General features: G+C 40.2%; 1 long non-coding RNA gene across 1 annotated transcript; it reads left to right on the forward strand.

Moving 5' to 3' along the window:
* The first annotated feature begins 39,690 nt into the window (after nucleotides 1-39,690).
* Nucleotides 39,691-58,563, forward strand: LOC114211239 (uncharacterized). The gene is made up of 3 exons (XR_003609719.2): nucleotides 39,691-39,846; nucleotides 44,025-44,103; nucleotides 57,110-58,563. It is a non-coding gene; the product is annotated as an uncharacterized LOC114211239 (long non-coding RNA).
* The last annotated feature ends 11,031 nt before the right edge of the window (nucleotides 58,564-69,594 follow it).

Genomic DNA, 69,594 nt, shown 5'->3' on the forward strand with positions numbered 1-69,594 from the left:
TCGATATGCTGTGTGCAACAGACTCATTTTAGACCCAAAGACACCCCCAGATTGAAAGTGAGGGGGTGGAAAACCATTTACCATGCTCATGGACACCAAAAGAAACCTGGGGTGGCAATCCTTATATCAGACAAATTCGATTTTAAACCAAAGACTATACTAAGAGATGAGGAAGGACACTATATCCTACTTAAAGGGTCTATCCAACAAGAAGACCTAACAATTGCAAATATCGATGCCCCTAACATGGGAGCAGCCAACTATATAAGCCAATTAATAACAAAAGCAAAGAAACACATTGACAACAATACAATAATAGTGGGGAACTTTTACACCCCCTCACTGAAATGGACAGATCATCTAAGCAAAAGATCAACAAGGAAATAAAGACTTTAAATGACACACTGGACCAAATGGACTTCACAGATATATTCAGAACATTCCATCCCAAAGCAACGGAATACACATTCTTCTCTAGTGCCCATGGAACATTCTTCAGAATAGATCACATCCTAGGTCACAAATCAGGTCTCAACTGGTACCAAAAGACTGGGATCATTCCCTGCATATTTTCAGACCACAGTGCTTTGAAACTAGAACTCAATCACAAGAGGAAAGTTGGAAAGAACTCAAATACATGGAGGCTAAAGAGCATCCTACTAAAGAATGAATGGGTCAACCAGGAAATTAAAGAAGAAATTAAAAAATTCATGGAAACAAATGAAAACAAAAACACAACTGTTCAAAATCTTTGGGATACAGCAAAGGCAGTCCTAAGAGGAAAGTATATAGCAATACAGGCCTTTCTCAAGAAACAAGAAAGGTCTCAAATACACAACCTAACCCTACACCTAAAGGAGCTGGAAAGAGAACAGCAAATAAAACCTAAACCCAGCAGGAGAAGAGAAATAATAAAGATAAGAGCAGAAATCAATGAATTAGAAACCAAAAGAACAGTAGAACAAATCAATGAAACAAGGAGCTGGTTCTTGGAAAGAATTAACAAGATTGATAAACCCCTGGCCAGACTTATCAAAAAGAAAAGAGAAATGACCCAAATCAACAAAATCATGAATGAAAGAGAGATCACAAACAACACCAAAGAAATACAAACAATTATAAGAACATATCATGAGCAACTATATGCCAGCAAATTAGATAACCTGGAAGAAATGGGTGCATTCCTAGAGATGTCTCAACTACCAAAACTGAACCAGGAAGAAATAGAAAACCTGAACAGACTGTTACCTTGATCCCAAACCAGACAAAGATCCCATCAAAAAGGAGAATTACAGACCAATATCCGTGAAGAACATGGATGCAAAAATTCTCACCAAAATATTAGCCAATAGGATCCAACAGTACATTAAAAGGATTATTCACCATGACCACGTGGGATTTATTCCTGGGCTGCAAGGTCGGTTCAACATCCGCAAATCAATCAACTTGATACAATACATTAATAAAAGAAAGAACAAGAATCATATGATCTTCACAATAGATGCAGAAAAAGCATTTGACAAAGTACAGCATCCTTTCTTGATTAAAACTCTTCAGAGTATAGGGATAGAGGGTACATACCTCAATATCATAAAAGCCACCTATGAAAAACCCACAGCGAATATCATTCTCAATGGCGAAAAACTGAGAGCTTTCCCTCTAAGGTCAGGAATGCGGCAGGGATGTCCACTATCACCAGTGCTATTCAACATAGTATTAGAAGTTCTAGCCACAACAATCAGACAACAAAAAGAAATAAAATGCGTCCGAATCAGCAAAGAAGTCAAACTCACTCTTTGCTGATGATATGATTTATGTGGAAAACCCAAAAGACTCCACCCCAAAACTGCTAGAACTCATCCAGGAATTCAGTAAAGTGGCAGGATATAAAATCAGTGCACAGAAATCAGTGGCATTTCTATACACGAACAACAAGACAGAAGAAAGAGAAATTAAGGAGTTGATCCTATTTACAATTGCACCCAAAACCATAAGATACCTAGGAATAAATCTAACCAAAAAGGCAAAGGATCTGTACTCAGAAAACTATAAAATACTCCTGAAAGAAATTGAGGAAGACACAAAGAAATGGAAAAATGTTCCATGGTCATGGATTGGAAGAACAAATATTGTGAAGGTGTCAATGCTACCTAGAACAATCCACACATTTAAAACAATCCTTATCGAAATACCATCAACTTTTTTCAAAGAAATGCAACAAATAATCCTAAAATTTGTATGGAACCAGGAAAACCCCAAATAGCCAGAGGAATGTTGAAAAAGAAAAGCAAAGCTGGGGGCATCACAATTCCGGACTTCCAGCTCTATTACAAAGCTGTCATCCTCAAGACAGTATGGTAGTGGCACAAAAACAGACACATCGATCAATGGAACAGAATACAAAGCCCAGAAATGGACCCTCAACTCTGTGGTCAACTAATCTTTGATGAAGCAAGAAAGAATGTCCAATGGAAAAAAGACAGTCTCTTCAACAAATGGTGTTGGGAAAATTGGACAGCCACATGCAGAAGAATGAAACTGGACCATTTGCTTAAACCACACACAAAAATAGACTCCAAATGGTTGAAAAACCTAAATGTGAGACAGGAGTCCGTCAAAATCCTAGAGGAGAACACAGGCAGCAACCTCTTGGAACTCAGCCGCAGCAACTTCTTCCTAGAAACATCACCAAAGGCAAGGGAAGCAAGGGCAAAAATGAACTATTGGGACGTCATCAAGATAAAAAGCTTTTGCACAGCAAAAGAAACAGTCAACAAAACCAAAAGACAACCGACAGAATGGGAGAAGATATTTGCAAATGACATACCCGATAAAGGGCTAGTATCCAAAATCTATAAAGAACTTATCAAACTCAACACCCAAAGAACAAATGATCCAATCAAGAAATGGTCAGAAGACACGAACAGACATTTTTCCAAAGGAGACATCCAAATGGCCAGCAGACACACGAAAAAGTGCTCAACATCGCTCGGCATCAGGGAAATCCAAATCCAAACCTCAATGAGATACCACCTCACACCCGTCAGAATGGCTAAAATTACCAAGTCAGGAAACGACAGATGTTGGCGGGGATGTGGAGAAAGGGGAACCCTCCTACACTGTTGGTGGGAATGCAAGCTGGTGCAGCCACTCTGGAAAACAGTATGGAGTTTCCTCAAAATTTGAAAATAGAGCTACCTTAAGACCCAGCAATTGCACTACTGGGTATTTACGCCAAAGTTACAAATGTAGGGATCCGAAGGTACATGCACCCTGATGTTCATAGCAGCAATGTCCACAATAGCCAAACTATGGAAAGAACCAAGATGTCCAATGACGGATGAATGGATAAAGAAGAGGTGGTGTATATATATACAATGGAATATTATGCAGCCATCAAAGGGAATGAAATCTTGCCATTTGCAATGAAATAAGTCAATCAGAGAAAGACATGTATCCTATGACCTCACTGATATGAGGAATTCTTAATCTCAGGAAACAAACTGAGGGTTGCTGGAGTGGTGGGGGTGGGAGGGATGGGGTGGCTGGGTGATAGACATTGGGGAGGGTATGTGCTACGGTGAGCGCTGTGAATTGTTCAAGACTGTTGAATCACAGACCTGCACCTCTGAAACAAATAATACATTATATGTTAAAAAAAATAAAATAAAATAAAATAGTAGGAAGGGGAAAATGAAGGGGGGAATTCGGAGGGGGAGACGAACCATGAGAGACTATGGACTCTGAGAAACAAACTGAGGGTTCTAGGGGGGAGGAGGGTGGGGGGTGGGTTAGCCCGGTGATGGGTATTAAAAAGGGCACATTTTGAATGGAGCACTGGGTGTTATACACAAACAATGAATCTTGGAACACTTTGTCAAAAACTAAAGATGTATGGTGATTAACATAACATAAAAAAATTTAAAAAAATGAAATCCAAAAAAAAAGATGCTCAACATCACTAATCATGAAAGAAATGCAACAAAAATTAAAATGAAATATAATCCCACACTCATTAATACAGTTACTATGAAAAAAAAAAGAAAAGTATTGAAGAGCATGAGTGTAAATTAGAACTCTTGTGCACTGCTGGTAGGGTTTTAAAATGGTACCATCACTAAGGAAAACAGTATGAACATTCTTCAAAAGAAATTAAAAATAGAACTATCACATGATCGTGCAATGCCACCTCTGAATACATACCCCATAGAATTGGAATCAGGGTCTTAAAGCGATACTTGTCCACCCATGTTCACAGCAGCGGTACTCACTATAGCCAACCGATGGAAGCAATCTAAATATCCATCAACAGTTGAATAAATAAAATGTGGTATATACATATAATAAAATATTATTCTGACTTAAAAAGAAAAAAACATATAGTAGTTCATATGCTAGTCAGTAAAACAAGAGTCAACACATTTAAATGAATTGAAACCCATTCTGAGGATATGCTTTTAACTATAGTACAACTGAGCTAGAAATTGAGTAACAGAAATGTAACTAAAGGAACTCACAAATAATCTGTGGGTCAAAGAAGTAATGATAATAGAAATCAGAAAATATATTGAAATGCTAATGAAGATATTACACAACAAACTATTATTTCTTCCCCACCGATCTTTCCATCTTGTGTTTCTTTAACTGCTACTAGGTAGTGTTTAGAACATACTACTTTATATCCCTTTGTGCTTTAGAACTTCATTCTGGGAGAATTCCTTTAGCCCAATCACAGAGCTCAAAAATTCACTCTTAAACTGTGTCCATTCTGCATGAGCATAAATCCACCAGTTTTTAAAAATACTGTTGATCATATTATTCCCAATTCTTGCTATTTTTTTCATCACTTCCTATTCTCATTTCATGGATGTTTACAGTTATTTGTTGTATTTGTGATACCTGAATGTGTTTGCCTTTCTAGCACACCAATTTTATTTTGAGTAGTCACCTCTCTCCCATATTACAGATTCTATCAGACTGTAAATCAAGTCCATGCCCTGTCCTAAACAAGGCATGGCCAGATGGTCTAAACTAGGCAAATCATACTCTCGCTCCTGTGACACAAATATTAATCAAAGGAAATCAAGGAGATAGAAATGTGTGGATCCTATTCATCTTCAGATGAAGGTGCCTCTCTGCAGAGTAATTCCCAGTGCTTGGTCCCTGCCTTTGTCCTTGTTGTGGTTCTTGTTCGATTTTTAATCCTAGATGTCTTCATATACTTCTGATAAATTTGTTTTTTAAATTTACCCCAGTTTTTTTCTGAGGTGTGACACTAAAGAGGTCTACTGAACACAATGGGTAGGTCTTCATTACACCCCTGAGGACAGCAAGTATTCTCACGGCTTTCCTGATGGTTCTAGTAACTGTTTCTCTGGTTGCTAGTTTTTCTAGTTGTTGTTGCTAGTTGTTGAACACCTCTGTTTCATGATACTCGTTTTCCTTAAGCATCTTAGGATTCCTCTTCTTTCAAGGATCAGTGTCTGTTTACTCATTGTAAACAGCCTGCTTCTCATTGCTGTGCAGAAGGGATGGAATTTGGAACTGGCAACCACATTGAGGCGGCCAGCTCCCCTTCCTCCTCTCAGGGCCTAGAACTATGCTCACTATTTCTGTTTGATGGGAGATCCCTCTGGAGCTCACCATTTGACTCAAGCACGGTTGTCCTCCAGTATTACCCTCTGCTCTGAAGGGAAGTCTTCAAGAAGTCACCCTGTAGCTCTCCCTTGGGCCCTCTCCTCTCCTTGGTGGTAATCTTTGTTTCTGCATGTGGCTCACCCTCTGAACTCCTTCTGGCCTTTTCTCAACAATTCACTGATTATCACTCAGTCACTTTCAGGCCATTTTCTGCTTGGTGTCTTTCAGGAATTTCTCATAGTATGGATAACTCTGTTTCTTATTTTTCCACATTAAGAAGGATTAACTCCTTTTAAAAAAACCTCGTCTATCATTTCTAGGAAGAGGTAAAAGATGTTCAGTCTGCAGAAATGAAGGACAGGTTGAAGCAGTTTAGATAAAGAGTCATAAAAGCCAATGAAACACTAAGTATACTGATCTGGAAAGATGTCTTGGGTAGATCTAGAAGCTTTGTGACCATCAGCATATAAATGGAAGTTAAACAATGGGAATGTTTAGAGAGATTATATAGAGAAAGGTGAATATGAGATATTGAACCTGAATATAATATTTCTTTTCTTTGGGGGGGGTGGGGGGAGGGGCAGAGGGAGAGAAAGAGAGAGAATCTCAGGCAGGCTCTACGTCCCGGCACAGAACCCAATGCAGGGCTTGATCTCGCAACCTGAGCCAAAATCAAGAATAGGATGCTTAATAGACTGCCCCACCCAGGCACCCCAAGAACCTGTATATACTATTTCATGTGTGGATGAAGGAAAAGATTAAAGAATCTGAGGGAAGAGTCTAAGAAAGAGTAGTTCCACACCATCTAATTTAAAAATGTTATTATCCTGTTCAACTTCCAGCCCCACTTCAGTATGCACCTATTAAAAGAAAATCCATTTATTTGTAAGATTCCCATACGCATCATCTGTCTGTAAACTACTTTTGCATTTTATATTTTCAGGCAATAGGGCTATTTGCAGAACCCAGAACAACAACATACTGCTTCACTGATTAGGTGGTCAGTAATGATGATAATGATGATCACAGTCATGATAGTGGAAAATTCTGAGCACATATTTTGACCAGTATTGCTAATTTGTTGCTCTCTGCCTGTATGTTACATCTGGAATCTGGATTTTCAGGAGTGAGTAGTTAATCAGGCTTGGATTTTATATTCAACACCAGAAGTATTTAAAGCTTTAGCTCAGATTGTTAAAGGCTGTTTTTCACAAATGACCCACACAGGTTCTTGCAGAACTAACAAAGCTTCTCCTGCTAACTTTATTTGGAAAGTTGTGTTTTGAGGAGCTCATTAATGAATACTGTCTAAAAGGTCTCCATGATATACACAGTGCATCATACGCATGGGCACTCAAAAATGATTTTGATTCAGAATATGAGGACAGTGAGGAGTAACCAGCATTTGCACTGATCTACATTGAAGGCTATCTTGAGAGTTCACTGTGTCTAATTGCTTCATTTTGTTGTTGCTACTCAGCTAACTAAAAAATCAACAGCTTCTCCTATTCTTCATATTATATTTTCCATGGCTATCTAGTTGTGTGACCTTAAACTTATCCTGCCTTACATGAAAGATATTCATTAATTGCCTGTTGTATACTCAATACTATGAGGCTCCTTGTAATACTGAAGTCGAATTTTTGTTCTGGTAGGTTTTTAGCTTCACTTCTCTTTGTCTCTCTTCTCTGTTTCAGTGGCATGAGAATCTCATTTGAAAAATAATTCAGGCAAAAATCTTAAAATTTAACCAGAGTAAAAATATTTCCACATCAACCTCTTTATCAGGACTTAGGGATGAACTACACAGACATTTTTGTCTGTATAAACATGGGTTTTAAATATAGGAAATTCCCAATACACAAGTGCATTGTGTTTCCCAAGTTTATTTATATGAGTGCTATTTTGAACTTGGAAGGCCCTTCTCACAGAAACAATGGTATGTATAATAATAACCCCTTGAGGTTGTCTGACATGTCATGGTTCTTAAAGTATCTCCACAACCATTTTTTTTTTTATCCATCTTGGAAGGAACCCCTTAGGAATTTATGTGAGTATTGTGGTTTCCTTTATATAAATGATCAAAACCAGGCTTAAAAGATTAAGAGGAAGTGAAATCACACTCCATAGGGTTAATGAGGTTAACACTGTCACCGGCAAGACCCCTACACATCCCCTGTCTTCACAGGAATGTTCACCTTATCTTTTGGAGGCAAATACCAAGAAGAGCTCCAGTGGCCTAGACCAGTCTGAGCTCAACCACCACACCACCAGCTCACACCCACAGGGAAAGATGCTGGAGTATCTGACAGTTACCTCTACCTCATTATAATGTTAAAGTCTCTGCCCAAGGAGATTTCATTAACATACAGTGCATATATAGGCACGTTTCCTAAGTACATATGTATGACTTTATGCCCACCTCTACATATGATGACTCCCCTTTCTGAATACTCATCCAAACCCCAAATAAAAGAAATGCACTCAGCCCCCACTTGGGGAGTCACAGCTTTGAAAACTATTCCCTGTGATCTTATTTGCTGCAAATAAAATTTCCTTTGTGTGACCACTCCACCCAGCGTCGTTTCTACCTGCAACTCACCAAGGAGTGAATTCACGTTAGTTTGGGTACAGAGGCTCCTTTCTTCTTCTGACACCAGAAGCCACTGTGTCTTCCCACACTGAACAATTTTCCAACTCTCCCAACACCCACTGGATGTTCTAGAAATCAATTATGACACTAACTATCTGGAATTAGCATAGACCCACAGTTTAAGGGCTCAGTCCTGTTAGTCTGCCCCACCCCTCTTCAGACCCCAGTGACACATTCCAAGTTGTCATCTGTCCTTGTGACTGGGGGGTCCCATTAACCCTCCTTAGTTTCAGTAATTTATTATAATGGTACATAGAACTCAGAGAAACATTTATGTTTACTGGTATCAGAAGGATACAGATAAAGACTTACACAAGGTGAAGTCCAGAAGGGTCCTGTCCCCATGAAATTGCGGTTTACCATCATCCTGGCACATGGATGTGCTCACCAACCCAGAAACCCTCTTAACTGCATAGTTTAGGGATTTTTACGAAGATTTCATCACATAGGCATGATTGACTGTGTACTCAATCTTCAGCCCTTCTCTTCTCCACAGAAGATGCAGGATGGGCCTGGAAGTTCCAAGCTCTAAACTTGGCTTGGTCTTTCTGGTGACCAGGCCCCATCCTGAAGTCAGCTCATTAACATACAAAAAGACACTCATCACTCTGGAGATTCCAAGGGTCTTAGGAGCTCTTGCGTCAGGAACCAGGGTCAAAGACCAAATATTAGAACAAAAGATGTTTTCAGCACCCCTATTACTCAGGAAATTACAAGCATTTTAGGATCTCTGTATCAGGAAACACAGACAGAGACTATTTCTTGTTATGTCACAAAATGTTGTGACTTGCCCAAGGTTAACGGGACCACTGAAGGGAGGAGTAATAGGCAGCACTGGAGTTAGGACTCGGGATTTGGGGCTGCTAGAGCAGTACTTCCCCCATATTGTGTTATCCCATAAATGTTGATTAAGTTACTTGGGATGGTCAGAGCCTTTTCAGCAAGTATTGCACATTTTCCTTGAATGGTGGTAGGAAATGCTGGAATGGTAGTAACTAAATTAAAACAGATCAAATAAGATTTTTGATATCTCTCCCTCCCCCCCTCCTTCCTTCTCCCTCTGATGTATAACCTGCTATGGGGAAATCAAACTGCCGTGTTGTAAGCAACCTTCCGGAGAGGCCAACGTAGAAGAAACAGGTCATCAGTCCCCCTGCGGACAGGAAGCCAAAATCTGCGAATAACTACATGAGTGGAACCCTCAGCCTCAATTGAATCTTAAGATGACTGGAGTCCTGGGCGCCTGGGTGGCTCAGTTGCTTAAGCGACTGCCTTCAGCTCGGGTCATGATCCTGGAGTCCCGGGATCGAGTCCCACATCGGGCTCCCTGCTCAGCAGGGAGTCTGCTTCTCCCTCTGACCCTCTTCCCTCTGGTGCTCTCTGTCTCTCATTCTCTCTCTCTCAAATAAATAAATAAAATCTTTTAAAAAATAAATAAATAAAAAATAAATAAAAAAGATGACTAGAGTCCTGACCTGCTTAATTCTCTGAAACGAAGTTAGTAGGTAACCCCATCAACATGCAAAATTTCAAAAATGCAAAAGAATGCTCTACATATAAAACAAAGGAGAAATAAAAGGGAATAATTTACTATAATAGATTGTGCATTTAAATATGTAAATGCTCTTGCATGACTACCCGTGAAGACATATTAAAGTAGCTGAATGCTTGAATCTATAGGTGACTTCAGAAGCAGATGACTGCAGTGGTGTGGCCTCCTCAAATTCTGAAAGTAGTATTTCCATTGGTGACATGATTTTCCAAAATAACAAACAACTCTTGGTATAATAAGGCAAAACACCACCTTCCCTTGAAATACAGAGACGTTACATCCCTGGAATACAGTTACAGCATTATATTGAGTTTCAAAAATTTTGCTTGTAGATTGGTTATTATCTATTAATTTCATTTCAGAATTGTAGAGCAGGCATAAAAGAGTAATTATTATAAAAAGAGGACATTAAGCCTAATAGGGCTGAGCAATGGTGTAGAGAATTATTATAAAAAGAGGACATTACATCTAATAGGGCTGAGTATGGGTCTAGAGAAAAACTTAAATGTAGTTAGAATGTTGAGGCAACTTGGTAGGAAATAAAAAATCACCTCAGCGATTCAGTGCTGAACATGGGGGAAATCCAGCTGTCTATAGCTCAGGGATTTGCTGGGCAACACTAATTGTTCTTCTTGATACAAACATTATACCCTACACCTTGTGAGACATCGATTCCCTATAACCTGTGACACTACAGCCCCAACGACTATCCCCCAACATCATTCTTTATGGCTTTGTAATTAGTCAAGCTCCACTTCATTTTGTAATAAATTTTCTTTCTGCATTCTGTCGCCCCATGTCAACCAGAAGATTTAGTAATCCATACTCAAGCTAGGAAAAAAGCTACATGATGTTAATCCTTGAGAAATTCTGGATGATTTCTAACGTGAGGGAATCACAGGCTGAGCACTGATTTTAGACCATCCTTGGAGGACAACAAAGCAATGTACTAGGCTTGGAGTCATAATGGAATTGGTTTTGATACAGCTATGTAGACTTCTGTCCTTTAATGTATGCATTACTCCTCATTCAATTTTTGCTCTTTGATATTTGACGGTGTATGGATATCACTGTCTGGTAACACTAAACATTATCAAAAAGTGAAGCTATATAAATGTCTTATGATAATCCTATAGGCATTAGCCACTTAAGAAACTGTAATCACCACAATAGTGATCACAACCTAACTAGAATGTGTGAAGAATTATATTATATTCACAGCAACAAAAAGACAGGAAGGCAGGAGATGAAGGAAAAGTGGGAAGGGAAGAAGACGCAGTATTTAATGCATGGAAATTGCTCTGAAAGGTTGATGACTCTGGTGGTTTTCCGACGGTCAATAGCACGAAGTAGCGAAAACCCTGGGATCATTTGCAGAAAAGCCTCCTGGTCTTCAGAACCATATTATATTGATGTAAAACGCCATAACCCAAGCCTGTAAAACCTACACCCTGTATTCAAAAGCAGAAAAATCAAAGCCATCTCTTATTACACACCATTGACTTTCCAGGATAATAACCCCTTGCATTCTTTTTTTGCTTTTAGGCTACTTTTCCTTGCCTGCAGCTCTTTTGGAAGATAAAAATATTGAACTTGCCTTTCCACCTTGTGCTGCTCCACATGCTCAGAGGTTATTAAGATTTTATTTTCACTCAATTTTCTTTGTAGTCAATGCAGTATTTGTGAAACTTCGTGAGCTCTTCATGTGGACTTGTGGTTGGGAATCTGGGCCCAGAATAAGTCTCAGCAGTTCCTTTGCCCATCCCAAGCCAAGCCCCTCCTTCAGCCTCCAGAATAATCAACATAAAATTCTCCTGAGGCCCTAACTCTTCCCTTGACAGTTCCATCAGATGATGGAGCCTCCCTCATTTAAAACACAGTAGTGAGGGCGCCTGGGTGGCTCAGATGGTTAAGCGTCTGCCTTCGGCTCAGGTCATGATCCCAGGGTCCTGGGATCGAGTCCCGCATCGGGCTCCCTGCTCCTTGGGAGCCTGCTTCTCCCTCTGCCTCTCTCTCTCTCTCTCTCTCTCTCTGTGTCTCTCATGAATAAATAAATAAAATCTTTAAAAAATAAATAAATAAGTAAAACACAGTAGTGAGTAAGAGTAAAGGTTCTCAACCTCCCTCTTGTAGCTCAAAGTGTGGCTGTAGTTCCATCCATCTTTACCATCTTCACTCCCATCACGGGAAAGGGGTTGCCTTGCTCTGCTCTAAGGTCAAGCCCTCTATCTGTACAATCTTACGTCTATTTACCACTACGTCCTATAGAGCTGTCCCTTGAATTATTCCCACTCTTATTTAATTTATCTCTCCCCAGTTTCTCTTACTTCTACACACATTCAAAATCTCCACCCCACCCCCAATCCTTCACTACAGCCTCCATTCGATCCTCTCTTATTTCTGTAATTTTCCATCACGATCTGTTTTTAAGAGCATAATATGTCATTGACTTCACTTAATCTCTTCAATCTACTCAAATTTGTTTTTGTTCTTGACAAGTGAAATGAAATTGCTCTAATACCGTCTTCTCCTGCTCACTTGCTTAAAACTGCTTTATTCACTAACACACTGCTAATGCTTTATACTTAGTAGATGCTCATATAAATTTGCTGAATCAATTAAGGATCAAATTATTCTCAAAATTCTTAGCAAAACATTCAAAGGCCTCAATAATCAGTCCCAAACATCTTTCTAGTTTCATCTCTTGCTATTTCACATGAGGTATGATTCGTTTCCATCAAATGGTGCATACTCTGAGCTCTGAGCCTGGTGTCTTCATTGATTTGTTCCTGGAAGAAATTTATCTTTCCCCCTGCCTATTAAATATTATGCAAGGCATTAGAAAACAGTGGTTAAAAGCCAAGCATAGGATGTCAGATCACCTAAATCCAAACTTTGCTTGTATTACACACCATCTGTTGTAACTATTGTTCTTACCTACATATTTTTCAAGGATCATTTAAAATGTCTTCCTTCATCATAATCACTGGGAGAGAAAAGAGCACTTCCCTCTTGGCCCCACCCAGCATTCCAGGAGCTTTGTCATCTTATGTCTTCATTACATTGGAAGTTCCTTTAACACTGGGACTGTGTCCCACTGACCCTGGTCTTCTCTACCCACCCCCCACCATAGCCTTGAAGCCAATGCTTTCTATTGTGCAATCATGTTAGTCTTCCTGAAAGGGGACATATTAAGCTCAGCTGGGTATTAGTCAAGTGAATAGAAGCTAGGGGCAAGATCCTGTCTAGAGATTGATAGAATTTTCTCCAGTCCTAGAGAGAAACAGAGAACAAGTGTAAGCCTTGATTTGGACCAAAGATCATACTTTGGAAAATCAAAATCATTCTTCAAGTGCATATTAGGATGGGTGGATTAGATGAAGCTAAGCATATACCCACCTCGAAGTGGGGTAGAAGTCTTAGAGTACTTCTTACCTGATAATACACACAGTGTGTGAGTAAATTCTAAAAATTCAAGTCACATGGTCTAAAAGGTTAATTGGAAGTCAAAAAAGATACAAGAGGGCACGGAATATAACATCTGGTTGCCATAGCTAATGGTTTATATTGAGAAGAGGCAAAGAAATAAGGCAAATATGAGTGAAAAGCCAGAGGGGTTACTGAGTGTGAAGTATTGATGTGAACATTAAAAATGTCTGTGTGCTGAACAATTAGAACAGTCCATGGTACACAGTGATATATAACAACAAAAACAGTCGTTATGATTATCCTGGTAGTCTGGGTCAGGACAGGGGTTAAGATCTAGGAGGCTGAACAGAGAGTGTATTTGAGAAGATGTTAATCAAAAATGCAAGCATTTAGTCCAAACAAGATTTCATATGAAGGCATCTGGGATGTGTAAAAAAAAAAAAAAGTTCCAAGAGAGGAAACCAGGTAAGAACAAAGACCAAAATGTCAAAGTTGAGCTTGAGAAGCAGAACCTAGAGAATTACCCTAAATTGCCTACCATGAAGCTGACTTGATTTTGTATGTGATTCTTGTGACTGTTGCCTGGGGTGTGTCTAGGAGCTGACCTAAATGTCTAAGATGAAATACATCCAGTGAAGATTCCCCAGCTGACAGGGTCCTAGGTCATGTTCTTTCATACATTTTTTTTTAAAAAAGGCTTATTTATTTATTTATTTTAGAGCATGCCCATGAGCATGGAGGGGATTAGCAGAGGAAGAGAGAGAATCTCAAGCAGACTCCCCACTGAGCACAGAGCCCAGTGTCGGGCTTGATCTCAAGACCCTGAGATCATGACCTGAGCCAAAATCAGGAGTCCAGATGCTCAAATGACTGAGCCACCCATGTGCCCCTCTTTTAATCTTGGGATTAAATCTTGTAAATTTAATCTTGGGAAATGCAATCCCCAAATTAGGGAACTGTGGAATCAAAAAGGCAAAAATTACAGCATTAGAGGGAGGGGGGTGGGTGTAAAGACAGTGAAGATTCCTACAGAGACTTGTCACTCTGACTTGAATAGTAGCAGAAGGAGATGGCTAGAGAGGATAGGAGCATGGCAAAAGAAAAGATTTGGTTTGAGAGTTGGAGCCCCAGCATGGCTAGCAGAAATTGGAAATTGTAGGGAGTACTAGAAGCACTGAGGTGAGTCTTGGTGCTGGCGGCCAGACGTGAGCTGGGAGCTCCTGCAATCCCAGGCCAGCTAGATGAGGGTCAGGGTTTTCTTTGAATTCTCTGTGGGGTCATCTGCTGTATCTCTCACCTGAAAGGCCATTTCAATTGTCCAGCAAGTGCAGTTGAGCGTTTGAGCGCTCTGGCTCTACGAGCCACCCTGGACTCTGAATCCCAGCTCTGCCCCCTTTTGACAGTGTGATATAAAAGAAGTTCGCTGGTATGATTTTGGAGAAATGGGTGGGGGTGGGGGTGTTGGACAGGATCTATTAATTATGCGACATTTGGGGGTTCTTCTAACTGAGACAACTCAGAGAAGGGGAGAGTTCCTTCTTCTCATTCCTGAAGTGACTGTCATCTTCTTGTCACTTCAGGAATATTATCAGATCTAGAAAGTTCTCAGGGTGATTCAGGCCAGAGGTGTCTGTGCAGTTTAAGGGGGCCGAAGCCAAGACTATGTAACAACTTTGATACATAATTGATTGAAAGACACCACTTGAAGAATCCAGAAAATAACTGCCAGAGAAATACGGAGTTAGCAGAAGTTCTATTCATGTTTATTTGACTTCATTTTTAACCAAGCTGGTGAAGGTCTAAGTAACATATGTATTATAAAGGCTAGTCATCATAACCCCAGCTTTATGGGGGCCCCTTGGATGGCTCTGTCTTTTAAGAGTCTGACTCTTGGTTTTGGCTCAGGTCATGATCTCAGGGTCATGGGATCGAGCCCCACGTCAGGCTCCCTTCTCAGCAAGGAGTCTGCTTGTTCCTCTTCCTCTGCTCCTCCCCCCTGCTCTTTTTCTCTCTCTCCCTCTTCTCTCTCTCAAATAAATGAATAAAATCTTTTTAAAAAAATCCAGCTTCATAAGTACATGTAATTTCACATATAATCTCAACTTTTATAGAAAATTAAGGATCAAGTAGTAAAAGAAACATGCCCAAGATCACAAAGCTATAGTAAAATAAAAGCATGGTTTTAGGCTGAATTTCATCTTTCCCTATATCACATTCTTTCCCTCACCTACTCACCTGTTCCTGGAGCTAGCAGATATATTTGGAGATAATAAAACTGCATTTCTTTGGAAATGTCCCATTTCTAAGCCAGCTCAGCCTCACCCAGCAGAGAGCACTGAGAAGTGTGCTGTTTTCAGCAACTTGCATGTTGTATGTTTAAAAGGAATAGTAACTGGAGATAATACACAGATGGTATCTCTGCTGCTTAACAGAAAATGGCATCTCTCCTTCAGCTTTGTGTGTCTCATGCCAAACAGGCTTACTCCTCCAAACTCTAGCCAAAGCACGCAGTCATCGTTAGCTACAAGAGTGTGTATGAAGCGTCCTCCCCCACCCCCACCTCTGGTCACCAAGCAAGTACGCACTCTAATTATTCATTCCAGAAATCTCATTTTCTGCACGGACCCCACGTTGAGACATGCCATACAATCATCTTGCTTGAGTAGCTAAGTTAAAGCAGAAGCTCTTAACAGGTGTGTTGGGCAGGTGGTACAATACATTAGAAAAGTGCACATGCACTATAGTTAGAGCTCATTTTGAATCCCGATTTTCGAGGCTCATTGCTGCATGACCTTGGACAAGCCAATGTCTCTCTAAACTCCACTGTCTTTATCCATATAATATTGATACTCTCTACTAATACCTACCTCACAGCAGTGTTTCGAGGAGTGAGGAAAGTAAAATGCCCATCCAAAGGCGAGCAATTAAAATCTTCTGCATTCCCTAAGACAGAGTAGATGAGCACTATACTGATCAAAATAACTTCTTCTACTACTTGAAATTCTAAAGACAGAAAAGTCTGAAGGGAACATAATGCATTATACTGTATCATCTATTGACAACATAGTTAGAATGAGTTTCTCCAAATTTTCCTGATATGACAAATAAACTGAAAGCACCTTTCTAGAAAATACAACAGGGTGTATATATTTTGACAGAAGGGAGGGTGGGCATTTGGAGTGGTCCCTAGTCAACACAGAGGCAGCACCACATCCCAGGAGAGGTGTGGGGAAGACCTAGTTAAGGAACAAACACCCTAAAAAGAAAGGACTAATATGAAGGAGTCAGAGGTCACTTTGATGGCTGAGTGAGAGCACAAGAGGGTCCTAAGAAGAACAGCAGGTTAGATATGTAAGTGTGTTTATTCATTATGTATCTGTCCCAGCTACATGAAGTCGTGTATTTATTGTATTCATCTCTGCCCCTAACATCTACCACAGGCTTGGCACATAGTACATACTTAATAAATACTGAATAAATGAATAAACAACGAATTTCCAGTTGTTAGGCTCTCCTAAGTGCCTCATTCTGTGTTAAGTCTGTACATCCATTGTCCCATTTAATCTTTACAACTGTCCTTTAATGCAGTCAGTGCATTAAAGTCCTTCATTTATAAAGGAAGACACTGAACCTATAAAAATGTAAGAAACTTAATCAAGTTTACATAGCTGGTAAGCAAACAAACCAAGATTCGAACCCAGGTCCACTAGAAAAGAGACTTTTTCCGCTACCCCTTACGACAAAGATAATTTCAGCTGTGTGTCTCCATAGTAGGGGTTGTGGTATCAACACTCACGTCCCCTTAGATTTCACCCCTAAAAGATGAAGTTTCCTTACTGCAATTACTTAGGGCTATTTTTACTTTTCTGGCTGAGGGAGCACGCTTGGCCTGCATGCAGAGCAAGCCAAAAGTGCCAGAAAATTAATGTCTCTGCAAGCAGCCATCAAATCAATGACGGATGGGAAGCTGGAAAGAATCTCAACTATTTCACCCTTCAGTTCGGTAACTTTAGAGAATGTTCTATGGTGTTTCCCATGAGTTTCAGGGGATTGATCCCTGTTATTCCTCCTTTGTAGGAATAACCTACAAAATGGCACACTCTTTTCTGACCTTCTGCCATTTTGATTCAATGCACTAGCCTACTCAACTCCTAGAATTTCCTAGATTCACCTTTGAAATAAACTACTTGTTCTCAAACTGTTTCCTTGGGGTCTGCTTCTGGAGAACCTAACTTGAGAAATCTCTCTCGATGAACCCCAGGACTTCTCATTCTCTTAACTCTGTAACAGGCTCTTGGCGACAGCTCAGCTTAAGCCATTCACAGTCAAAGAAATGATCTAGGTTTAACGGGTCTGTATCACTCTACCATGCTTCATTTGGATATGCCAATTTTTTCAACTGTCTCAGTCTGAATATCCCCACTAGTTTGGAGGGCTTTTTGATGCTCTAGGCATTTTCAAGACTTATCCATGTCAAGATGCCATAATAGAATGCAGCAAAAGGGGAAGATATGAATGCTCTTGGTGATCCTACGTATATATTCTATTTTGTAACATTAATAAAATATGTTGGAAGAATGTTTCTAAGAAGTAACTGACTTAGAATGCTATGAGACAAAATCTGCAGCTTATAATGATCACCTAAAAATGTACTTTGTGTCACTTTCTTTTGCTTATATATTTGGCCACAAAATATGATATTTTTATTCACATTTATATCATTACTGAGGTTTCTAGAATGTTTCCTATTCAGCCATTTCATTAATATCTGTCATTCTTGAACTTTATTATTGACCCATAAGTAAGTTACTCTGCCTTTCAGCAGAGCTTATAGACTGGTCTGGGAAATAAACTCAGGAGTACAATTCAGGGAATGTTCAGTTTAATTTTCCATCGAGGTTTGGGAAATTCAACCACGCCCTATTAGTTTCATCTCGTGAATAGCCTGTGTATTTTCCCAAATAAACTTTTTGGAAGCAGCTTGATTGACAGACAACCAATGGTAAAACAGACTATGTAAAGTCCAGAATTATGTAGAAAAGAATTGTAGCATGAATAGCAGAGAAAGAGGTGTAAAATATGGGCCTCTGAATAACACAGCACAAGAACATTGAATCAGGATCCAGTAGCTGACTTAAATTCCACAAGAGCAGCATATCTGCTTTGCCCATCCCCCAATTTCAGGGCCTGGCTCAGTGCCTGGCCCAGGGAAGGCACTAAATTATTTGTTAAACTAACTGATGAAGGATAAGAAAATGTGTGTTTTATTGGAAAACATTGGCCCATTCCCTTAAGGCATCCAGGTTAAACTAGAGGATCAATTCCTCAGGGAGGAAACTCACTATATGTTAATGTCAGACTACCTAAGTTTTATTTCTGAGAAGATTTCCAGAACTACTACATCCACCTCTCTTTTATGAAAAACAAATGTCACCATTACTTTCAGAAACAGATTCTCATAGGGAGAAGTAGCAATAAGTGATCCAGTGATCAAATCAACAACTGCCTTTAAGTCAGGGCCAGCTCACCAAGCTCTAAGAGAAAGGTCTCAATAAAATTAACCTCAGACCCCATACCAACAGACTTGAACAATATTCTTTGCCCTGTTCTTGCTCTTTGTTCCCTACTCCATTTCTATCCGGCTTTTAACCTTTGTGAGTTGTCTACTAGTCCATGGAATGGGTTCATCTGGGATTTTCAATACCCACTGATGCAACAAAACCAAAGAGTATGCTAAATACTTAGCATTTAAGAGTTAAAGAGATTGTATTAATAATGTAGTAATGAAGAGTGAGAAACAGAGGCTTGAGGCTATGGAATGAATAAGTCAGGAGAGTAAAAGACACAGCAGAGGAAAACAGTCCACGGTACTGTAATAGCATCATCTGGTGACAGATAGTGGCTACGCCTGTGGTGAGCACAGCATTTACGTGGACCTCGTGGAATCCCTAGGCTGTAGGTCTGTAACTAAAGTAACACTGTGTGTCAACTATACTTTGGTAACAAAAAAGGAAACAAGGAATGTAGAGACAAGTGTGTGTGAATAATGTACTAAAGAAGAAAAGAAAATGGTCTGTGGGAGGGCATTTTGATATGATGATGGCAATATGGTGATGATGATGGTGATGGCAATATGGTGATGATGGCAATATAGTGATGATGATGATGATGATGGCAATATGGTGATGATGGCAATATGGTGATGATGATGATGATGGCAATATGGTCATGATGGCAATATGGTCATGATGGTGATGATGATGGCAATATGATGATGGTGATGATGATGGTGATGGCAATATGGTGATCATGATGATGATGGCAATATGGTGATGATGGCAATATGGTCATGATGGTGATGATGATGGCAATATGATGATGGTGATGATGATGGTGATGGCAATATGATGATGGTGATGATGGTGATGGCAATATGGTGATGATGATGATGATGGCAATATGGTGATGATGACGATGGCAATATGGTGATGATGGCAATATGGTGATGATGATGGTGATGGCAATATGGTGATGATGATGATGATGGCAATATGGTGATGATGGCAATATGGTCATGATGGTGATGATGATGGCAATATGATGATGGTGATGATGATGGTGATGGCAATATGGTGATGATGGTGATGATGATGGTGATGATGGTGGTGATGATGGTGATGATGATGATGATGGCAATATGGTAATGATGGTGATGATGGTGATGATAACTATTATTATTATATTGTCCTGTTATTCAGGATAGTTGCCCACAATTATACTGAGTGTCTCCATGACTCTCAATAGTAAATTCAGCCTTTCAATGCCTCTTCTGCTTTTGTAAAGCTGTGAAGAAGTAGGACCTTTATTAACCAAACATAGTAAATTCAGCCTTTCAATGCCTCTTCTGCTTTTGTAAAGCTGTGAAGAAGTAGGACCTTTTTAAACCAAACCAGCTAAACAAAGGACAGAGAGGAATGTTGACATGAGCTCAGTACTAAGCTCATAATGCATATTTAATATATATTTTGAATTAAATTGAATTAACTCATTCTTAATACTATCCTCTGGTTTTGTATTTTTCGTAAATTCATTCACTTGAAAGATAATAACTTTGAACAACTTATAGATTTTTCTCAAGCTAAATCATGTATATATTCTTATTCCTCCTGAAAGAATTTGTTCTGACAGTCTCATACTTTAGATGGGCCCATTTTGCGTATATGTCTTTTGATCATTTTTTAAGGAACACCATTTAGAAATAAATTTTCTCTTGTTTAATCATAAGACAAAAATTGTTAGACCTCATAATTCAAATATAAACAATGGCAGAACCATGTGAATATTTTATACCAGTTGCCCATTATTAATGAGTTATACAGCACTGAAATTAATTAGACATAAAAGCAAAATAGCTTTGCATGCATTATTGGTATCTGGTATTTCTCATTATTATTATAAGCGACTTGACTGGAACAAACAATAATTTTCCTTCCATGCTATTTATTTATATGCATGCATTTTCTGTTTCGACTTCCCTCTTCCTAAAATCAAGAAATAATTCTTAAGCAGAGAGTAGAGTGTATTTCTCTGACATATGAATTGATTAATACATCTGATAATAGTCAAATGTATATAATTCTCATCTGTTACAATTTCATATGCATAGATACTGTTTCATGAGCAATGTATGCAGAGAAAATATAGACCAATTCGGTGTAAAAAAAGTGGCTCACCAATGTTTATGCAGCAGCTCCTGAGAGTTTCCGTGACCCTGCCGTGCCCCATATCATTACTACAAAAATTCAAACTAAGTAAGAACCTAGGAGAAGAGCAGAGAAGAAGGAGCAGAAGTGGAAAACAGTGGGTTAGCATCTTCCCATGTTCCTGCAGCTCACCACTGCTGCACTCCAGTGTTCCTTGGAGCAGAGCTTAAGGCTCTCCAAGGGCTTGCAAAGGTAGTCACTTGCTTTTACCTTCAAACTAGTGAGAAGCTGGTCAGGAAAAAAAAAAAGCCATTATTAACCAATGATAAAATAAACTTCTCCTATTTAGCACACAGGTACCCAGAATGGTAGCACATTTTTCTACCCAAACCATTCTAATTCTTAGCACATTGATCCTAAAATATCCTTGACAGCCAAGTCTACCCCATCCACTCAGAAGCAGAGGACTCAGTTATGCTAGACGTCCAACACATACGTTGATTTTCTGTTTTCTTGTCCTTATCTCTCACTATGTTGTAAACACTGAGATCAAAATCTGTGTCTTTTTTACTATTGTATTGCTCAATCTCAAAGATCACTGATGTTCAAAATTATTATACTTCTGAAGTGAAGTAAATGCATTTAAAGTAACTTATGTGTTCTTACAAAGAAAAAATAATGACTGAATTTTTCCTCCATAAAGACCCAATCAATACCTTATGAAGTCATACTAAAAGTCATTAAGGAATAATTATTTTATATTAAACATAATATTGCAAAAATTGTAGTCATAGAAAAATATCAGAATGCTTCAAGAGTAGTGCAGGTCATTGCCTACAAGTTTGTCCACCTAAATGAGCTTCAATTTAAATCATTCTCCGTGTATCCTCTTAGAAAGGAACAGCCTTTTGTGGTAGCCCATTTATATTCTCAAACACATAAAACATTTCTTTTATTTAGGCATTGCATATGAATATGCTGGTATTGGATAAACACATAAAAACATGCCCTTCATTTAGCTATTGTGTATGAATATGCTAGTATTGTATATTCACTAATATTTTACTGAAAACAATTTTGGGGTGCAAAATATTATTTTCTAGGAATTTCAAAAACATTTTTACCAGGTCTTTATTTTTTTCTCAGCTTTGGATTTCACATGAATTTAGAGTTGACCTCACTGCACCCATAAACAGTTGTTAGCTCAGTTAAATAAAATTGCAGTGCAGAAATTGACCAGTACATCTCTCATTAGCTCTGAGTCTCTTTGACATGGAAATGCTGATGCCTTGATGATTATTCTTCTGCCAAACTGACCTCAGACTCTAAAATATTTTCCTAGCGACAATTTTCACTTTTTTTAAACAACAAATTTTCTTCCCTTGATTGTGTTGTCTCTAAGGCCTTTTCAGCTTCTTTAGAAATGAATTAGAAATGGCGGAGCCCTGCCTGGACTGTTTTGAATCGGTTTGCCACACAGAGTAATCATGCTGCACAATGGCCAGGAGAGTGCAGGCTAAAGAAATGGTTCAGCAGAAACGCTCACTGAATGCCCTTTCTGGGCATGTGGGGCCAAGATGCCGTGACTCAGCAAGGCTGGGTATTTGGATGGAGGGACCGCTGGCCAGGGTCTCTGCATTGTCCTTCTGGACCTTGTTCCATTTCCAGCCATAGCTCTCCTTTTACTGGGACCATGATGACTTAGCACCCTGTCCTTGGATGCCTCCTTCTTAGTGTTCTCTCACACCAATTCTGCTATTTGGAAAACTTGTTTCATGCCCCGAGAAACAGAGTGCCAGAAGTATAAAGGATCTAAGACTTCTGTCAAACACAGTTTGTCCAGCAGTCCACTGCTGTCATGGTTGCAGGGATGCATGCTGCAACCTCTCCTCAAACCTCAGATTTAGCCCCACAGGGACTGCTCTGCTCTAGACCTCCACACAACTGATGGAGTGGAATTCTGCTGGAATATTGTGCTAGGCACGCACCCAGGCCATCATTTTGTTGATTTACTCATGACCTCCTTTGATGATTATGGGCTTCTTCCCAAAGCTTCATTGCCCTAAAAACTGCCTGTGTAGGTCTGGTTCTCAAGAGATACTAAATTAAGACAGAATGACGACAGAAGTTAAAAAAGTCTTGTGCCCATAAGGGGAGCCTGGCACTGTTAGTACGGAAGCCTGAAGATGGACTGAGGCAAATGAGTGGAGCTTTGCACAGGGTCTTAACTTTTATGGGAAACAGCAGAATGTTGTGGATATGAGCATTCGCTTTCGGTGGACCTGGGCTTGAGCACAAGTTTAATCATATCCTAATGATGTGAACTTAATGAAGACATTAGAGCTACCCAAGCCTCAATATTCTTCTTTATAAAATAAGATAGACAGGGCACCTGGTGGCTCAGTCGGTTAAGCGTCTGACTTCAGCTCAGGTGATGATCCCAGGGCTCCCTGCTCGGGGGGGTCTGCTTCTCCCTCTCCCTCTGCCCCTCCCCCTCCTTGCACGTGCTCTCTCTCTCTGTCAAATAAATAAAATCTTTAAAAAAATAAAATGAGATAGATAGCAGTATTTACCTCACCTGGCTGAGGTAAGGATAACTATGTTCATGGATGTCAAGTTCTCTGGAGAGGGTTTGCATGCAGAAAACACTACAAAAAGGTGGTCACTATGGCCGTTGTGTTCTAATGATCAGCTCTGCACTGAGCACCATTCAGTTAACAACTCTACAGCCTCAGCTCAGTGATGCTGGTTGGACTGACAGCACAAAAGCAAATAGGAGACTATCTCAATGTAAGGGGTAAATGCAATATTGAAGAGTATGAAGAAGGACAAGCATTTAAAAAGAGGGGAGAGATGACCCTCACTGCATAAAAATTATTAGGTTTGGTCAACAAATAACATTAAGCAAATACATACTTGTCAATTAATAATTTAGGGGCAAAGGAGCTGGCTTTTCTTAATTTTGAACATATCTTGTGTGGGGGAATGGCCATTTTGATATCAGAATCCCTTTTCTTAAAGTGTCAAACCTTCCAAGAAAATTGTCATTCATCCTATACTTATTTCTCAAGTAAAAGCGCTGAGGCTTTGAGGTAGTAAGACTGCATTTTGAGTCACACAAGTTTATTAAAGTTATACACAGTTCCACTTTAATTCTACTTTTTTCTGCCTCCCTGCCCTTGCTCACGGGAGTATTTACAGGGAAGGTACTGCACTTATGTCTGGATATACAATCCTGCACATCCTTCCCAGGCCACATCCAATGCCTTCACCTTCTCACAGTCATTCCCAACCACCCCCCACACACCTCCAGTTGACGTTATCTCACTCTCCTCTATACTCTCATAGAGCTTGATACATTCATGCCTAGTGATAACAATTTTGACTTTATGGGCCACTGATTCATATACTTGCTTTAACTCCCTATCATACGTTGTTTTAGAAATGTTTTTTTGTATTTGTGTGCATACTAGATTCAATTCTAAGCTTCCCAACTCTTAGAAACATACCTTGAATATTGTAGAAGCTCAATACATATTTAATAAATGCATGAACTTACCAGACTGTAGATGCTCCAGATTCTATTTTCCATTATGGAAGAGAGTGTGCTAATTTTGTCGATGACAGGACTTCATATAGTGTAGCACACAAAGCAGGTGCTCAATAGACATTTAATTGGTGAATAAATGGGTGGGACATCCATATGTCTCATTGAGATATTTCAATTAGAGGAAACCTCATTTAGATTTGGAGAGAAAGACAAGAAGCAGCTACATGACACCTCTTGGCAGGCTTTTAAGAACTAGGAGTGCCAGCTGCAAGCATCGATGTGCAGAAGTCACACTGAAACATAATGAAATGTGTAATAAAAAAATGCTTCCTTCTTAATTCAGCAGCATTTTATTTTGCCCCTCTGCTCTTAGGCATTTACCTTCTTAATAAACTTTAACTTGTGTGCATATTAACCACTGAAATTTTAAATGAAAGTGATTATTCAAAATCATATTAAATTTTACATGCCTTAAAATGCACCATAAAAGTTTATAAGGCAGTGGTTATCTCAGATTACACATGTGAGATGTTTGCAAGTCAGACATAATTATATAATGCTTAGTGTGCATGAGGTCCTTCAATAATTAAAAGGGAATATAGGGCATGGCAAATGTGACATATATGCACAATAAAACAGCAATTTACTAGAATGCTCTCAAAATGTGTTCTTCTCATTAACCGAATTATATGGGTACCTAAAAATTAAGCAGAAAACATTTGTTTTTCCCGCTAGAATCACGGAGAGTTACGATAACATCCCACTCCCCCTAACATGTCCACTTGGCTTCTACTCTTGCCCTTCTGCCATCTACATTGATCCTTTTAAGATGTCAGGTAGGTTTACTTCCCATTGCATTAGAGTTAAAATTTAAACATTTTACAGTGTGAAATAACTAAGGGTGAGGACCATAACTGTAGGTCATAGCCTGGGCTGCATATTGTGATCACCAGTGAGAATCAAAGCCTTCCAATTCTTGTGTCTCCATCCGAGATCTTGATTTAACTGGTCTGGGTTGGGGCCCAAGCATGAGCATCTTTCAAGAGCTTCCCAAGTAATACTAACATGTAGCCAATGTGCTAAATAGTTTGGCCCTCACTTTGAGGGAGAATGAGCAATCATTGGTGGGTTTTAACCGGCCAATCAAAAGTATCAGAATTAAAGTAGAAAATGATAAAAATTTCTAAATTTAGCCCTTATCATTTTTCTTTGTGAACAGAAAGAGGAAGTGGCAAGTTCACCACCCCCTTTATTAATCCTTGAGTCATATTAACAGCTCTTAATAAAGAACAGCAATTCATCAAGAATTCATAAGATTAATGAAGTATTTTTTAATAAACTTTATCAATTATCATTGCATCCATGTCACTAGAACACCACAGGATATTGCTGAGTACAGATCATCCTTTCATTTATCCAACAGCACGCCTTTTATTTTTGCTACGACCCACACACTCTCCTAGATGTAAGAGACATGAAAATGAACAATCATAGTTCTGCTTGTCAAGGTACTCACTCTTCACCTGAAGAACAGACAAATGCACAGCTAACACAATGGTCAATTAAGACATTTTGTAGGAGTAAAGATAAGGCAGGAATAATCTGCTGTTGAAAGTGGGAGGAGGGTCAGTCAGGGAAGCTTCAGAACAGAGGTACCCTTTGCCCCACGGCCTTAAAAGATGGTTGGGGATTGACCAAGCAGGGACGAGAGCAGCGTCTTCAAATTTGAGGCAATGGTGATAGTGAAGGGCTGGAGGAAGCATAAGAAGACACAGTGTGTTGAAGACTTAATGAGCAAGCAAGGACATGGAGCATAGGATGTGCTAGAAGGGATGGTGCCCAATAAAATAGAGTAAGTCCCATGATCTCAACCTCTTAGGAGCTTTAGTTTTTTACAATAATTTCTTGATATTTTAAAAAAGATTTTATTTATTTGAGAGGGCATGGGGAGAGCACAGAAGGAGAAGCAGACACCCCACTGAGCAGAGACCCCAACACAAGGCTCCATCCCAGGACCTTGGGATCATGATCTGAGCCGAAGGCAGATGCTTAACCGACTGAGCTATCCAGGTGCCCCTAATTTCTTGATATTTAGAGAAGAATACTTAACAAGTTTGGATTGGGAATGTTTCAAATCTAGAAATTCAGTCTAAAATTTCAGAGTTAAGATCTTTGGGTATAAAGTAGAGTGGCTCAGGGCAACAGCTGTGGTGCGGGTTACAGCTCCTGTGTCCCTGGGTCAGCAGTAAATCGTGATGGTAACACATGTAGATAAAAATTGTTCTCACTCTCCATGAGGAGTGCCCCAAATATCAATGTGCCCTAACACATCCTGCACTGAACTAAAATTCCCATCTAATCTAGTCATGCGAAACTATTTCCTGGGAGCCAAATTTGGCCCAGTCTCTGTTTTGAAAATAAAGTTTTACTGAAACACAGCCATTCTCTTTCATTTACATATTGTTTATGGATCCTTTGACACTATAATGGTAGATTTGAGGATTTGTGACAGAGACTGTACATCTGCAAACCTAAAATATTTACTATGTGTCCTTTACAGAAAAAGAATTGCCAACCACTGATCTAACAGGTAAGACTTTTCACCTATGAAATCCCAATTAAAGAGAAAATTAGCTCAAATAGCCAAAGCAAACTTGAGAAAGAAAAAGAAAGCTGGTGGCATCGTACTCGTTTTCAACAACACTACAAATCTACAGTAATTAAAACAGTATGGTATTGGCATAAAACAGACAAGCAGACAAGCAGACCTATGTAACAGAGTAGAGAGCCCAGAAATAAACCTACACCTATATGGCCAATTAATTTATGACAAAGAAGCCAAGAATATACAATGATGAAAGCACTGTTTCCTCAATAAAATGTGTTGGGAAAACTGAACAGCCACATGCAAAAGAAAACAACTGGACCACTGTCTTATACTATATACAAAAATCAACTAAAAATGAATTAAAGAGTCAACTGTTAAGTCCTGAAAGCATAGAACTCCTAGAAGAAAACGTAAGCAGTAAGGCCTTTAACATAGGTCTTGGTGATAATTTTTTGAATCAAAAGAAACAAAAGCAAAAATATACAAGTGGGAATACATCAAACTTTTAGCTTCTGCACAGCAAAGGAAACCATTGAAAAAATGAAAAGGCAACCTACTGAATGAGAGAAAATATTTGCAAATTATATAGCTGATAAGTGGCTAAAATCCAAAATATGTAAAGAACTCATACAACTCAACAACAAAGAAACAAAAACAAAATGATTAAAAAATGAACAGAAGATCTGAAGAGACATATATTTCGAATAAAAACATACAGATGGCCAATGGGTACATGAAAAGATGTTCAACTTCATTAATCATCGAGGAAAATGCAAATCAAAAGCACAATGAGATATCGCCTCATCTGTTAGAATGACTGGATCAAAAAGACAAGACAGCAAGTGTTAGTGAGGGTGTGGAGAAAAAGGAAGACTTGTAGACCATTAGGGGGAATGCAAACTGGTGTAGCCACTGTGGAAAACGTATGGAACTTCTTCAAAAACTTAAAAACAGAATTACCATATGATCAAGCAATTCTACTTCTAGGTTTTTATCCCAAGAAAACAAAAATGTTAATTTGAAAAGATACACGCACCCCCATGTTCACTGCAGCATTATTTACAATAACTGAGCTATGGAAACAAACTAAATGTCTGTTAGTGAATGAATGGATAAAGAAATTGTGGTATACATACAATGGAATATTACTCAGCCATAAAAATAATAAAATCTTGCCATTTGTGACACCATGGGTGGACCTTGGGGGTGTTATGCTAAGTGAAATAAGTCGGACTGAAAAAGACAAATACCATATGATCTTATAGGCAGAATCTAAAAAAAACACCAAATCAAGCTCACAGGTACAGGGAATAGACTGGTGGTTGCAAGAGGCAGGGGTGGGAAGTGGGAGACATGGGTAATCTATTTTTTTTTGTTTAGTTTGAATACATATAATAAAAATTTAAGAAAAATATATGGAGGCAATGCAAGTAGAATCAGCTGAATTCCAGCTGACCCTTCAATAACTGTGGTTTGAACTGTACCAGTCCACTGGATGCACAGATTTTATTCAATCAATACATTACAATCCTGTAAGTGTATTTTCTTATCCCTATGATCTTCTTAATAACATTTTCTTTGGTCTGATTATTTTCAGAATACAGTATATAATGTACATAGTGTACAACATATGTTGGGGCGCCTGGGCGGCTCAATTGGTTGAGCGTCCGACTCTTGGTTTCAGCTCAGGTCGTGATCTCAGGGTCGTGGAATCCGCATTTGGCAGGGAGTCTGCTTGAGACTCTCTCCCTCTACCCCTCCTCTGACTCTCTCTCTCTTTCTCTCTCCCTAGAATAAATGGATAAATCTTTTTAAAAATGTGTTAATTAACCGTTTGATGTTGTTGGTAAAGCTCTCAGTCAACAGTAGACAATTAGCAGTTAAGTTTTGGGGGAGTTGAAAGTTATACAAAGATTTTACTGTTCAGGGTTGGTGCCCTAACCCCCACATTGTCCAAGGGTGAATGGTAGTTAAAATAATGAATTTCAGTGTCTGTGTCAAACAAAGGGCCGTGGAATAAATGAAGGTGTGGTCCCTGCCAACATGGTAGCACAAGGCTTGGCATGGTAAGTAAGAGCAGAAGCTCTGGAGCTGTCCCAGCCACAATGGAATCCCAGCTCTGACACCTACCGCCCATGCAAGTGACTTGAGAAGGTTCACAACCTTTCCCAAGTTCTAGATGTGGCCATACAGTCCAGTTGTGAAGACCATTCATTACACAACTCCAGGGGCCCCATCCATTCAATAGTCTATGTGATTGACGGCCCTGGAATTATACAGCATGCAACTTGTATGTCCCTGTGTGTTTTACTCAACTTTTGTGTAGGCCAAATAATCACAGCTTTCTCACAGAAGAGTTGAGAAGAACAGATTAGCTAATATAATAAGTCAGTTAACACAGGGTTTAGCGCAGAGTATGCATTCAATAAATAAGGTCACTGTGCAGATGGCTAGTTGCTTCACCAAATCCCCTTCTCGCTTCGTTTCTAATAGAGTGTTCCTTGGACACAAAACCATCTGGTTAGGATCCATATTTCCTAATTTCCCTCACAGACAGGTGTCTGTGGCTTTATAGTTAAATTCGGGAAAAGAAATAAGAGTAGAAGGGATCAGTGCATCTTCCACATTATCTCTGATTTCAGGTCACTCACTTTCCCTGAAGCATGGCTTTTTATGCTCATGAAGTATGTCAGAAGTCATAGCAGAACACCAACCCTGAGCATGCAGATGAGGATGACACTGAAGGAAGATGAGGAAACAAGAAGATGGAGGGACTCTGGGCCCTGAATGACCTGAGAGGTAGAACATCTGTGGCAGACTATGTAGAAAAACATGCATGCGAGAGAAATAAAGTCCTGTCTTATTTAAGCCTCAATATTTGTAACAGATTTATTGATGTCTAATTGACATACAATAATCTGCACATATTTAAATTATACAATTTGATATGCTTTGATTTATGTATACGCCTGTGAAGCCCTCACCACAATCGCACTAATGAAGAAATCCGCCATCTCTCCACATTTCCTGTGTGCCTTTGGAATCCTTCCCTGCTGCCCCTCCTCTTGGACCCCACCCATCATCAGTCAGCTGCTATATCTTATGGCCTTTTGGTCAGAACCTTTATCTAAACTAATGCTGACATTATGACTTAACTACCATGAGTGTTCTGTCAGTTCCCGAAGAAGTTTCTGGCAAATGTTCTAGCTGATGGATGCGTTCTAATGTAGGGGGGAGGGGTGGGAAGGTTGAGGTGAAGGGAAGAGGCAAAGCATAAAGAAGTGTTTTTGGGTGAGTGGTTTCGACCATCAAGGGCAACTACTTGCTTGATGGTAAACTCATTGTAGGCAGAGCCTATGTCTCATTTATCTCTGAATCCCCAGCACCTACCACAGTATCCTACCTTCAGGACTCAATGCATGCTAAATTTGTGGGTGGGTGAGGGTACGGTACCATGACAGGAGAGAAAAAAAAAAAGGTCAACAATTTAAGTTATTTTATAATTACTCACTGAGCTTAGCATGACTGTCAAAACACAAGGAGGCCAAGATTAACAGCATATTTTTAGACAATTTTGCTTCAAAGCAAGCACAGAAGTAACAAATATGTTTAGGTATGGCAATTGTGGAAAAATACCTTTGATCTTCTTCTAAAATATTTGGCAAAGGAGAACAAAAATAAAAAAAAATCCGATATTGTGAAAGCCCTCAGGAGAGGCATGTTTTTATTTGACATTTAAGAGCTATCTCTGTTTATATCTTTTTCAACTCCTGATCTCCAGCTTAAGATCGAGTAACAAAAGCAGAATGACAAAGAATAAACAGAATGAGTAATGTTCCAGAGAAGAGGTGAGGGGCAAGAAGATGGATGAGCAGAAACTGAGACCTCCCCACCCCCAGCCTGATTCACAGGGTGCCTGGGCCCTGTGCTTTTTGTTCTTTGTTGCTTTTTACAGACTCAACCTGTAGCCATTCATTTATTCGGCCAACCACAGACTAGGTGTCAGGGACTATGCTAGGAGTTGGGAGTAAATGATAAAAACAGCCCTGGTGATGAAGATATTAATAGGAGAAGACAGTCACATAAACAGTTATATGAGTAATCAATAGAGGGACCACACATTCCATTTTTTTGCAGGACAGTCTTAATTTAAACATATTGGATAATGTAATTTTTGCTAGCATCCTTTCACTGTCTAAAGAGTCCCAGGTTGTACAATAAATGTGGTGCTATAATAGAAATCTGTGTAGAGTCTCAAAGGACAAAGTGGTTAAGTCCATTTGAGGAGGTCTGGAAAGATTTCATGCATAGCGAACATTTGAAGGGAATATAAAATGTAAGCAGCTATGAGCCAGGAAAGGGAGAACAGGGTGGGACACTTCAGGCAGATGGAGCACTGAGGGCTAAGGTTCAGGGTTATAAGCAAGCGTAGCATTTCAGAAGAGAAGAGAGTGGAAGAAAGGAGGAGGCTTACAGAGGATGGAAATGTTTTTGCATTAAAAATTTATGGACAATGGAACAAAATAGATTAAGGATGAATAAAAGGATTTCTGAGAATCCGGGGGGGGTGTTGATGACCATGGCCCGTTAGTGGGTTCCAGCCTCCCAACTGAGAATTTCTTTAACAACATCCATGAGATCAGGTGTAAAAGCAAAATAAGGCAGGTGACATTGATTCAACATTCTATGAAAAGATAAAACAAAAGGACAAAATGTTGAATGAACACAGTGGCAAGAGAGCCTTTAATACAATAAAATGGTTCTTCATAGCTGAGTAAATTGGGAGGTACAGTTAGACTGGATGGGGTGGATATAGGAAAAAACAATGTAAGAAACTGAAAGACTAGATGAATGGATCTCAAATTATGGTGTATGTAAGAATATCAAAGTGTTTACTAAAATTACATTCTCTGGTGCTTTTCTGCCCTCACTCCTAGATATAGAAAATCTGGTATGAGTCTCAAAATTCTTGTCAAAGGGAAGAGGATGGTGAAAGTGAAATGTGGTGAAGACTGAATCCACACGGAATTATTGGACTCCAGGCAAGAGATGCTCTGCTTCTCTTTAAGAATACACTTGCATCAACTGCTGTTTTTAGTCTACTCCTTCATCATATCATTTCTGATTCATTCCCTCATTCTCAAACAGATTCCAGGGACACCTGGGTGGCTCAGTTGGTTAAGAGTCTGACTCTTGATTTCAGCTCAGGTCAGGATCCTAGGGTTGTGGGATCAAGCCTGGGCTCTGTGCTCAGCACAGAGTTTGCTTGAGATTCTCTCTCTCTCTCCTTCTGCCTCTCCCCCTGCTTGCTCTCTCTTTCTCTCAAAATAAAATAAAATAAAATAAAATAAAATAAAATAAAATAAATAAAATAAAATAAAATAAAAAAGATTCCATTTAACCAAGCAGGTGAAAGACCTGTACACTGAAAACTATAAAACATCGATGAAGGAAACTGAAGATGTCACAAATAAATGGAAAGATATTCTATGCTTATGGAGTGGAAGAATTAATATTGCTACAATGCCCACATGACCCAAAGCAATCTATAGATTTAATGCAATCCCTATCAAAATTCTAATGGCATTTTTCACAGAAATAGAACAAACAACCTAAAATTTGTATGGAACCACAAAAGACCACGGAATAGCCAAAGCCATCTTGAGAAAGAAGAATAAAGTTGGTAGCATCGCATTTACTCATTTCAAACTGTACTACAAAGGTATAGTAATTCAAACAGTATGGTATTGGCATAAAACAGACACATAGATCAGCAGAACAGAATAGAGAGCCCAGAAATAAACTCATACATATATGGTCAATTAATTTATGGCAAAGAAGCCAAAAATACACAATGGGAAAAGGACAGCCTCTTCAACAAATGGTGTTGGGAAAACTGGACAGCTACAAACAAAAGAATGAAACTGGACAACTTTCTTACACTATATGCAAAAATCAACTCAAAATGAATTAAAGACTTGAAGGTAAGCCATAAAACTCCTAGAAGAAAACATAGGGTGTGAGCTCCTTGACATCAATCTTGGCAATGACTTTTTGGATTTGACATGAAAAGCAAAGGCAACAAAAGCAAAAACAAGCAAATGAAACTACATCAAACTTTTAGGTTCTGCTAAGGAAAAGAAGCCATCAAAAACATGAAAAGACAACCTATGGAACGGGAGAAGACATTACCCCACCGTATATCTAATAAGGCCATAATATCCAAAATACATAAAGAACTCCTATAACTCCACAGCAAAAACCAAACAATCCAATTATAATATGGGCAGAGGATCTGGAACAGTCATATTTCCAAAGAAGACATCCAGATGGCCAACAGACACATGAAAAGGTGCTCAACATCACTGATCATCAGGGAAATGCAAACCAAAACCACAAAGAGGTATCACCTCACCACTATTAGCATGGCTATCTAGTATCAAAAATAGAAGAAATAACAAGGGTCAGCAAGGATGTGAACAAAAGGGATCCCTCATGCACTGCTGGCGGGAATGTCTACCAGTGCAGCCACTGTGGAAAACAGTATGGAAGTTCCTCAAAAAAATTGCAAATAGAACTACCGTATGATCCAGCAATTCCACTTCTGGGAATATATCCAAAGGAAACAAAATCACTGTGTTGAAGAGATATCTGTATCCCCATGTCCTTGGCAGCATTATTTATAATTACCTCCACCCCCAAGTTCATTACAGATTTACAACAGCCAAGACATGGAAACCATCTAAGTGTCCATCACCGGATGGATGGATAAAGAAAATGTGATATATATACATAAACAATGACATAGTATTCATCCATGAAAAAAAAAAAAGGAAATCCTGGCATTTGTGACATGGATGGATCTTGAGGGTATTATGCAAACTGAAATAAGTCAGACATTGAAAAACAAATACTTTATGATCTCACATGTGGAATAATAATAATGATGATGATGATGTAATGTACAGCCTGGTGACTATAGTTAATAATACTGTATTGTATATTTGAAAGTTTCTAAAAGAATAGATCTAAAAGTTCTCATCATAAGGAAAAGAATTTAGTAATTATGGGTGGTGATGGATATTAACTAGAGTTACTATGGTGATCATTTTGCAATATACACATATATGGAATCATGATGTTGTACACCTGAAACTAATAGAATGGTATATGTCAATTACATTTCAACTTTAAAGTGAAATAACAAAACAAAATACAGATTCCAAAGGGTTTAATTCACTTTCCACCACTGACAAATAGCTTACTACATACCTCAGTTTCATCATCTATAAAGTGGGCATAAAATACCTATACCGTAGGGATGGTGCATTAAATGGTAAAATATATGGAAGGGACCCTAGGTAGAAACTGGAATATAAAAGTCACCTGAAAAACACGGGTTCCTTTCATTTGTTGAGTGGTGTGTTCTTACACATATCAATCCTTAGACAATTCCAGAAGACTACTCTTCAAGTGGACTTAATCAGGTGGAGTTCTGTCTATGTGCCTACAGTAGATGCCAGATTAGAAACCATTTAGAAACCCAGGAAGATTGGGGCTGGGTGGATGCTCTAAGTCTTTTTAGAGAATTCTTAGATTCTAAGGAGAGCAAAATGTTCAACTCATGGCCTACATGACTACACCATGACTGGTGTAGAATCACAAAATATTTAGAGGTCATCTAGTCTGAACATGTCATTTATTAATTAGGAAATGGGTATGAAAGAAAGTTGAGTCATTAGCCCAATTCATAGAAAACAGTGGTGGAAATGGACCTGGCACCCAGGAGCTTTGACCACCACGCCAAGGCTCTTGGGATTACTCCCTCATTGCTGGCTCATACATTCATTAATTCATTTGTTCATTCACTTTACAAATTTTATTGAGTAGCTAAGATGTGCCAGACCTTGTTCATGATATTGGATACTCACATAGCCAATAATCTGATACTATCAGCTAAAATTTGTTGAGATCTTATGATAGTGAAATATTATTTTAAATACTTTGCATATATTAACTCATTAATCTCTGCGTTTTTGCAGAATATTTTGTGTTGCTATTTTTATGTGTTTCTGGTATTTGGAAAATAGTCAATTCACATAGTTTAAATATTGACAAATTAATATCCAAATAATGCATTTGTCTGGGTTCTTAATAAGCTGGGGGAAGTAGGTGAGTGGAAATTGTACTGGGCAAATGAGGTGTGAACTCCACATTCATTCTGCAACTCTTTTAACCTAAAATTGTTTGCCTTAACACAATGTTGCTTTAACACATGTATAAGCAAGCGTTACTGCTTGTAAAGTTGCTGTTGCTTGAAAAAACCCAACTCTGTCACTCAAGTATTTTCTGTCTGTGGTGCCCACAGGTTTGAACACTAACTTATCCATGCAAAAACTTAATTATCTTTTTCGATTTTAAAAATGTTTGTGAAATGATGTATATGCAGACATCTTCCTCCTCCCTTGCTCGTTTCAACCCTCATGCACATCACAGAATCAGCCAAACTATGTGCCTGATCTGAAATCTGAATCTTAATCAATGACAAACATTTAAATTTTGTTGGCACATCACTCTAAAAGTATTTGTGTTGTTTCATCATTTAATGAATAAATCTACCACATGAATTTATAATTTCATGTCTTCATTATAATGCTCTAATAAAAAATAACAAAATTAGTATGAATTGTTAAAAAAGATTGCGGGGGATTTTTATTTTCCCCACTTTATAGTGGGGAAAGGAACCGAAGCCAGAAGAATGAAATATCTTTCCTCTAATTGTATGAGCAGTCGCCATCGTGCTAGAATTGGACCCTGACCCCTACTCTTCACCACTACACTGTACTGCCTCTTGGAGAGAAGGAACTGTAACAACGTTGACAGACAATAAAACATACACAAAGAGTTATAGCACAGTAATGAAAATAGAGTAAACCCAGAAGGTAATAGGGGAAGGATTGGAATCTGTTTAGACACTAGCCAGGGAAATTCCCACATTGCAATAACACTAACATGGAAAAGACTGGAAGCCACCTAAATAAAGAGTGGAGGGGGCGCCTGGGTGGCTCAGTTGGTTAAGCATCTGCCTTCAGCTCAGGTCATGATCCCAGGTCCTGGGATCGAGCCCGGCATCGGGCTCCCTGCTCCGTGGGGAGTCTGCTTCTCCCTCTGCCTCTCCTCCTGCTCCTGCACTCTCTCTCAAATAAATAAAATCTTTAAAAAAAAAAAAAAAAAAAACGAGTGGAGGAATAATGTTCACACAGGGGGATTAGCTTGTGAGAAGGCTCAGGTGTGTAAGGGGCTGGTGTGTCCATGCCCAGGAGAGGGACTGGCGTGCGGAGAGCGAGGGAGAGAATGAGAACAGCCATTGGAGAGCCAGGCAGGGTCCAGATGGTGGGTGCCTTGGGCCACATTAAGACATTCCGATTTCATCATGAGTGCAAATGGGAGTCGCTGAAGCATTTTAACCCGAGACCATGATTTCTGTGCTTTTTACATTTTCTCTTCTCTCTTACTCAACCTAGTGCACTCTACACGTTGAACTGTGAATAAAGGTTAGAGTTAAATTGGCTGTCCTTAAAATTACAGAGAGAGAAGCCTTTTTTTTCCCCCATTCGATCGCTTCTTTATGGTTAAGAGAGAACACAGGCCACATAGAAATAATAAGCAGTCATATAGAGCTAAATATATCTCAGAGCTTTCAGTTTTCATGCCAATAAAAATATTACCATACCGTCCACACCACCATCCGCATATTGAATTAGTAAGTAACAGCATCACTATTTAAAATGAAAAGGTCAGCCATAGGTCCACATTTTTAGAAATCCCAGCCTAAATGAAATAAAGCATCCAGCTAGAGTTTTTTTCTCAGCCCACAGGTTCCCTGCTCATGTTTTACCAAAATGAATTACTTCTGCCGTTAAAAGAAATATGCCCTTGAAAAAATGTGTGTTGCTTCAGTGATCCATCTGAACCAGAAAATGTATATCAGAGCAAAAGCAAAAATAGATTTGCCTCCGACATCCAGACCTGCTGAAAGCAGGAGAGGGATGCAATGGAGAGAAATATTTCCAGGAATTCTTTTCATGCCTCCGTTAAAGAATAAACTTAAAGTAGCTATATTAGACCAGACCAGTGTCTGGGTCCAGGATCAAGGAGGATAAAAATGGCAATTTGGACCCAGTTCAAAGTTTACTTCCGAGGAGGCCAACAAGTCCTGCAAAGGAAAATGAAGGGACCCCGACGAGAGAGGAAGAACGTGTTCCCTGTGTCCTTCATCCATCTTGCAGAGAAGCAGCCCAGGCTCAGGGTTCACAGCAGTCCTCACAGAGAGGTTACCCACCATGGCAAAGACACGCGGAATCCCACACTCCCTGCCCCGTACACCCCCAAGTCCCATTAGCACCAGACACTTTTTTTTTTTTTTTTAATGTGTAAGACCATAATTTTGCAACTCAGTAAGGCTTGTTTCCACAGGCAGAACGTCCAAGTCATGGGTCTCAACATTTTTGCTGTGCGGGGCCTGGGCGATCTCTCTGGGAAATCACATCTAGCGGCTTTTGATGGCCAGCCAGGCACAGCCCACAAGAGCGACCCCACACTAAGTTAAAACAGAGATCAACTCCTCACACCAGGCTCTGCATGTTCTGTTGTTCGTGGAAGTGACGTCTCGAACAAACTGGTAAAACCATGAAGAATAGGTTACCACTTGTCTAGTCCCGACGCCTGAATTAGATGCTTAAAAACAACCAGTGATGCTTGGGGAGCCTGGGTGGTGCCGTCGGTCAGGCTTCCGACTCTCGGTTTCGGCTGGAGTCGTGATCTTGGGGTTGTGGGATCCAGCCTAGCATCCAGCCCCAAGCCGGGCTCTACAATCAGCACCGAATCTGCCTGGGACTCTCCCTCCCTGTCCCTCTGCTCCTTCCCCTCTGCTCTCTCTTTCATAAATAAGTAAATCTTTAAAAGAAATAACCAGTGATGGTTAACTCAACTCAATAAAATATGGGGAAAGAAGTAGCATTAGGATAGAGATGTGATAGTCTCTAGAATTTCAGCAGGAAAGTGTTTTCATAATTATTTCATAAATAATGTTTGACACGTATGTAAGTCCATTTCAGAAATGAAGCCATGTATTTGAATACTTGAGGTTTCTGTAGAGACAAGATTAAATCTGTGCTGACCAAGCAAAGCACCGTTTATTAAGCAGTTACCCGAACACACTGCCTTTGAGAGCACAAAGTGTTAGACATCTTTTTTTTTTTCATTAGATGTTCTTTTTCTCACAAAACATTGTGGGAACGATTGCATCAGCTTTGAAAAATCCACCCAAGATATATATTTTAAATCCCTTCTGTCGAACAACACAAGATTCAATGCTGCAATAAATGAGGGCACAGCAAGTCATAGGTGTAATTATAGTATTCAATCCTAATGATTTTAAGACAATAGGTTACCCATTTGTAAGTGATGTCTATACAAGAACGTTGGAATTGAACTAGACACACAGTCTCTTTTACCACTGCCCCTTTACATCTCGAAAGGGAGGAAAGTGTTTAATATTTGGGTAATGCTTTAGAGTTTACAAAGTGCCTATATAGACACCACATTATTTAACATAACATTTTGGAAACACAGAAACTGATACCCAGAATTTTTAACTGACTTGTCCAACACGAGCCTGCTAACAAGTTAAAAAACAAAACTTAAACCTCGGGGTTCTTTCCACAGTCTCAAATGTGAGTCCCTAGCGGCATGCATAAGACACTGCAGGCAAGCACACCCGTATTTTAATTAGTACATTTTCTCAAAGCAATTTTGATACATATTATCAAATAAATATTTAATCTCATACTGCATGGGCTAACCTCATATGGCCTATTTATCAACACATATAAAATATACCATCCTTTTTTTTTTGAAACTAACAAGCACAGGAAGTAATTTGTATCTTATTTTTTAGACAGACATGGGTTGATCCTTGCATTGTTGGTTTACATATTGGCAAATGCTATGTTGTCATGTGCCCAGCTCAGCATCCCTCTCAATGAAAACTTTGGGAAAATGGTAGTTTATAATTCCTTCCAAAAATGTGTTTATGGCTATTGATTAGTCTAATAGCATCAATGAATATACCAGATAGAACATGAATTTAAATTTGTTTTCTATTATGAAATAAAATATAAAGCAACGGCATATTGCCATAGGATGGAATTTTGAGTGCATAATTTTAGTCTTTATGTTCAAAATGCCATTCCCTTGTTCTGCTCTTATCATCCTGAAATAATCAATCCCAGCCCACTGCCCTGGTGAGAAAACAATACGCCAAATATGCTCACCATCCCTGCCCCCACCTCCCGGCCCTCCTCCCGACCACACGCACCCTGAGTGCTTCCAGTGGAGCTGAGCAGACTCACACAGAGACTTTAACAGATGAGGCTCATGTCCACAGGCCCTGACTTAGACCTTCAAAGGATCTGGCTCCAAAAGATAAAGTGCACCAAACCCATTGTCCGTCAGCAGTTTGAGCCACTGGATACCAGCGGAAGACCTAGTCCGCGATAAACACTTGCTCTGAAAAGTTTATAGAACTGAGGCTATGGAGGCCATTAAAAGACCCCAAATCTTTGAAAGTTATCCAAGAGGAGAATCTCAGAGGGAGGTGTTTGGGGGACAGCTGAGGAGGAACTCGATGTGGGAGGACCCAAGCACCAGGAGGTAAGCAGCCTCTGTTCTCTGCTTCCCAGGTCCCAGCCTCTACCTTAGGGAGGCCAGATGACACCTGACTCCCGAACGTCGATAGGTGTGGGATTCTCCATACCTATTTACAAAAAAAAATTTCCTTTTCACGAGCAAGCTTAAACGGGTCTCTATTACTTACACCTGAACATGAATATTACCTTGGCTTTGAGAATCTGCGTGTGTGGGCAGGCAAGGGAGGCTCCCTCAGGTTATCTTTTGCATTGATGAACAAACACATAAGATAGGCAAAGGTTTTATTATTATTTTAAAAAAATAAATAAAATTTATTTATTTGACAGAGAGAGACACAGCGAGGGAGGGAACACAAGCAGGGGGAGTGGGAGAGGGGGAAGCAGGCTTCCCGCTGAGCAGGGAGCCCGATGCGGGGCTCCATCCCAGGACCCCGGGATCATGACCTGAACCGAAGGCAGACGCTTAACGACTGAGCCACCCGGAATTTTTTAAAGTAAAAGATCATCACAATTTTCAAAAGGGAGAAGGAGATGTTAGGGAAGGAAGAAGTGGGAGAGGCTCTTTACCGTCCTTTAAAATTTAAGGATCAGCAATGTATTTCCTACCGAAAAATCATGACCGTGCCAATCACGGAGAAACACGATACCCTAAAATGTTAGCAGGGATGCTGTGGGCTAACCCCATGCACACACTCAGTTTATATTTGGAATGAAAAATCAGGACCACCCATGTGGGAGAATGCCAGAGGGGTATCTATATGTGCCCCAGGATCATTGCATAAATTTCTGGACTCTTCTTCATTTGACACTTCCAGATACCAGTTTTACTCTTTAACTGGGCAACGTTCGTGAGTGGATCACGTTGCCCAACATTGGCCATACTGAAGTTTCCTTAGTTATATCAGTGCAGAATCAGATGAGGACATTTCTGAGAAGACAGCCACTTGTTAAGAAACTGATTCTGGGGCACCTGGGTGGCTCAGTTGGTTAAGCATCTGCCTTCGGCTCAGGTCATGATCCCGGGGTCCTGGGATTGAGCCCCACATGGGGCTCCCTGCTCTGCGGGGGTCTGCTTCTCCCTCTGCCCCCCCACCCCGTGTTTGCACTCTCTCTCTCTAGCTCTCTCTCTCTCTCAAATACATAAAATCTTAAAAAAAAAAAAACTGATTCTGTTGAGAAATGCACTGACCATCAACTGTAGTTGTAATTGTTTTTACTGCGACCTAATGAGACGCATATCATACACTTCCCAAGGACTCCTAGGTCCTTTTATGGGACATGTGTGGATTCAGCAACCCATGATCTATTCCCGCCAATTTCTCTATGGTTTTAAAGGAATTTTAAGCAATAGAATAAAATCATGGGGGAAAAAAGTGCCAAGATACTGTTATGATACACTTTTTGATAATCAACATGACATTTTATGGGCTTAAATTGTTTAAATTAATAATGGATTTTGAACTTATCAAAAATAGGATATTTAACAATATCATTATCCACAAATAGGCATTTGTTTTTATAATTTGATAGAGAAGAATAAATATCTTGGGGCACCTGAGTGGCACAGTCGGTTAAGCCCCCAACCCTTGATTTCAGCTCAGGTCATGATCTCAGGGTTCTGGGATTAAGTCCCACTTCGGGCTCAATGCTCAGTGGGGAGTCTGCTCAGGATTTTCTCTCCCTCTGTCCCTCCCCCACACACTCCCACCCCTGTGTTCACTCTCTCTTTAAAATAAATAAGCCTTAAAAAAAATAAAGAATGTCTTTGAAATGAATACCAATTGCCAAGCTTCATGCCTCACAATAGTAAATTCTGGAGGACCACAGGATTACCTCAGGGCAAAATAGTTGTGCTGCTTATGAAAAACAAAGACATGGAAGTCTATTAGAAAGCTCTGCAAGGTACAAGGCTTTGAAGCCAATACATATTTTCCCCACTAAAAAAACTATCATTTTAAAGACAAAGCTTATAGTTTGGAGACCCTGAGTTAGGCATAAATAATTTATATTCATCTAGGTCGAATGCCTGACTCTCTGGCATGTTAAGTGCTACAATTATCTGGACCAGACAAGTACTTCATTTTCATTTTCTGGGGTGAAATTTTTATGGTTGAATATATCTGTGGATATTTCTGCATGATTACTTACAATGGGCTTGTTCATTCCCCCATTTAAACTTGCTAAAAGAAGTTGGTTTAATGTTTTGCTATATTGAAATTTATATTAATCTTGAAGGGTAATATTGAATTGTGCAAGCGTGCTTTATGATTGTTTTATCCTTAGTAGACTGTAGGGAGGAGACGTGAGGTCTAAAGGAAAGTCTTTTTTGCATAATTAAGTACCTTCTGTTCCCTCCCTTTGTCCCTTTCACAATTAACTATAATTGTATTTATCTAACCACGAAACATTTCTTTTGAGAAGGAAAAATTTTAGCATAATGAAGTTGTTTTGAAGGCAACAGCATGCCCATAGATGCACAGGAAAAGGCAAGGATTCTACTTTTCCAAGTTAGTTTTGTGGGACATGAATGCTGCTTTCTACTGTTCCCCATTTAGAGGTATTTTCCTACTTTTACCAAATGGGGAACAGTATGGAAAATTTGCAGAAAGGAAAATCATGAAAACTGGTGGTTCTTTTCCCCCCTTTTTGTATTTCTTACTTATATATTCAGAAGAATTCTGTTTTTCCTCCTCTGGCATGCAATTATCAAAAAAGGGGCCTGGGGAACATTTTTTGCAGGTTTTGGATACTGTCAGGTTGCCCAGTAGAGGTATCATTTTTAAGATGCTTGAGAGCAAATCCAAGAAGGACTCCATTCTTACCTTCTTTATTTTTAACTTCAAAGGGCTGATGGATTCACACTCCACAGATCATGACACGGATGTCATTGTCTTTGGAAGTCCCTTCCTTCAGTGTTTATTTTTAAACTCCCTCTAGATTCTCTGAATCTACTTCACGATGCCCCTAGTGCCTCCACAGGAAGGAACATAAGAAGAAAAATTAAACATTTGACCCCAGAAGCTGCCAAGCATCCTTAAAAAGTGAAGGGGAAAATAAAGGGAGACAGAGGGAGGGGAAGTATTCAGAAAGGAACAATAAGTATTGAGTTAATCAGGTCTTCTTTTATGAAATACAGCCTTGATATATATCTACCACTTAAAATTTACCTACAAACTCTAGCACTCGTCCTCGATTGATCTGCCTCTTTCAGTTCTCACATAGGCTCTGAGAGCAATGACTCCACAATGCGTCCCTGTAGCCCCTCGGTCAACCGCATCCCCACTGGCATCCTCCTGGTGCAGAGCCCCATGGCGTCTGGCCTGGACCAGAGCAGCAGTCCCCGTTCTTGCCTCTACTCACACACACACAAGTATATCTCTGCCACACTGGCTTTTCCCTCCAACCTCAAGGGCTGTGCATTGACTCTTTCCTTCACCTGGAAAACCCTCCTTCCTAATTTCACTTCTCTGTTCTACATCATTCAGTTTTCAGATCAAATATGGCCTCAGGAAAGATGATTTCTATGACCATCCTGTGGAAAGTAGCCCTACTCAACCCCAAGTCATTCTGCATTTTATCATTTGGTTTATTTTCTTTTTATTGCTAATTGCTACTGAAATTTTTCATGTCTGTTTATTTGCTTATTTTATATCCAGGTCCCCCCTTCCTTAATTCCAAATAGAAGGTAAACTCCACCAAAGACATGGATATTGTCCTTCTCCGTGCTACGGAGAACAGGAGTCCGCCTTTGTGCAATTGATGAATGCTTCCTAAATGGATGAAAGCACCAGGCACATTATTGGGTGACATCCATCCATCCTAAGAGCAGATACACCATATTCTCATTATTGCTGTTTTGTAGATGATAAAACTGAAGTGTAGACAGATTAGATAGATAATCTGTCCAAGATTGCATGGATAAGAAATGGCATATCCAGAATCACACCGCTTAATTTGGAGTCATTCGTTCAGGCTCCAAATCCCTTGGCCTTCTTACTGAGCCTGTGATTTATAAAGCTGACTTCCTATGCAGTAGGTGTTTCCATCTCCGTTTATATGGGTGAAGAAGTGCTGGCTCAGGACAATTGATCCTTTTGCCCCAAATTGCACAGGTGGAATACGGTGGGGTCAGAATTTGAATTGCATTTTCTATAGTGTAATCTCATACTTTTTTCTATCCAGCATGCCGCCTCACCTCTCAAATCATGGTACTAACCTTAAGGTATTACAATAGAAGTTTTGAGAACAAAAGATGTTAAAGGTAAGCATATACTTTTTACATTAGGCATTAAATTCTTGCCATCAGATTACAGTGTAAATGTGCATGACCTACCCTTCTAAGAACATGAGTCTTTAACCTTACTGCCCTCTCTGTACAAAGTACCTCGTACTGTCACAGACCCTGTAGGGACAGTCCATATTCGCAGAGTATGTCTAGTCATCTGGGGGAGTAGCCTTTGCAATAAAATCAGTTCTGGTTATAATTTTGTGGCATAAAATATTGCCCCTGCCCCCCAAATCCATGCTCTCCTCATCTTCTTGGGTACATGGCTGGAGGGTTGACCTCATTTCTGGGCTCCATTTCATTGTGTGTGCCCCTAAGATTAAATTCCAGGCAATGGAATGTGTGAGAGAAAGTAATAAGCACCTCCTCAAAGACTGGCCCAGGAAAATCCTTTACAAAGACTTCTCAGAGCTCTCTTTCCTCCTGACTGCTTGAAATGGAGATCGCTCCAAGGTCACCCGGGAAGCATCCTTAAGTCTGGGTTCCTGAAAAACTGGATGGGGTAGGATACCCTGCCAACCTGTTCACTGGAAAAATACTGTTGGTTGAGGAAGGACTAGAACTCTCAAATCTGTTCTACTACAGTTTCTCCAGTGGATTAGCTCATATAGGATTGCCACACAGAAAATGGGTAGAATCAGGCCTGGGTGATGCGCCCTGACGTGGGATCTCCCCATGCGCGCTCATGGTTTGTGTCCTGAGGCAACAGCCACAGACCTCAGCTCTCTAGTTCGGCTGAACAGAGTCACAGAGCAGCACGGAGCTGTGACTTCCGTCCACTCCACGTTGCCCCAAGTTCGGTCCCTTGCTCTGCATCTCTAACTTCTCACGGTCTTTGTCTCCAGCCCTCTGAAGCTCGGTTATTCCTTGTACCCTTCTGCCCTTATTCCCCCACTTTGTCAAAAGAGCCTTCCAGGTGTGCGCTTACTTATCAGAAGTGTAACGTGAACTTCAGAAATGAAGACCTGATTCACAGCAAAAGTGAGTGGAAAGAACCAGGATCCTCTATGCCCCTGACCCCACCGCCACCACTTACACAGATCCCGCCCACTCTCAGTATCTCCACCGGACTCGTACTTCTGTCACCATCAATGAACAGACAATAGCATGTCGTTCCCAAGTCCATAGTTTACACACGGGGTCACTCTTGCCATTCTGTCCTTTTTGACAAAAGTACAATGACCTGTATCCATCACTGTGGTATTTTCCAGAACAGCTGAGAAAGCCTTGTATTCTACCTGTTCATCCCTCTCTCGTCCCTGTACCTCTGGGACTCACCAGTACCTCTACTGTTACCATAGATTTACCTTTTCGGGATGTCAGGTAGTTAGAAATATGTCTTTCTTAATATACTAATATTTTTTCTTATTGTTTTTAGTGTTCTGTTTAGAACTTTAGAGTTACCAAGCTCCCTAGGTTTCAAAGGGTCTTCCCCAACTCCATTTTCCCCAGAAGTGCTATTATTTTTAATGTGCAATTTTATAGAATGGGTGATCTTTTAAGAATGGACATATTAGGTTTTTACAGCACCTTAATTGAATTTGAGCCATCATAAACTTGGGGGTCTCTATGTCGTGTTAGCCGAGTCTAGTTCATACAGATCCCTCACTAAAGTCCCGTTTACCCCAAGGAGTAGGGCATTTTGAAACAGCACTATTGGAAGGAGTGTAGCACAGTAGTTGTGTGGCCTTGAGCAAGTGTCTAAATCTTAATCACCTTCTCTGTCAAATAGGTGTTAGAGGTTGTTGTGAGTATTCAACCATACAAGCTGTGGGATGGACTTAGCTCAGGACTGTCTGTCATCATCACGCGGACGCTTAAATTGGGTTTTATCATTGGTTTTGCTGTAAGACATACCACATTTCTGCCACTTACTATCTGTACCACCTCAGGAATGTTTTTTTTAGCCCCGTAAAGCATCAGTTTCTTCATCTGTAAAATCTGTAACAAGGAATGAATACAGTAACTCACTAAGAGAGAGCATGTATGCAAAACTAGTAACACATAAGGCGTCACGTTCAAGCAGAAAAAAACCGACATTCAAACGCTTTCCTAGGAAGAGCAGCCGCATTTCAAAAAGCAGGTTTTCAGTGTTTTTCAAGACATACCTTGTGGGTGATTGTCGTCCTTGCAAACATATCAGAATGGTTCCAGGGGTCACTGGTGTGAGAAAGGAATATGCCTGTAATCAGTAGCACACACACTAAGCTTGGGAAAAAGAAAATTTCCATCTGCAGCACTTTCCATAATTCACCCAGGGGCATATTCACAGCGGGAACTCTAGGTCGGTAAATAGTTTATTAAAATTCTTTCTGAGTTTCATTGTATTCAGTTTCAGGAAGGGAGATAAGACAAATGAGATACATCAAAATAAATCCCAGAATTTGAGAATTAAGCAATAAAAAGGAATAAAGAAACTGGAAGAAATATTATGTGAATATTTATCAGTTATTGGGCTGCAGAGAGACTTTTGAATATAATATTGTAGAAGGGAACCATACAATAAAAACTTAACAAATAAGACTTTCTAAATTTTTTTTAAATTTCAAGTTTTTATTTAAATTCTAGTTAGTTAACACATACTATATTAGTGTCAGGAGTAGAATTCAGTGATTCATCACTTCCATACAACACCCAGTGCCCATCACAACAAGTGCCTCCCTAATGCCCATCCCCCCCCCGTCAAGCCCATCCCCCACCCACCTTCCTCCATCCACCCTCAGTTTGTTTTCTATCGTTAAGAGTCTGTTTTATGGTTTGCCTCCCTCTTTCTTTTTTTTCTTCACCCTATGTTCATCTGTTTTGTTTCTTAAATTTCACATATGAGTGAGATCATATGGTATTTTTCTCTGACTGACTTATTTCCTATAGCATTATGTACTCTAGCTCCATTTACGTCTTTGGAAATGGCAAGATTTCCTTCTTTTTGATGGCCGAGTAACATTCCATTGTATATGCATACCACGTCTTTATCCATTCAACAATCTGTGGACATCTGGGCTCTTTCCATAGTTTGGCTATTGTTGATAATGCTGCTATAAATATTGGGGTGCATATGCCTCTTTGAATCAGTGTTTTTGTATCATTTGGGTTAAACACCTAGTAGTACAATTGCTGGGTCACAGGTAGTTGTGTTTTTAAACTTTTGAGGAACCTCCACACTGTTTTCCAGAGTGGCTGCACCAGTTTGCATTCCCACCAACAGTGTAGGAGGGTTCCCCTTTCTCTGCATCCTCACCAACATCTGTTGTTTCCTGACTTGTGAATTTTAGCCATTCTGACTGGTGTGAGGTGGTATCTCGTTTTAGTTTTGATTTGGATTTCCCTGATGATGAGTGAGGTTGAGCATCTTTGCATGTGTCTGTTAGCCATCTGGATGTCTTCTTTGGAAAAATGTTGATTCATATCTTCTATTTCTTAACTGGATTATTTGTTTTTTGGGTATTGAGTTTGATAAATTCTTAGTAGATTTTGGATACTAGCCCTTAAGCTGGTATGTCATTAGAGAATATCTCCTCCCATGCCATAGACTGCCTTTTAGTGTTGTTGATTGGTTCCTTTGCTGTGCGAAAGCTTCTTATCCTAAGTCCCAATAGTTCATTTCTGCTTTTGTTTCCCTTGCCTACAGAGACATGTCTAGTAAGATCTTGCTGTGCCAAGGTCAAAGAGGTTTCTGCTTGTGTTCTCCACTAGGATTCTGATGGATTTCTGTCACGCATTTAGGTCTTTCATCCATTTTGAGTTTATTTTTGTGTGTGGTGTAAGAAAGTGGTCCAGTTTCATTCTTCTGCATGTGGCTGTCCAGTTTTCCCAACACCATTTGTTGAAGAAACTGTCTTTTTTCCATTGGATATTTTTTCTTTCATGTCGAAGATTAGTTGACCATAGAGTTGAGGGTCCATCTCTGGGCTCTCTGTTCTGTTCCATTGATCTATGTGTCTGTTTTTGTGCCAGTACCATACTGTCTTAATGATGACAGCTTTATAATAGAGCTTGAAATCCAGAATTGTGATGCTTCCAGCTTTGCTTTTCTTTTTCAAGATTGCTTTGGCCAATTGGGGTCGTTTGTGGTTCCATACACATTTTAGGATTGTTTGACCTAGGTCTGTGAAAACTGCTGGTGGTATTTTGATAGGGATTGTATTAAATGTGTAGATTGCTTTGGGTAGTATACACATTTTATTAATATCTGTTCTTATGATCCATGAGCATTTAATATTTTTCCATTTCTTTGTGTCATCTTCACAATTTCTTTCATAAGTGTTTTATAGTTTTCCAAGTACAAATCTTTTATGTCTTTGGTTAGGTTTATTCCTAGATATCTTAGAGTTTTTGGTGCAATTGTAAATGGGATCAATTCCTTGATTTCTCTGTATGCTGCTTCATTATTGGCCTGCAGAAATGCAACAGATTTCTGTATGTTGATTTTGTATCCTGTGACTTTACTGAATTTGTGTATCAGTTGTAGCAATTTTTTGGTGAAGTCTTTCAGGTTTTTTTTTAACTTTTTATTAATTTATTCATGAGAGACAGAGAGAGAGAGAGAGAGGCAGAGGGAGAAGCAGGCTCCCAAGGAGCAGGGAGCCTGATGCAGGACTCGATCCCAGGACTCTGGGATCATGACCTGAGCCGAAGGCAGACGCTTAACCATCTGAGCCACCCAGGTGCCCAGTCTTTCAGGTTTTTACATAGAGTATCATGTTGTCTGTGAAGAGTGAGTTTGACTTCTTCCTTGCTGATTGGTATTTCTTTTTGTTACCTGATTGCTGAGGCTAGGACTTCCAGTACTATGTTAAATAACAGGGGTCAGAGCAGACATCCCTTTCTTTTCCTGACCTTAGAGGAAAAGCTCTCAGTTTTGCCCCATTGAGGATGATATTAGCTGTGGGTCTTTTGTATATGGCTTTTATGATGTCGAGGTATCCCTACCCTATCTCTAATTTTTGAGCGTTTTTTTTTTTGAGGGTTTTATCAAGAACGGATGCTGTCGGGGTGCCTGGGTGGCTCAGTCATTTGAGCGGCCAATTCTTGGTTCTGGCTCAGATTGCGATCTTGGGGTCATGAGATCAAGGCCTGCATTGGGCTCTGCAATCCGCAGGAAGTCTGCTTCCTCCCTCTGCTCTTCCCTCTTCTCTCTCTCTAAAATAAAATAAAGTCTTAAAAAAATGGATGCTGTACTTTGTCAAATGCTTTTCCTACATGTATTGAGAAGATCATATGGTTCTTTTCCTTTCTTTTATTAATGTGGTGAATCACATTAATTCACTTGCAAATATTGAACCACCCTTGCAGCCCAGGAATAAATCCCATTTGGAAGATTATTTTAATGTACTGTTAGATCTTATTGGCCAGTATCTTGTTGAGAATTTTTGCATCCATATTCCTCAGGGATGTTGCCTATGATTCTCCTTTTTTAGTGGGGTCTTTCTCTGGTTTTGGAATCAAGGTAACACTGGCCTCGTAGTATGAGTTTGGAAGTTTTCCTTCCATTTCTTTTTTTTTTTTGGAACAGTTTGAGAAAAATAGGCATTAACTCTTCTTTAAATGTTTGGTAGCGGGGCGCCTGCGTGGCTCAGTTGGTTGAGCATCCGACTCTTGATTTCAGCTCAGGTCATGATCTCAGGGTCCTGGGATGGAGCCGCCATGTCATCAGGCTCCCTGCTCAGTGGGGAGTCTGCTTCTCCCTCTTCCTCTGCCCTTCCCCCATGCTCTCTCTCTCGAATAAATAAATAAATCTTAAAAAAATAAATGTTTGGTAAATTCGCCCATGAAGCCATCTGGCCCTGGACTTTTGTTTATTGGGTTTTTTTTTTTTTTTAAGATTTTATTTATTCATTTGACAGAGAGAAACACAGCAAGAGAGGGAACACAAGCAGGGAGAGTGGGAGAGGGAGAAGCAGGTTCCCCATTGAGCAGGGAGCCCGATGTGGGGCTCCATCCCAGGACCCTGGGATCACGACCTGAGCCGAAGGCAGACGCTTAACGACGGAGCCACCCAGGCGCCCTTATTGGGGATTTTTGAATACTGATTCCATTTCTTTGCTGGTCATAGGTATGTTCAAATTTTCTATTTCTTCCTGATTCAGTTTTGGTAGTTTATATGTTTCCAGGAATTTATCCATTTTTTTCCAGATTGTCCAAATTGTTGGTGTATAATTTTGCATAATATTCTCTTATAATAATTTGCTTTTCTGTGGTATTTATTGTGATCTCTTCTCTCTCATTCATGATTTTATTTATTAATTTATTTTCTTTCTTCATTTTGATAAGTGTGGTTAGGGGTTCATCAATTTTATTAATTCTTTCAAAGAATCAGCTCCTAGTGTCATCGATCTGTTCTACTGGGTTTTTTGGTAGTAGTTGTTATTGTTGTTTCTACATCATTTATTTCTGCTCTAATTTTTATTTCCCTTCTTCTGCTGGCTTTAGGCTTCATTTGTTTTTCTTTTTCTAACTATTTTAGGTGTGAGGTTAGGTTGTATATTTGAGATTTTTCTTGCTTATTGAAGTAAGCCTGTATTGCTATAAACTTCCCTCTTACGACCACTTTTGTTGCATCCCAAAGGTTTTGGACTGTCGTGTTCTCATTTTCATTTGTTTCCTTATATTTTTTATCTCTTTTTTAATTTCCTAATTAAGCCATTCACTCTTTAGTAGGATGTTCTTTAACCTCCATATATTTGTGATCTTTCCAAATTTTTTCTTGTGGTTGACTTCAAGTTTCATAGCATTGTGGTCTGAAAATATGCATGGTATGATCTCAATCTTTTTGTACTTGAGCCCTGATTTGTGACTCAGTGTGTGGTCTATTCTGGAGAATGTCCCATGTGCACTTGAAAATAATTTATATTCTGCTGCTTTAGGATGGAATGTTCTGAATACATCTGTGAAGTCCGTCTGGTCCAGTATGTCATTCAAAGCCACTGTTTCCTTGTTGAGTTTCTGCTTGGATGATCTGTCCATTGATGTGAGTGGGGTGTTAAAGTCCCCTACTATTACTGTATTATTATCAATGAGTTTCTTTATGTTTGTTATTAATTGTTTAATACATCTGGGAGTCCCAACCTGGGGGCATAAATATTTACAATTGTTAGATCCTCTTGCTGGATAGACCCACCAATGATGTTAGTGACCTTCTTCCTCTCTTGTTACAGTCTTTAGTTTAAAATCTAGTTTGTCTGATATAAGTATGGCTACTCTGGCTTTCTTTTGACACCCACTAGCATAATAAATTGTTTTCCATCCCCTTGACTTTCCATCTGCAGGTGTCTTTAGGTGAGTCTCTTGTAGGCAGCATATAGATGGTTCTTATTTTTTTATCCATTCTGATACCCTATGTCTTTTGATTGGAGCATTTAGTCCATTTACATTCAGAGTGATTTATTAATAGATATGAATTTAGTGCCATTGTATTACCTGTTAAGTCATTGTTTCTGGAGATTTTCTCTCTTCCTTTCTAATCTTAGTCACTTTTGGTCTTTCCTTCCCACTCAAAGAGTCTCCTTTAATATTTCCTGCAGGACTGGTTTAGTGGTCACAAACTCCTTTAGTTTTTATTTGCCTGGGAAAATCTTTATCTCTCCTTCTGTTCTGAATGACAGCCTTGCTGGATAAAGTATTCTTGGTGGGGGGTGGGAGGGATGGGGTGGCTGGATGATAGACATTGGGGAGGGTATGTGCTATGGTGAGCGCTGTGAATTGTGCAAGACTGTTGAATCACAGATCTGTACCTCTGAAACAAATAATGCAGTATATGTTAAGAAAAAAAAGAAGAAGAAGCTAGCAGGAGGGGAAGAATGAAGGGGAGTAAGTCGGAGGGGGAGATGAACCATGAGAGATGATGGACTCTGGAAAACAAACTCAGGGTTCTAGAGGGGAGGGGGTGGGGGGATGGCTTAGCCTGGTGATGGGTATTAAAGAGGGCACGTTCTGCGTGGAGCACTGGGTGTTATATGCAGACAATGAATCATGGAACACTACATCAAAAACTAATGATGTAATGTATGGTGATTAACATAACAATAAAAAATTTTATAAAAAGGAAAAAAGTATTCTTGGCTGCAGATTTTTCCCATTCAGCACATTGAATTTATCATGCCACTCTCTTCCGGCCTGCCTAGTTTCTGTGGTTAGATCTACTGTGAATCTGATTTGCCTTCCTTTGTAGGTTAGGGATTTCTTTTCCCTTGCTGCTTTCAGAAATTCTTTATCTCTGTATTCTGCAAATTTTACTACAATATGTCTTGGTGTTGGCCTGCTTTTGTTGATTTTGATGGGAGTTCTCTGTACCTCCTGCATCTGGATGCTTGTTTCCTTCCCCAGATTAGGCAAGTTTTCAGCTATAATTTGCTCAAATAGACATTCTGCCCCCTTTTCCCCCTCTTTTTCTGAGGCTCCTCTGATATGAACGTTATTACACTTTATGGACTTGCTGAGTTCACTAAGTCTACATTTGTGATTCAATACTTTTTTTCCCTCTTCTTTTCAGCTCCATTATTTTCCATAATTTCATCTTCTATATCACTGATTCATTCCTCTGCTTCTTCCATCATTATGGTCATTAAATCCAGTCAGTTTTGCGTATCAATTATAGCATTTTTTATTTTGGCCTGACTAGTTTTTAGGTCTTTTATCTCTGTGGTAAGGGTCTCCCTGCTGTCTTCTATGCTTTTCTCAAGCCCAGCTAGTAGCCTTATGATCGCTGCTTTAAATTCTGGATCAGGTATATTGCTTATATGTGTTTCAATTAGATCCCTAGCCATAATGTTTTCTTGTTCTTTTTTAGGGGCATGCATTCCTCCATTTTGGCATTTTGTCTCAGTCTCTGTCTTCTCCCGTGTGTTAGGAAAACCTTTTATGTTTTCTGCTCCTGAGGGTAATGGCTTTATGAAGAAGAGGTCAAGTAGTGCCCAGGGCCTGGAGCTTCAGGAAGTGTTTCTGGTGTATTCTGTGCAGTCTGCTGTTGTGTTCTGACTGCTCTTTCCCTCAGGTCGGTCCTCTGCAGAGTTTCTCCTTGCCTGCAGTGGAAGGGTTTGAAGCTTGTTCAGAGTGTGGTGAGTTTTAACTAGGTGTGCTCTGGTCTGCTTGCTTAAAGAGGCTTGATCCTAGTTCCACTAGAGCTGAAGCTTTGCAGTACTGTACAGTGAGTAGACTTACGCATGCAGAGCATTTGTGCTGGACTTCCAGCGGAGGGATCCGCTGCTCTGGTTTTCAGGCCCACTTGCCCTTGGTAAAGAAGTTGCAGGGGGTGGGGCTTGGTGTAGGTGGCTCAGGCCTCCACTGCTGGTGCTGTGTTGCTCACTAAAGTCAGTCCTTGCTGACAGGCAGGGCAGAAAAATGGCACCAGTCCTTTCTCTCATTCCTGTAGAGGGGAGTTCACATTTGCCACTGTCTGGGAAGCCCTCACAGAAGAGCAAACAATCTCTCCTTGTGTGTCCCAGGCACCCTTCAGATACCTGCCTTCACCCAGTCTGTGTCCAGGCCATCTGTCCACCCAGCAGTGCAGTGCACCTATGTCTTATCTCAGGCACACCAGCTGAGTTTCAAAACTCCAAACTTTAGGGACCTGGTGTGGTGAGGACCCACACTGGGGCTGGTGTTAGTTTGTTCCAGAAGAGCAGTCGTACCAATGCACAGGAGCTTGGAGTTTAGAGTAAAGTGCAGAAAAAGGCCTGAGTCCAGGTTAACTGTCTTCAGTAGGAGTCTCCGTCCCTATGCTTAAGGGGCCGGGGAGTGCAATGGTGCCTGCAGGCTCTTTTGTCCCCTGAGAGGCAACGCCACCTCTCCCAGATGCGCTCCAAGAAGGGGAAAGCATCTCTCCCAGTGCATCCCGGGGGATCCTCAGATCATGCTGTCGCCTCCTGTGCCTCTGTCCTCCTTCTCCACGGGAGCCCGGCAGTGCACACCAGGCTCCACACTGGCCATGGTCTGGACTTCTAAAACTCCAGTCTTTGAGCTCCACTGGTTATAATAACTCATGATAATCAGCCCCTCTTGTTTTCCCAGTTAATGGTTTTGGGGAAGTGTTTTTCTTGTGTGATCCCCTGTGCACTGCTCTCTCTCTCCATCTTCGTCACTGTCTCTCTCTCTCCCCCTCTCTCCATGGTCAAGGCTCCCTCCCCTCTGCAGCACCTGCGATCCTTTTCTCCCTCAAATTGTGTCTCCACACTTACTACCTTCCACGACTTCGGCTCTCCTCTCCTCTAGTTGTGCAGTTCATACTCTCAGTCCTCAGGTTGATTTCTTGGGTGTTCAGAATGATTTGATATTGATCTAGCTGTGTTCAAGGGACAAGGCAAGCAAAGAGTTACCCCTACACCCCACCATCTTCCAATCTTCTGACTTCCTGAAAATTTTGAACTTCTGCACACATGTTTAATTCTTCCACTCATCACTGTAAAAAGGCAAACAACTAACCAGGAAAAATATGGGTTATGGGTTATATAAAATATATCTGGATTAATAAGGTAATAATATTTAAAGGATTAACAAGGATTATTTTTGGTTTTTTTTTAAGATTTTATTTACTTGACAGAGAGAGAGAGCATGAACACAAGCAGGGGGAGCAGCTGAGGAAGAGGGAGAAGCAGGCTCCCCGCTGAGCAGGGAGCCAAATCACAGGACCCTGGGATCGTGACCTCAGCCAAAGGCAGACGCTTAACTGACTGAGCCACCCAGGTGCCCCTAGTGGTCTTATTCCATTGAAATATTCTCTATGAGGAAAAGAGAAACATCCAAATAGAAAGATGGCACTGTGGACTGAATGGTTTTGTCTCCTAAAAATTCCTATGCTGAGCTCCTAAGCTCCAACGTGATGGTATTAGGAGGCAGGGTCTTTGGGACATGCTCAGGGAGCCCTCCTTATGGCAGCAGTGCCCTTTTATAAAAGAGACCCAGAGTGCCCTCTCACGCCTCCTGTCATGAGTGGACAACTGAAGACAGCTGTATATGAGACAGGAAAGGACCCTCACCAGCCACTGAATCCTCCAGTGCCTTGATCTGGGACTTCCCAGACTCCAGAACGGTGAGAAATAAGTTTCTGATACTTCCATTATAGCCGCCCAAACTGACTAAGACAAATGAGTAAATGTCAATTTCAAATAATTCATTAGAAAAAAATATTTATTAAGCAACTTGTATATGCTAGACAGGGCTCTAGGTGATGGGAATTAATACCAGAATGAAAAAGATAAGCCACACTTCCTCTGCTCAGGAAGCTTGTCATCTAATGGGAAGGTGGACAGTAAAAAAGTAAACAGGAGGCAGTTACATAAATAAACAACATGATTTTAGGTGGCAAACAAATGTTTTACAAAGCAGGGGAAGTAGATAAAGAACACAGGGGGAGAGGCTATTTTGGACTGCTGAGTCCTGGAATGCTCTATGAAAGGTGACATTGGAGCAGAACAGAGTGGAGAGAGTGAGCCTTGTGAAGATCTGGAAACAGGGATGCACTGTGGCTGGAGAAAGCCCACAGCATGATCAACGTCTCTGAGAGAGAAATAAACTTAGCACAACACAACAGCAGTGAAATGCGTGTGGCTAGAGCAACGTCAAACAAGAAAGGTGGCAGGAAAGAAAGAAGGTCCAGCCCACATGGACAAATATTTATAATAATTGACCAGTAATCCCACCTCTAAAAATTTATGTTATTTGATAAAATCATTGAACACATAAATGCACACAGATATTCATATATTATAATTCAAAATAATGCAATATTGAAAATAAACCAATATACAACCATCGAGATTACTGCATTAGTATGGTATGACAATAACATGGACAGTTATGCAGAAATAAAATTATATTTTCAGACTACTTAATAAGATTAAATACTCAGGACAATATAATGAAGGGAAAAGAGCAGTACACAAAAGAGAACATGTCCTTAATTTTAGGGAGAAAACCAAGAAAGAAATAAGCAAGCAAGAACATTGAAATGTAAGCAATGATTTTCACTGTGTTGAAAAATTATATGTGACTTCAATCTTCCTCTTTATATGCCCTGTGTTTTCCATTTTTTCCAGTGGCAATATGTCACTTTTATACTCAGAAAACCAGACAAAAGTTATTAAGAAAATTAAGTTTGCACCTAAAAATGTCTTGCTTTTTATAAAATGGCCTATGATGGGTTATCCCCACAGGGAATTGTATGTACACCTTGTTTGGCTACAGACAGAGCAAAAGCAAGGGAAATGCCTGGTTCTCTGGGTGTATATGTTTGAAAAGAATCGTCACAGAATGATGGGATGTTACGGAAAAGATAGAAAGATAGTTGAAACACTTTGTTTTGAAGATGAGGAAACAAAGACCCAGGAGAGATATGTAACCTGCCAAGGACCCAACAGCAGTTCATGGTGGGAATTAGACTAAAGCCTCCCTGACTTGATCCTCAGGTCCATTATCCTATATCCCAGAACACCTCAAGCCTAACAGCCGCATGACCAACAGCTGGGCAAAGAGGATCTGTCAGAACAAGAGAGAAGAAATGACTGGGGAAAAGCTAATGTGTGGGGTAATCTACCCCCGTGAAGGAAGGCTGAGGATGACAGTAAGACCTTCAGTTGGCAATGTAACCATTTGTGGACAGAATTGAGTACACAGGAAAAAGGAAACAATTATTGACAGTTGAGATACAGTGAACTGGCTAATAAGCCTTCAGAGTGTCTATTTTCAGACAAGTTCAGCCAGGAAAGATACTTGAAGCTGCATAACTAGGAACCATCCGTCCTTTATAAGAAGACCAAGTGACCTAGAGCCCGGAGGGAGGGTAGAGGTCAGACGGGATGCCTAGAGGCAGGAAGCTGGAGAAAGTCTCTCTGTAAGGACACTGCACCCCCCATTTCCCTGTGGTTCTGTATATTTGCATTCCTAGACAACAGTAGGTTACTCCCAGACCTTAAGACTCTTTAGATTGATAGCTCACCCTAGTTATTTCTGCCATGACACACCTCATAGATATTTACTGCATGCTTAACAGGAAAGCATCTGGATGGTGTAACACATATAACTGTAATGCAAGACCTGTGGTACCACTCAGCAACCCCAGTACCAACGCTGAAATCCAAAAGACCTCCAACGGCACAGTGAAAAAACCGAAGTTCCCATCCGACAGACCTATTCTAGAACTCTAATTTTGTCGCTTTTTAACTTTGGATCAATGAGCTTCAGCTTCTTCCTCTATTCTACCTGATAGACCTGCAAAGATAAAATGAGACAATGGATGTAAACCACACAGGATGGTATGTGAAATATACAAAGCACAAGAGAAAGATTAAAGGCTCTTTCTACACTTCTTACTTTTGACTATGTACACCACCCCTCCCCCTTCATCACCTCCACACTTTCCAAATACAGAGTTTACTGAACTAGAAATCTACATTATTTCTTTTTAAGATTTTATTTATTCATTCACGAGAGAGAGACACACACAGAGAGAAAGAAGCAGGCTCCCCGCTGAGCAGGGAGCCAGATCCCAGGACCCCGGGATCATGACCCAGGCCGAAGGCAGAGGCTTCACTGACTGAGCCACCCAGGCGCCCCTACATTATGGTTTTGAATGCTGCTTCTGCAGAGCTGTACTTCTCATGGACACCCAATACTGGGTGATCAACTCTATTTGAGACCTCTCATGACCCTAAAGATAAGGGTAAAATCTTGCTTTGACATAGGAGCAACTGAAGTCACCCATGAAGCACCGTATTGGATTTCCACAAGCCCGACATGAGATTCTTTCATAGGTTTTTGCAGATGCTGCTTGTATATCAAGTGTTATGTGTGTGCATGTGTGTTGTGCTAAAATCAAGAAAGGGGGATCCTTTTTAACATGCAGAATCACTGTATCAGTGGAATAATGAGCAATGTAATGATGGGTTCTACTGTACTTGTTGTCTAAGTATGCCTTAGAGGCAGAGGCCAGCCCACAGGAGGCCTTGCAAATTTCAATTTCCAATTCCTCCCCCACAGAGCATGAAATGAAATGGAAAAGAATAAACGTTGTCAATTCGAGTTTTCTAATATATTTGGTGGAAAAGGATATTAAGTTTGAAAGTAAAGCAGCCCATTTCTTCCCTGCATGGCTGTGATCTAATCCCGTTCTTGGATAAAAATATAAATCATGAGTGTGGCAGCCTGAAACAGTGACCCCATCTCCATATTCACCACCTACATTTGCACACTTGCATATAACTCATTTCACTGTTCCTGGGAATCTATTTCCTGTTTTACATTTTCGTTCACCTTAGTCATGTGTTTAAGAATCACCTGTGGAGCTTTCTGAAAATACAAATTCTCAGTCTGCCATGAAAAACCCTAATTCAGGGAACTGCACGTTTTAATGAACATCTCAGGTGATCCCAGTGCGCACGCTCACCACCCCTCCGCCTTGGAAGACCGCTGTGCTGCTCTTTCTGGTCAATTCCCTTCTAATGAGGCCTTCCCACTATTGTTCTCCACTGAGGAATATACTTTTTCCTCCAATTAAAAAAAAAAAAAACGTTCTTACATGTCTCAGATATCTCCTTTTATTGCTCTTTTGCTTTCCAAACCATATCCTAGTTAATATGAAACATCTTCACTTGGCTTCCAGAACACACATTTGCGTCTTTTTCTCTCACATTTTTGGCCACTCCTCAGTACCCCTTGTTGGTCCCTACTTATCTCCCCGGTGCTCACAGGGATCGGTCCTCGGCCATTTTCCGTTTTCTATCAAAATCACTCCCCAAGTAATCTGACCCATTTCATGGCTTGTATATCCAACTCTTAAACCTCTCCACCGGGATGTTTAAGAAGCATTCAACCTTGCCTCAACCTGGGAACCATGATAATCCCTCCAAACCTGATTCTCCTTCAGCGTCCTCCATCCTTCCAGTTGCCAAATTCTTGAAATTATGTCTGACTCTTCCCTTTCTCTCATACCCTGCATTCAATCCACTAACAAAACCCATTGGTTCTACTTAAAAATGTATTTATAATCTGAACACTTCCCACTACCCCCAACTCTACCACTCACCACCATTTCTTACTCACAAGAGTCAAAATATCTGCATTGACCTTCTTCATCTCATGCCTACCTCCCTTTCTGAGCCATTCTTACTTCAGCAGCTGTAATGAACTTATTAAAATGTCAGTCAGAACATATCACTGCTCCAAACCCAAAGACTTCTCATCTCATTCAGAGTAAAAGCCTAGGTCTGTACCATGCCCCCCTGCCAAAGTCCTACACACGATCTGACCCCACAGCCACTCCTTGTCCCTCAACTCTCCTACTTGCTCCTTCGGCTCCAGCCCACTGGCCTCCTTCCTGCTCTGGGGACATGGCGGCACCCTCCCGCCACAGGGTGTTTGCCACTTTTGTTTCCTCTCTGGAATGTGCTTCCCTCAGATACGTGCATGCTTCGCTGTCTCACTTCCTTCAGCTTTTTACTTGAAAAGTCATTTTCCCAGAGAAACCTTTCCTGGCTAATCTGTCTAAAATTTCAACACTCCCATCCCCGCCCCCAACCATCCTAAACTCCTGACACTTCATAATCCCATTCCCTGTTTTATTTTCTACTCTTAGCTCTTATTCTAACCTGGTGTGTATTTTCCCTCTATCAACTATAGTTGACTGCTATTTCTTTGAGTGTTTAGTTTATTGCTGTATCCCTAGCAACTAGAACATTGCTGGACACATAGCAGGTATTCAATAAATACTGGCTGAATGACTTAAAGAACAGAGGTTTAAGTCCTTGGGTCCAGCAATCCATTCAGTTTACCTCTTACATTTTCTCCAGTTCTCTGCTTTATATATTCCAATCTCTTTTTCCCATACATAAACAAAGGCCAACTCCCTTTATGTGACCCCTGAAAAAGTGCTCTGTTTTCTACCCTAATATTCTTTGGACTGTTAACTTCTTTTCCTATTAAAATGGGAGCCTTTGCTTTGACAGCGCCTCCCGTGTGACAAGCACTAATACAGTGAGCCTCTAATATAATGCTGCTTTCCCATTTTACAGATGAGGAAAGTATTCTTTGAGTAATTTGAGCACCTTTAGTGGAGATCATCCTTTGATCCTCCTGAGTCTGCCCCCTAAACCTGGGCTTTTGGCCACAAATTGTGCTCTACGTTTTCATACCAAAGCCATGTCATAGGGCTTCATGTGCACTTGCCCCACCTTTGAACACTCCCAGGTCTAACTGTGATGTGTCCTACCCTCCCACACTTCGCTTCGTAGACATCCAACTTTGTTCTTTCATTTCACAGTTGTTTCTTAAAACTCATCCTCTGTCCTCCACCACTCCTAAAGCTTTCCCAGTGGAAGGGAGATTCTGTCTATGTAGTTTTATGTCACTTGCCTCCAAATATCTCTCCCTCTTTCTCTCACCCTATATAGCCCCCTTCCTCAGGTCTCTCAACAGTTACACTTCAAATTCCAACCCCACTTTTAAAATGTGTCATGCCAAGGCAATGTTAGTAGTGATAGCCAAAGTCAGCAGAAAATTTGGATAACTCATTGTTTCAAAAATGGAATTACTGGCTCATCAATCTGGCACAGTTATTTTATGCAGTGAAGAGGTACCAACGTATGTGCCAAATATCTCCCCTTTAATTTTCATTGGGTAGAAATGTATCCATAGGAATGATATAACAAAGGCAATGCAAAGTTTGGAGGCCAATGACACCTGCATCACTATTGTGATAACCTTATTCTACTTCTAAGTCCTTTTACAAGGACTACAGATAAGCTATTTGATATTAATGGGAATAAACTGCCAGAAAAAATGAAAAAAAATCAGGATAATTTAATATTTTACAAACCTACCATGTTCTTTTTGCTGAGATTAACTTAATTCAGACCCTGCTCATGAACACAGCAACTCCTCCACAAAGGTGAATGTTTTAATGCTCGTGGTTCTCAAAATAAACGCCTTTCTTCCTTCATAATTCACCAACAGTCTGGTGAGGTTATGTTCCCTAAATCCCTATTCTCTTTAGAGCGATCTTGAGCTTCTCAATGTTCTCTCTGCATTTTTATTAGAAAAGTGGGGAAGGCAAAAGACTAGATTATGATGGCACTTATATGAATTCATTACCTTTCCTAGAGATGGAGATGGATTTTATGGCCACATTGCACTGAAGCATAACTCCCTTAAAATATGGTAGGGTTTTTCATTTTTAATAACTCCCTGCTAAAAGGAAAAGATTAAAGTTGCTGATTTACAAGAGAGGAAAATACATACAATAAATAAAATAGAATGTATGTATTCTTGAGATCATAACTTTCTTACTATTGAATTTCAAATCTACTGAAGTGGAAAAAAAGACAGTCAGTGATGAGGAAGAATGACAAAATGAAAAATCTGGAACACAGCTTCAGTCAGTTAATGTTTCTGTGTAGACAAAAGCCTCATCATAGGTTTTAGAACGGAAACTCATACATCAGATTTTCAGCCAAGAGCTTATCAGATAATTGCAGATTCCCAATGGCAGTAATCCTTTAACATGTTTTTCATCAACTGTATTGTTTTCGCCATCATCCCTATCATGTGTCAACCAACACACCAGAAAAAAAAAAAAATCAGTTGGACTGCAAGTTTAGGCCAAGTATGGTCCTTGCGGCCACGGACAGACATCTTTCAATGCGATCAATTCTCTATGACTGGCTAAAAATGGTCAGTCTGAATGCACACATCTATCTGAAAATAAAACTAGTAAAAAACTATTGAATTCTTCTGAGAAATTTGATGACATGATGGATATTTTAAAGTTCTAGCAACCTTTGGAGAATTAATATAGTTAAACATTGCTAAGATAAAGTCTTAAGATATGTCATTATCTTGTGTACCCTTGGGAAAGAAAAAAAAGCTGTCAATTAAACTCCTAATTAAATTAATCAATGCTTTGTTCTCTTTAGAAACGTTATGCTTATTCAAAGAACCCTTACATACTTAATTTTCATACATAACGTATTCATACATAGTTTTTTGAATTACTTCTGTGCATAAATAAAAATGAAAGTTTTAGCGGAATACACAGGTTTAAGTATCCCTGAAACTTATTCCAATCCAGAATCTGACTCTCCTGAAAAATTTTTGGGTTGAGAATTATTGAACTCCGTGTTTTTCCATACAGTGTTATTTTCTGGGTCATCAAGGATGTTCATGATACAGCATTTATTTACAAAGTACTCCACTATTGTCTTTGAACTTTTCTCCTACCCACGAACGCCTTCCTACCAGGTTTGATGCCTGGAGGTTCTTAATCTTACCGAAGTGTGAGGGGATGTCCACCATGTTATTCTGACTGCCGCTTGGCCAAGAGTATCTGGAAGAAGCAAAGGGTTTTTCTGATTGTAGAGCTGTTTAAAGTGAGAAAACGAAATGCATCTTAGAATTGACAATATATGGAGAGGCGGAGCAAGATGGCAGAGGAGCAGGAGACCTAGATTTCGTCTGGTCTCAGGAATTCAGCTGAATAGGGATCAAACCATTCTGAACACCTACGAACTCAACAGGAGACCGAAGAAGAGAGTAGCAACAACTCTCTGAACAGAGAAGCGACCACTTACTGGAAGGTAGGACGTGCGGAGAAGTGAATCCGAGGCGATATTCGGGAGGATAGACGGCGGGGGAGGGGCCTCCGTCGGCCGCTTCTGGCAAGTGCTAGAGCCGCGGAGCACAAAATCGGACCTTTTAGAAGTCGGCTCCGCTGAGGGACGTCGCTCCAGTGGCTGAGCGGGGGGTGGAACCCTCGCGGGACAGTGGGGTCTCAGGACCCTCGGGGTCACAGAAAGACCGGGGGTGCCTGAGTGCGGCAGAGCTCCCAGGGATCGGAGCGGGGAAGCCGGCTGCAGAGACGGAGCCGAGGCGCGGGCTCTCAGCTCGGGGTGGCCATAGACTGTGATCCGCGGCCCAGTCGGGGCACGGCTCCCCCAGCAGGGACCCAACAAGCAGCAGATCCGGGGAGACTCCCCTTCCTCCCCCGGGAGGAGCGGTGCGGGAACGCACTGCAGGTATCTGCTGGGTTTGGAGACTCCGCGCGGGGTCGGGGGCCAGAGATAGAAACGCTCGGTCACAGGCCGGGTGAGCACGGAGTGCGGCCGGAGACCGGGGACACGGGAGTGACTGCTTTTCTCTGGGGGCGCATGAGGAGCGGGGCCCCGAGTTCTCAGCTCCTCCGAGTGGAGATTGGGAGGCCACCATTTTCACCCTGGTCCTCCAAGGCTGTACGGAGAGCTTGCAGGGAACAAAAGCTCCTGAGAGCAAACCAGAGCCGCTTCCTTAGCCCGGACCAACAAGGATGGGGCAATTCCGCCTCCGGCAAAGACATTTGGAAACCACGGCAACAGGCCCCTCCCCCAGAAGATCAGCACAAACAGCCAGCAAGCCAAGACCAAGTTGATCGATCAAGGAGAATAGGAGAACTCCAGCGCTAGGGGAATACTGCACATAGATTCATGGCTTTTTTTTTTTTTTTTACCATGATTCATTATTTCATCAAAGTTAATTTTTGTTGACTGTTTTTTTCTATTTTTCTTTTTCCTTTTTTCAACCAACATCTTATAAATCCCTTTTTTAAAAAAAAATTTTTATTTTTCATTTTTAGAGTCATATTTTATCCCTTCATAGTAGTTACCCTTATTTTTGGCATATATATATAAGTTGTTCTCTCTTTAAAATTTTGAGGTACAGTTTCTTCTAACAGATCAAAATATACCCTAAATCACTAGTGTATGGCTTTGTTCTAGTCTCCTGCCTGATCACATTCTCTCCCTTTTTCCTTTTTTTTTTTCTTTTTCTTAAATCTTCTTTCTTTTTTCAAACAACTTATCTTACCAAGTCCTTTTATAAAATTTTTATAATTTTCATCTTTACAGTCATCTTCCATCCCTTCATTGTATCAACCCTTATTTTGTACATATATGTCTTTCTTCCTTTAAAATTTTAGGAGGCACTTTGTTCTAACAGACCAAAATACGCCCAAAATCTAGTGTGTGGTACTGATCTATGCACTAGCCTGATCATATTTGATCATATTCTGCCTTTTTTGTATTGTTTTGTTTTTGTTTTTATCTCTTTTTTTCTTTTTTTTTCTTTTTCTCTTTCTTTTTTCTTTCTTTCCCTTTCTTTTCCCCTGGTTTCAGGTCTTTTCTGATTTGTATACAGTATATTTGCTGGGGACGTTGTAAACCTGTTAGCATTTTGTTCTCTCATTCATCTATTCTCCTCTGGACAAAATGACAAGACGAAAGAAATCACCTCAGCAAAAAGAACAAGAGGTAGTACCGTCAGCCAGGGACCTACTCAATACGGACATTAGTACGATGTCAGACCTAGAGTTCAGAATCATGACTTTAAAGATACTAGCTGGGCTTGAAAAAAGCGTGGAAGTTATTAGAGAAACCCTTTCTGGAGAAATAAAAGAACTAAAATCTAACCAAATCGAAATCAAAAAGGCTATTGATGAGGTGCAATCAAAAATGGGGGCACTAAATGCTCGGATAAATGAGGCAGAAGAGAGAATCAGCGATATAGAAGACCAAATGATGGAAAATAAAGAGGCTGAGAAAAAGAGAGAGAAACAACTACAGGATCACGAGGGCAGAATTCGAGAGATAAGTGATACGATAAGACGAAACAACATTAGAATAATTGGGATCCCAGAAGAAGAAGAGAGAGAGAGAGGGGCAGAAGGTATATTGGAGTAAATTATAGCAGAGAACTTCCCTAATGTGAGGAATGAAACAGGCATTAAAATCCAGGAGGCACAGAGAACCCCTCTCAAAATCAATAATAATAGGTCAACACCCCGACATCTAATAGTAAAACTTACGAGTCTCAGAGACAAAGAGAAAATCCTGAAAGCAGCTCGGGAGAAGAGATATGTAACCTACAATGGTAGAAACATTAGATTGGCAACAGACCTATCCACAGAGACCTGGCAGGCCAGAAAGGACTGGCAAGATATCTTCAGAGCGCTAAACGAGAAAAATATGCAGCCAAGAATACTATATCCAGCTAGGCTATCATTGAAAATAGAAGGAGAGATAAAAAGCTTCCAGAACAAACAAAAACTAAAGGAATTTGCAAACACGAAACCAGCCCTCCAAGAAATATTGAGAGGGGTCCTCTAAGCAAAGAGAGAACCTAAAAGCAGCAAAGATCAGAAAGGAACACAGACAACGTACAGTAACATTCACCTTACAGGCAATACAATGGCACTAAATTCATACCTTTCAATAGTTACCCTGAATGTAAATGGGCTAAATGCCCCAATCAAAAGACACAGGCTATCAGATTGGATTAAAAAACAAGACCCATCCATATGCTGTCTGCAAGAGACTCATTTTAGACCCAAAGACACCCCCAGATTGAAAGTGAGGGGGTGGAAAACCATTTACCATGCTAATGGACACCAAAAGAAAGCCGGGGTGGCAATCCTTATATCAGACAAACTAGATTTTAAACCAAAGACTGTAATAAGAGATGAGGAAGGACACTATATCCTACTTAAAGGGTCTATCCAACAAGAAGATCTAACAATTGTAAATATCTATGCCCCGAACATGGGAGCAGCCAATTATATAAGGCAATTAATAACAAAAGCAAAGAAACACATTGACAACAATACAATAATAGTGGGGGACTTTAACACTCCCCTGACTGAAATGGACAGATCATCTAAGCAAAAGATCAACAAGGAAATAAAGACTTTAAATGTAACACTGGACCAAATGGACTTCACAGACATATTCAGAACATTCCATCCCAAAGCAAAGGAATACACATTCTTCTCTAGTGCCCATGGAACATTTTCCAGAATTGATCACATCCTAGGTCACAAATCAGGTCTCAATCGGTACCAAAAGATTGGGATCATTCCCTGCATATTTTCAGACCACAATGCTTTGAAACTAGAACTCAACCACAAGAGGAAAGTCGGAAAGAACTCAAATACATGGAGGCTAAAGAGCATCCTACTAAAGAATGAATGGGTCAACCAAGAAATTAAAGAAGAATTAAAAAAATTCATGGAAACCAATGAAAATGAAAACACAACTGTTCAAAATCTTTGGGATACAGCAAAGGCAGTCCTGAGAGGAAAGTATATAGCAATACAAGCCTTTCTCAAGAAACAAGAAAGGTCTCAAATACACAACCTAACCCTACACCTAAAGGAGCTGGAGAAAGAACAGCAAATAAAGCCTAAACCCAGCAGGAGAAGAGAAATCATAAAGATCAGAGCAGAAATCAATGAACTAGAAACCAAAAGAACAGTAGAACAGATCAACGAAACTAGGAGCTGGTTCTTTGAAAGAATTAACAAGATTGATAAACCCCTGGCCAGACTGATCAAAAAGAAAAGAGAAATGACCCAAATCAACAAAATCATGAATGAAAGAGGAGAGATCACAACCAACACCAAAGAAATACAAACAATTATAAGAACATATTATGAGCAACTCTATGCCAGCAAATTCGATAACCTGGAAGAAATGGGTGCATTCCTAGAGATGTATCAACTACCAAAATTGAACCAGGAAGAAATAGAAAACCTGAACAGACCTATAACCACTAAGGAAATTGAAACAGTCATCAAAAATCTCCCAAGAAACAAAAGCCCAGGGCCAGATGGCTTCCCAGGGGAATTCTATCAGACATTTCAAGAAGAATTAATACCTATTCTCCTGAAACTGTTCCAAAAAATAGAAATGGAAGGGAAACTTCCAAACTCATTTTATGAGGCCAGCATTACCTTGATCCCAAAACCAGACAAAGACCCCATCAAAAAAGAGAATTACAGACCAATAACCTTGATGAACATGGATGCAAAAATTCTCACCAAAATACTAGCCAATAGGATCCAACAGTACATTAAAAGAATTATTCACCACGACCAAGTGGGATTTATTCCTGGGCTTCAAGGCTGGTTCAACATCCGCAAATCAATCAACGTGATACAATACATTAACAAAAGAAAGAACAAGAATCATATGATCCTCTCAATAGATGCAGAAAAAGCATTTGACAAAGTACAGCATCCTTTCTTGATCAAAACTCTTCAGAGTATAGGGATAGAGGGTACATACCTCAATATCATAAAAGCCATCTATGAAAAACCTACAGCGAATATCATTCTCAATGGGGAAAGGCTGAGAGCTTTTCCCCTAAGGTCAGGAATGCGGCAGGGATGTCCACTCTCACCACTGCTATTCAACATAGTATTAGAAGTCCTAGCCACAGCAATTAGACAACAAAAAGAAATCAAAGGCATCCAAATTGGCAAAGAGGAAGTCAAACTCTCACTCTTTGCAGATGATATGATACTGTATGTGGAAAACCCAAAAGACTCCACCCCAAAACTGCTAGAACTCATACAGGAATTCAGTAAAGTAGCAGGATATAGAATCAATGCACAGAAATCAGTGGCATTCCTATACACCAACAAGACAGAAGAGAGACAAATCAAGGAGTCGATCCCATTTACAATTGCACCCAAAACCATTAGATACCTAGGAATAAATCTAACCAAAGAGGCAAAGGATCTGTACTCAGAAAACTATAAAATACTCATGAAAGAAATTGAAGAAGACACAAAGAAATGGAAAAACGTTCCATGCTCATGGATTGGGAGAATCAACATTGTGAAGATGTCAATGCTACCTAGAGCAATCTACACATTCAATGCAATCCCCATCAAAATACCATCCACTTTTTTCAAAGAAATGGAACAAATAATCCTAAAATTTGTATGGAACCAGAAGAGACCCAGAATAGCCAGAGGAATACTGAAAAAGAAAAGCAAAGCTGGCGGCATCACAATTCCGGACTTCCAGCTCTATTACAAAGCTGTCATCATCAAGACAGTATGGTACTGGCACAAAAACAGACACATCGATCAATGGAACAGAATCGAGAGCCCAGAAATGGACCCTCAACTCTATGGTCAACTTATCTTTGACAAAGCAGGAAAGAATGTCCAATGGAAAAAAGACAGTCTCTTCAACAAATGGTGTTGGGAAAATTGGACAGCCACATGCAGAAAAATGAAACTGGACCATTTCCTTACACCACACACAAAAATAGACTCCAAATGGTTGAAAGACCTAAACGTGAGACAGGAGTCCATCAAAATCCTAAAGGAGAACACAGGTAGCAACCTCTTCGACCTCAGCCGCAGCAACTTCTTCCTAGAAACATCGCCAAAGGCACGGGAAGCCAGGGCAAAAATGAACTATTGGGATTTCATCAAGATAAAAAGCTTTTGCACAGCAAAAGAAACAGTCCACAAAACCAAAAGACAACCGACAGAATGGGAGAAAATATTTGTAAATGACATATCAGATAAAGGGCTAGTATCCAAAATCTATAAAGAACTTATCAAACTCAACACCCAAAGAACAAATAATCCAATCAAGAAATGGGCAGAAGACATGAACAGACATTTCTCCAAAGAAGACATCCAAATGGCCAACAGGCACATGAAAAAGTGCTCCACATCGCTCGGCATCAGGGAAATCCAAATCAAAACCTCCATGAGATACCACCTCACAGCCGTCAGAATGGCTAAAATTAACAAGTCAGGAAACGACAGATGTTGGCGGGGATGTGGAGAAAGGGGAGCCCTCCTACACTGTTGGTGGGAATGCAAGCTGGTGCAACCCCTCTGGAAAACAGTATGGAGGTTCCTCAAACAGTTGAAATTAGAGCTACCGTTCGATCCAGCAATTGCACTACTGGGTATTTACCACAAAGATACAAATGTAGGGACCCGAAGGGGTACGTGCACCCCAATGTTTATAGCAGCAATGTCCACAACAGCCAAACTGTGGAAAGAGCCAAGATGTCCATCGACAGATGAATGGATAAAGAAGATGTGGTATATGTACACAATGGAATATTATGCAGCCATCAAAAGGAATGAGATCTTGCCATTTGCAACGACGTGGATGGAACTGGAGGGTGTTATGCTGAGTGAAATAAGTCAATCAGAGAAAGACATGTATCACATGACCTCACTGATATGAGGAATTCTTAATCTCAGGAAAGAAACTGAGTGTTACTGGAGTGGTTGGGGGTGGGAGGGATGGGGTGGCTGGGTGATAGACATTGGGGAGGGTATGTGCTATGGTGAGTGCTGTGAATTGTGCAAGACTGTTGAATCACAGTTCTGTACTTCTGGCACAAATAACGCAACATATTTTAAGAAAAAAGAAAAAAGAAGAAGATAACAGGAGAGGAAGAAAAGGGGAGTATGTCAGAGGGGGAGACGAACCATGAGAGATGATGGACTCTGAAAAACAAACTGAGGGTTCTAGAGGGGAGGGGGGTAGGGGGATGGGTTAGCCTGGTGATGGGTGTTGAGGAGGGCACGTTCTGCATGGAGCACTGGGTGTTATGCACAAACAATGAATCATGGAACACTGCACCAAAAACTAATGATGTAATGTATGGTGATTAACATAACAATAAAAAATTAAAAAA

The sequence above is a fragment of the Eumetopias jubatus genome, unplaced genomic scaffold (assembly GCF_037043125.1).
Source record: "Eumetopias jubatus isolate StellerSeaLion01/CBP00866 unplaced genomic scaffold, mEumJub1_p1.0 scaffold_13, whole genome shotgun sequence".
In the NCBI taxonomy this organism is placed as follows: domain Eukaryota; kingdom Metazoa; phylum Chordata; class Mammalia; order Carnivora; family Otariidae; genus Eumetopias; species Eumetopias jubatus.